A 65000-nucleotide genomic window follows, 5' to 3' on the forward strand; every position below is an offset into this window, starting at 1 on the left:
CAGGTTGACATCGCTCAGCCTTGAGAGATAGTCTCATGAGTACAGCAATAAAAATCAAATATTACATTGACTATATTGAAATAAATAGGCACATTGAAAATCAACCCCCCAAAAAGTATCTATTGTCTACCTCAGTGGTTCCCAAACTGTGGTGCGTGCACCCCTTGTGGTGCGTGAGTGCCTTCTAGGGGGTGCGAGACATGAAAAGGCTAATGGTGGTGCTATGGGTTTATTTTAAATATATTAACATATGCCGATATATGGCAAGTATATGCAGAATATAGCCTATGCTGCATATATATGCCATATTCAGGTTCATATATGTGCACTGCATATATGTGATGAATAGGAAATGTATGTCTCTACTCTCTATATAGCTTATACAATTTATATTTCCATGTGGGGGGGGTGCGTCAGCTAGGTCGGGAGGTAGCAGGGGGTGCATGACCAAAAAGGTGCTTTGCTTTTAAAGCAAAGCATGGCACTGTAGCATCTATGATTACGGGACCGTACCCATGTTCCCCAGGTTCTATGTTCCCCACCCTGCAAAAAAAGGTTCTTTGTTCCTTGCATGAGGATTACTATTCTGTCTGAAAGTCTTTCATAAAAACTGTGTTTGGAGCAAAGCATTGCTTAATGCATTATACAATAAGATTATTTTCAAGTCTAACAAAATAATATAACTGATTACGTTTACAAATTGGATAATATCATTACATTTAGCGTCAATGACACATTACTTTCAGAAACTATTACTTTTATATTTTTAAGATTCTAATAAAAAGTTAAAGATTTCACGTAAATTGCACGCTGCGTTCATGATTTGAGGCTTTTTGTTCAAAACTGGCCAATCCTGCAAACTTTGAAAGCCAATGTTAGCCAATTAGGATGGAATATGAAATTTCGGACGGATCCGTCTTGAACACATGACTATAGAGATACTGTGTAACGATTTGCAGGATTTTTGGACAGAATCTGGAGGAGTAATATAAAGAAATGTGTTTTACAAAAGTCGGCCTCCTGGTGGCGCTATAACAGGCCGTTCTGGACAATTTGGGGAAGAGGTTCATCGTTGGCATCCAGGGAGTGTGTGTGCAGAATTTGGCATCGACCGGGTTAAAGGTGCCGGAGATAAGATTAGCTGGTTTAAAAAGGTTATCTTTGAAAAACAAAGAAGGGTCAGAAACTTGCCAAAAATGTTGCTCTTTATTGGTCAACATTTCGGTCGATTAGACCTTCATCAGGACAGACTGGTAACAGACGGACGGACGGACGTACGCACACACGGACCTACACACGGACTCTCACACACACACACACACACACACACACACGCAGTGCAAAACATACTCTCTCCCGGTCTCCCCATGCCTTCGGCCTGGTGGAGACAATCACTAAGCACGGAAAGTAATATATAACATAACCCTTTACTTATTAATACGTATTTAAAGTAACCTTAACACTGCACATAAACAACGGGTCAGATATTTATTTTTGAACGCCACTGCGGTGCATTTCATTCAACCAAATGAATCTGCTGTACCTTCCACTAGTGTTCATCATTATACGTACACAGCTGATACTGCCAGTCACGTCGCTATCTCTAAGCTCAGGCTATGAGATGATGTAGGTCAGGAAAACGGACAATTCTATTTTCAAAAGACCTAAGCTTCTTATAAAAGTATTTGTGGTAAAAAAAAAAGAGCAGCTGTGTGCTGATTTGTCCACCACCTATAGCTTTTGGTTAGACACAGAGACGCCACAGTGAGCATGCATGCCAGAGCATCAGAGAATTCATTCGGCCTCTCTCAGCAGGGTGAAATGTTCCCTAGTGGAATCTGTGGCCCTCGCGGGCAGGATCTGCTGGCTTTTCTTCCTGACCCATCGCCCCCTCGCCCACTGACTGTCCGTCTGGCTCCAAAGACATAATGTCCAAAAACAAGCAGTTACTTACTTTCAAACTCAGAAAAAGTTGAATCCCAAAGAAGTATCTCCTGTAGAAATAATCATCACTGAGGGCTATTTAGCAGAATGCCCCCACAAATGGTGAAAAGCAGCGGCTTACAAGGACAGTCGGTCAATTACACTCGTTAGATGAGGGAAGATACACATACATAGATGCACACTAAACACACACACACGCACTTGACTTGCCTCATTAAAACCCATCCAGCTACTACAACTCAGAGATGTGAATGTTTCCCTTGAGGAGTTGGGTATACGTTCATTTTGAGAAATGTAGAAGATTCAACTTTTTTTCTTCCTTGCTTATAATTACTGAGATTGCTGGAATGCATGACCCTGAGAATAAGGCTTGGTCCTATGAGAGATGGCCAGAACCATCATCAGCTTATGTCTGGCCCCTACACTGCTGTCTCCCCAGTCGGATGCCACCCACACCAGGCATGAGTGAGGTCGAGGCAGCGCCCCCCCATCACTAGAGGAACGCCGTCTGGGGACCTTTCACTATGCTCCAACAAGCCAAATTCCTGAGGCTGGGAACGGGAAAAAGAGAATCGAGACGGGGGATTGACTGCAAACACTGACCTCTCTGAGAAGTGAGGCATGCTCCGACAGTAAACTGATTAAAAAATAAAAAGAACAAAAAGTACATGGAGAGTTAACAATCATAGAATATTTGGCAGACGAGAGGTAAGTCTGTTGAGGTAGTCTATGTTAAACAACATCATTATCAAGCATTTAAACATGGAGGCAAATGTTTTTAAACCAACTATTACTGGTAAAGAACACTTGGTTAATAATTAGGTATAATCAATAAAACAAATATCATATCAAATCAATAGCATCATCCCTATCGGCAACGAGGCTATACGTTTTTCCAATAACGAATGTCACCTATTTAAGGAAAGGTCATCCACAGGTTCCTAGTGACGTCTTAATATACCCTTGTAAACTGAATGATGTCAGGAAGTAGATGGAACATGTAGTGAGTGGTCCTCGTCAACACTAACAGTGACCTTCCAGCTGGATATCCACAACTTCCATCTTCCCAAGCCAAGGAGCCCCGTGGAGCAACTCCCAAACCAGGTCATTAGCGCAGTGGTGTCACCAGACAGCGGATCACGGGCCAGAGAGGGAGCAAGAGGGGGACTCCTGGCACCGCAGCGGCTGCTGTGCGGTTTGACATTCAGGGCTGGCTGATCTATGGGACTGGGGAGACAGTGCCCTTGCTCTGGGTCTTCATGAGGAGAAGGTCCTGGCAGCTTTCCCCTTACTTACTCCATCATATAACCCAGGCTATTGGATGTTACAATAACGCTGGCCTCACTTGCAACATCACGCCTCAAGCTATAGGACACTGACTTCACAGACGATCAGTAGTGTGTGTAACCAGGAATAGCAAACAACAAGGCTCATTACAGTAAACACAGCTTTTTTAGCAATGCTATGTGACTAAGAAACACCAAAACTTTAATAAGATGATCCCAATATTCTCCCCGGGTAGGTTCTACGCAGCCATTTAACTGATGATACATGTCCAACACGGTCTATACAAGATCATGAATACAACTAAATAGACCACAGGCCTAGGCCTACAGGGCAGTAGTACTGGAAACCACAACCAAGATAACTTTTTCATGGTCTTAGTCGGGACTCGTCTTGGTGATCTTCGGATCATACCGTATGTAGTCCTATCTCATGACTTCCTCATTATAGCAGTAGTAAGGTGACTGAGAGTCTTCTTTCTTATTATAGCCAATAGTTAGCTTACACCTATAGCCCAATTTTGGGCATATGCTACGAACAAGTGCTTTCCAGGTTTCTCCAGCCCATGTGTGGCTGTTCTGTTATGTATTTTTATAGAATATTGTTGGTAAATGGTGCACTTATATAGCGCTTTACAATGTGCATTACATTCAGCCATTCACACACACATTAATACACCGATGGCGGAGGAAACCATGCAAGGCACTAAGCTGCTCATCAGGAGCAATTAGGGGCTCAGTGTCTTGCTCAAGGATACTTCGACACCAACTCTGACTGGGACTATCTATCTATCTATCTATCTATAAATGCACCATGTCTCTGTCTGTCTGTCTGTGTGTGTTAATCTGTTTGTACTGAGGTTCAGATTATCTAAAGTCCAATAAAAAGGCTGTTGGCATGAACTCAATGGGACCTTAAGAAATGGCATATTTAATGATTACAAAATGGGACCACGTGATATGAATATGAACAGCAAATGAACATGGATAAAAGCAGATACGACCTGTTATATTGTGAACCTATCGATCAAAACCGCCCCAAGAAAGGCCTCTGCCCGGCCTCTGGACAGGGCTCCTGCCCAGGGTCCATATACTGTATGGAGCTGGCCTGTTCTGACATCACAACACTCCATATTTGGGCATGCCTGACACAGAACTCCATAAGCTGGCCTGTTCTGACATCACAACACTCCATATTTGGGCATGCCTGACACAGAACTCCATAGGAATAAAGGGACACAGACAGATGAGTGGAATGGAACGGGTGCTCTGCATTTCCGGCTGTCCAGAACCAGCACAAAAGCCTCATTTGGCATGCTTGGCAAAGACCTCCATATATGGACATAAAAGTGACACATATATAATAACTGCATGGGTGGGCCATGCATTTCCGGTGGTCAAGAACAAGCACAAAAGCCTCTGCTCGCGATATGGACCTGTCAGATCATCCGTATATCTCCGTATATGGATCTGGCCTGGCCTGACAGCACAACATGGGCACCGCTCTAGTGGTAAAAGGGATGTCCTCCTCAGTTTCAAAACATCCTCCCATATCAGCAGCCCACTGTGGTGACAGTGACAAACACGGTGGACAGGCTACCATGCAGCCAGACAGTACATGAGCTGTAAATCATTATGTTCATAGTTAATGAGTCAGTGTCCTACCATTACCCCGGGGCTCCGCAGAATGGTCTTAACCACTGACAAACTGTGCCAAAGTGGGCATAATCAGAATAGCCTAATTCAAGCCTGCCTTTGTTGCACATGTGTTTGATGTTTTACAGAGTTGACGCCAGAGAGTTCTGAAGATATTTCATCATAATCAAAGTTCAAACAGTGGGCAGTAGATAGTTGAGGCATGCAGACAGTTAGCAGGGAAGACATCGCTATTTCACTTTCAGCAAACTACAAATCTGTGCAGAACAATAACGATAGCATCACCAATATGCAGTCATGAGATATAAGGTTATGGCTAGCTGATCATAACCTGCGTTTGCATTAGCTCTGCTACAACATGCCAATAACAAGCTTCACTTCTGTGTAACCAGTGCCCCTTAAAAATATATTTTCAACCATTGGTTGAAGTACTTTACTGTATTTGAGTCAGTACAGGTCAAATATTACTCAACTACAAGAGAAAGTTGCTCAGCCAAACTTGTACTACTTAATAAGAAATTATTCAAATTGCAAATTACATTTTCATTTTAACATCGATGCATTGCTGTAGAGTAGACATTTGAAGAAACAAAGTCACATAACTAAGTGATTATTCTGATGAATTCATAATGCACTTCTTTCACTTCCTAGTGCAAGTAAAGTCTCAAAATACAGCTACTCAAACAATAGTAGTACATTTATTGTCAAGTTATTGTCCAAAACTGTTTTGAACTATTTGACCAGTACCTCATAAAATGTGTACTTTCAGTCTTAGGGCTCAGTGACTGAGCCTATCACCTATATCTGAGTAAAGTATTTTGGGTCTTGTGTGGATACTTTCTGATACATACCCGGTATACAAATTAGGACATATTTTAGGGAACACACCTGTCAATCCTAACCTACAAATTAGATTCAAAGTTGACCAATTATTTTACAGCATGGAGCCTTTCAATAGTTCGTGGAAGTTAGAGGCAAACACATGGGATCAATTCGCTTTGCACTGCTAAATGTTGTGTTATTTTTCCGACCAAGATGTAATCTTAGGAATCCAGAACGTTTCTTCATACTTCTTGGAATACTCATTTTGGTATGTCCATGTTTTATTCTGAATCGTAGAGACTGGCGAGATTTAGCCACTTGACACGGTCAACCTGTTCAAACTCACTTCTCCCATGCATGTCGTGTTCAGTTGCACATTAATTTGGCGTCACTTTCCACAGGTACTGCTGAATGTCTGGTGATGCAAGGACAGCTTAGGTGTTATTGCTAGTGTGATCCCCTCTAATCCTTATTGTAAAGCCTTTACCTCCAGGCTAAACAGCAGGGCAACTGGGTTGAACTTTAGTTTGACGCGTGCATGATTAATTCAATATCCAGTCTCTTTTGGATATGTCAATCCATTTATTAACAACATCCACGTTCTTGCAGCAGTACTCAAAACTTCAATATAACTGTGTGAACTTACAAATAAACTTTAACAAACTGAACCACCGACCACGCACGGTCGAAAACTGTGTCGTCTTCCCCTGTCGCACCTGAGTGTCATCACCTAGTGACAGGTAAGGTAATAAGGGTAACCATGACAACCACCCACCAATCTGACTGACTGACTGATTGAAAGACGCATTCAATTAATTCATTAATTTGTTTAAATAAAACAAACAAAAAGCATTTAGGCCCCAACACTTATTATTCGATAAGTGCATTATGCAGGGCACAATGCACTGGTCAGTAGGAATACACTGGGGACTACTAGCAGTAGCACTCATCTAATGTCACTTTGACTCACGGTACCAGCGTCAGACATCCCAAAGCTATTGCCTTGGCCTCACACCTCCAACTCATCTAACCCCTGCTCATTTAGCTATGGTGCGATGGCTCAGGGTAGAGAGAGTCCAGCGACTTGCAATGGGCCTGGTCTACATGGTACACTACTACGCTAAAAAGACACCCATGTACCTGTCAAACTACTTCAAAAACGTTAAGGATGTTCACAAGCAGGTTCAACACCAGAGGGAGCTCCACAAATCATGTTCAACTCAGATACGGCTCAACCAAAATGTGGAATGGCCTAAAAATGTGTGACTCCTTATTCTCCTTCAGAACCACTCTAAAATATCCCTTACAGGCAGATGCAATTCATAAATGGCCCTGTATAAAGTCTAAGCTCATCACCAGCACAACCGCCCTCCCGTTTACTGTACTGTTTACTGTACCTTTTTATTATTAATCATTTATATGGTGTTTTTGTATATTATTGTTTGTCTTTAAATGTTTAATAATTAATTGAATACACAGGACCCCAGTGGAAACAAGCCATAGTGTTTTCTTGGATTTATCCTTTTAGCATAATTTAGTATGGAACTTCTGTGCTTCTTTTGCATTTGCAAACTCAAGTTTTCAATCAATCAATCAATTGGACCAGGGGCACATGTTTTTAACCACATTCTCAGGTTATTATCAGTGAGTAAATACCTTTATAATTGACTGATCAACCCTGACACACTGATACAATCTTCACTCAAACCCACCATGGTCCTTGCCCAGGGCAGCTTTGAATTGCAGATTAATTTGCTTAGGCCTAACCTTCATTGCTTGGACAATGATCTTCAAATACGTGTTATTGGCATGAAGAAAACCATTAAACCACAAAGGGGTGATCTCATAGTGTGATCCAGAATCACTCCGTTTTCTTTTTTATGTCCTTTACAATGGCTTTGACCTCCACAGACCATCTTCAGTAAATGGTGACCACTATGAACATGCCAAGAAAGAAGATCCCTGGAGGCAGTACCATGAGCCAAGACAGACATAAACATTTCTCAGGGAAGGACGAGAATGTTCTATATTGGCAACAGCGCACACGATGAAAGAGGAGGAAAGAGAACCTTGCGATATTCAATTTGACTGAAAGGAACGGCCAAATTTTCTTCCTCAATTAGTAGCGCGTTCTCATTAGGAGGCCCTCATTCCAAGTACGTTTTTGGCCTCTTCACCTTTCCACATGCTGGTACAGAACATGCAGCATGCATCAGACCCCTGCCCCCTCCTCACACAACACTATCAGCCTGACGCACCTTTCTGCTACACAACACAATCAGCCTGACTCGCTAGTGTCCAATGACTGCCTCGTTCACTGGAGCTATATATCACACCTCATTTAATTCCTTGCTTAACATGCTCTCCAGAATTTAATTGACAAACTTAACTTATTCAGTCAAGAGCATGGCAGTACGGTAGTGCTGTGTGTGCATTACTGGTGATACATCCGCATTGAAGTTGAATAGCAAACAACCCAGGTAAAAAGGGGGGGAAAGGGGATGTTGAAGAAAATCTATAATTTAACCAACTAACTCAAACCATTGTGCGTCACAAATGTGTATTCGATGGCTAAATTGTAGACAAAGGCTTTTTATTTTTTTACTCTGATACAGAGTAATGAGCTGTGGCACAAATTATGAACAGCCATCTTCTCATCAGTGTGTCCAATTAAGTTCTGCATCCCTGGAAAAGAAGCAGCTGTGTAAAATGACTGGTGTGCCGTGTGGTTCTGTGAAGGCATGTGGATTAAAGAGGGCTCTGAAGGATTAGGAGAACCCTCGCTCCCAGGCCACGTGCACATTATTCATCCCACCTCCTCCCTCCTCACCCCTCCTCACCCTCACCACCTCTCCTACCACCACCCCCTCCCTACTTTGTGCTCCCCCATGACTCCCCCACTTTCCTGACAGAAGCGTAAGCCCCGAGAAGAACCTCTCTCCGGACGGCGGTGGCGCGGGTTGGGAGTTGGGATGGTGTTAATTAAAGGAAAAGGTTAACTCACACGGGGCTGGCAGAAGGCGCATTCGGGACGCTCCCTTGGTGGAGCAGCTGCTCACATACTGCTCACAGTCCCCTCCCTCCGAGCCCCCCAGGAGCGGACCGGGGAGTGGGGGGGATGTGAGCCAGGTGATGGGGGACACCAGAATGAAGGAGTGACTGGGGGCATTGAGGATAGGGGCTGATTTGACCCTCGCACCGAGCAGCAGCCAGGGGGTGTAGCGAGTGGTTCCACTCACCTGTCCAGCGCCGGGGCGGACTGGGCCTCGTGTGGAGCTGATTAGTGTGTCCCGGAGAAGGGCTCACCTCCCCAAACACCGCCCACACACTATTGTCCAACAGTGGGATGTATGCCAGACCCATTTAGGGGAGAATGTCAGGGAGGTAAGGAGAAACAGACAACAAGGGAAGGATGGGAGGAAACTAGGAGAGGAGCTGAAATAGTCATTTAAAAAAGACAAGGTGTCCAGCAGACAAAATTCTCTGCTGGACACCAAAGACGAGGTCAGGGTTCAGGTGGGATGGGGCGCTGAGGGGAGATGTGTCTTGGAGAATTACCCCATCAAGATCCCGTACAGCTGTTGTCGCTGACTGCACCATGTGTGAAGTACTGTCTGTGGGAGATCATTAAATAATGATAAATTATCACTCCATATTGCCCAAATATGTAACCGTATTTTCAAAAAGAACATCCATTTGGGAGAGAGAGATGGCCTAGTTTAGCGCCGCATATGTCGCAATGGTTGTTTTGTATCAATTGGGAATAAATGATAAATGGATCAGACCTAGCAGCGATATTTTTAAGATTAATTTATAAAAGTTAATTAAGAGCACCTAATTTGATTAATATTAACTGTGTTACACCGTGCAGCCCATTGTACAAAACATAGAATCGAGATTTAATGTCTATATTTTGGTATTTCACTTTCATAGCGTAGTGTGTTCCCTGGAAATTACTTAACTTAATTATCCCAGGTAGGTTTTTTAAGTTCTTTTTTTTTGCCAAGCTTTCTGTCAACCGTCCTCAAATCCAATTTAACCCTCTGAATCCCATATCAATACACTGCAATCAACTATATCCTGTCATATCTCTCTCAAATCAAGCACAACGCTCTGAATACCTCATTAATTAACTCCAATAAACACTTATGAGCTTTTAAGGCAAACAAGAGGGAGTGAAACAGTTTTTCCTCCTTTCCCCCCCAAACAAGCCGAGATAATTACACATGCATCCTCGGAGAAGAAATGTTCCCAGTGGAAGGCTGTTTGGTTTAAGGATTTGCTCTGTGGTTTTACTCGCTGGGGACTCGCTCGTCGTTTGACTCTCAAGGTTTTATAACTCTAACAAGGCTTTAATTGCCAAGGTAACAGACCACCTGATTAAGTCCAACAAAACCCTTACATACAATAATGTGAGGAGGCGGGGCGTGAGCGGAGTAGATCACGTGGAAAGGCATTCAAAGGATGAGTGCAAGTGATGCGTTCAAGTGCATTCATTCTATTCTCTGGCCCACATCTTAATTCATACTCCATTTCACGGCAGTGAAATGCCTTGACATTTCTGCCTTGACAAAATCCCACTGACACATCATCCTGTTGTTTTCTATACAGCGAGGGTCACTGAAGAGCAATGCAGTGTGCTGTCATGTTACACCACAGCAATGTGAGTGTGCGGTTAAATGTTACTTGTCTCAACAATTCTATTTACTGCGCATCAACTCACTGTGCAATAATGCACAGCGCTGGCAGCAAAGTTTGCCAATACTACAGTGTGTGTGTGTGTGTGTGTGAGGCTGCACTCAAAGCCACAGGTCCCATGCCATGTGCCCTCCTTATTGTAACGAGTGCATTTCTCTCCTCAAACTCTTGACTGGTGAGCGTGCTGAGGGGGAGACAGAGAGGGGGGTGGCTCTTCAGAGGAGATGGGAGGCAAAAAAAAACTCTGTGTTAAGGTCCCATCTCTCCTGTCAGAGGGCTGACATGGGGCATCCAGGGACCCAGGGCCTCTGTTGCTCTGAGTCTGGACACTGGCCTAGTTTCACCCCTCCTACAATATCCCACCTAAAAAAAAAAAAAAGAAAAAAAAAACACGGCAGCCCCATCTCATCTGTTCTTTACTGTCATCCTGACCCCAATGAACCACCCCTCCACCGCACACTCCTTTCTTTCGTTCTTTCTTTCTTTCTTTCTTGGGGGATAAAAACCTGATTTCACACACTGTAGTGTAGTAGATTGTGTGATATATCCGTGTGTGAATAATGCTGGACCTAAAGATTCACGAAACACCGACAACAGTCCCAATGTTAGTATTAAAAAGAGAACAACAATCATGTCCCCAATAGGCCACATTTTTCTGGAAATCGCTCCATTCTCATGAGAGACTGACTGGCTTCTGTAAACAGATACGTTAATGCTATAATACAAAATAATACTCCTCCTAGTCATAGTAGAAATATTCTGTGTTGAGGAAAACGTTCCAGACAAAGTCACATACCATAGACTAGACTAGAGCACTGATTCACAACGTGCTGTCCACCAAAGGGTGCTTGAGGGGGTTCCAGGGGGTCCCCAACTAGATGATGGATAGTTAGGAACCAAATGGATCCTTAGAAATCTGTAACTCTAAGAGTGGACCCATAAGGGTCCATTTGGTTCCATTTGTACATTTTACAGTGTACAGTAGACTGGGGTCCCAGAGACAAACATCATATCAAAAGGGGGTCCGTGCCCAACGCATATCGACATTATAAAGGTTGAGAACAAGTGTCATAGCTCACGCTTTGTTTTCTCATATTTCCATGCTGGGAAGAAACTATTCATGCACAATAATTGTTGACTAAACCGCCCAAGGTCATGGGGATATATCCCTTCAAAGGTTTTTGCTTGTGTGCTATCGTGATACCTTTAGTTTACAAATGGCATCCCTCACTAACCCCAAAACCACATTCAAAGCCCTTCTGTGATGTGAGTATGTAGTGCGTGTCACTTCATGGAATTCAGACTGACATGAGTCTACAACAACACATGCACCCCACAATGTGTACGTGGAAAAATGTCTCACATGTCGGTAGTAGGGTGCTCTCGCTGGCATGTGTAAATGCTGCCGGTTTTTGCTGTCTTGTTCGACACCCGTTCTATTTTGATGTGTTTGGCAATCCCTTTGCCAGACCAATAGCTCCCTCACACCTACACTCCTCTTTCATGTTGCCTGCTTTATTCTCATTCTTGGTGGAATCCCCAGGAGATACATAGTGCGCCTCTTAATTTCCCCTGGGATGCATGCGAGAAACATACACTAGTGATTTTCCAAGGCATGAAACATGGGGAAAACATTAGGATAGCAGATATCATGACATCTACTACTGCTGGGTCACGTAGGGCTCCAAAAACTTGTCACTTTGCCTAAGTCCATATTTTGCCTTTTTTTTTCTTGCTTTGTTTGTCTTCCGTTTTGGTTCCCTTCCTTTGTTTCTCAGAAGGGAGGGTTGGGATTATTCCGAGCGGCTTTGTATTGAGCAGCACACAGCCAGTCAGAGCGGCGCAGTAAGGGAGAGACTCCCAGGAGACGGCGTGCCCCGGTGGGTTTGGTTTGTACACCCGTCACACACATCTGAGGGGTGACGTGCATCACTGCTCCACTGAGGGAGAGCCTCTGCCATGTTTACTGTCATGTTCCTAGGTATGCTACGTGGCTTCAAACACATCAAACACATCTACAGGAATACTGATATTGGGGAATGCCACAGGGAGCCTTAGGAAACATATACAGACACACTCCTCAAAAACATATACACACACTGCCGTGCCACAGTCACAAACCATTCCCAAACAAATACAGTACCATAGCCTAGATTTTCAACCTGCCGTATTTCCTTTTCTTTTTTCTTCCTTTCGCTTAGCGTTAATTATGATAATACATATTCCTATACTCAAAGGGGAAAGTATTTTTTTGCTAAGACGGTTAAGGCAAATTAAAGCAAAAAAGAAAAAGACGTTGTCAAAAAGATTGAGTCTCATTTAGTGCCAGTTACATCTGATTTTGTCAATGTGCTTTTTTGACTGTACAATAGTTTCCATAGTAACAATGCCAACAGTGACACCCATGATGTAAAAGCAGTCTGTATAGCCAGGGGACGTCTTTGTTCAGACTGTGAGAGCTGATTGGAAACAAGAACGTTTAAAAGGTCTGTCGCTCTCTGAGTGTTTGGCACAGTAAAGTCCGGAGTTTTAATTTAACTCTCAGAGTGTAAAGGTCCTTTTTTTTTACACATTCAGAGTTAAGTTCTAACTCCAGATAATATACACTACACTCACTGTAAGCTATCAGCAGTGCATTTAAGTCCCACTACCCTCAAAACAATCTCATTCTGTCCGAAAATTGATTATTTTCTTTACACTCGTTTCATTTCGATGCATCATGCATCAAAACCTGATTTAAAGGTTTGACAGTGCAGCTCGCGATGAAGCGCCATCTCTGTGAAACGGCGACGGTGGATTGAAAAAGTCCAGCATCACATGGCTGCGCATGATTGACGAAGGACTAACTGTCGAGACCGATTTGACTATGGCAAAGTGCTCCCCTCCTGGCCTGCTGTGTTTTTTGTGTTGTATACTGTAGATCTGTGTTGTTTGCTGTGCCATAGGCTCAAGGATGAGGGGGAGCAGCCTGGAGCTCCTGCCTGGCTCAGGGGGAGGTTGGACTGGATTAGACGGCTGACAGCTGGGCCACATCTCTGGAGGCGCGGGGCGGAGAGGCCCCCTGTCTGCCTGCCTCTGCACCAAGTGTCAATTTGAGCATGAAGGAAGGATGGAGTGAGCCAAGGAGTAAGTAAGTGAGCGAAGTGGGGCCAGTGGTAGTCCTTGGTGGATGGACATCAGCGGTGCATGGGCCGTGCACACCGTTAGGCATCACGAAACACACTGTTTATTTAGGAGGCTTTGACTTGGGAGCACAAATGTGTGCACACACGGCCGGACACTCAGACACGAGACAAAGTGTGCTTACTGTACATGGATATCTTTTTTTAAACTCTTCTCTTTGCACTCCAACGTATTGTAAATAGCAAGTAAAACATACCGTAGGGTCTGGGTAGTTAAATAAGTATGCTTACTTAAAGTAAATAGAAGCTTTCAATAATCACAGTGAATGCCCCTCACCTGGGGTGGTAAAGCTGTACAATTATGTGCAATAAAGACTAGAAACTATTTCAGAATCAAAATATTTTACCAAAGAAATAGATATGTAATTAAATCTCACTTCGATTAGGCTACTTGTTAATCTTTTCGATAATTTGACTTTCACCATCAACCTAAAAACTTGAAGAGTTGTATTTAGGGAGACGCCTCGATATATTATCTGATTGTAATATGCATAACAACAATAATTTATTCGAGCAGCACATCTTTAATATGAAGAATGTTCCAGAAGCATAAGAGAATATGTTCTATAATAGGTTTCCCCTGGTCCTATGAGACGGCGTTGTGTATTTCCTGCGCTGAAACTTGGCCATCCCTGGGACGTGGGATGTGGGCCGGAGTCGACTTTATTAGCTGGTGATGTTTCTAATGTGATTTATTTTTATAAATGAGGGGTGGGGTGGGAAATGGGAGTGGGGGTGGAGGCCAGTATGCAAATGCATCCCCTCATTAAACACCAACACCACAACATTATCCGCCACTCCTAGGATTGTGTTTGTGTGTGCATTAACGAGGTGCAAACCGTGTCTGCCAACTAATGACATTGTAATGATCAGAAGACTCATGATAAAGTCATCAGATGCCATGACATTTACACACGTTTCTCTGCACTGGGAGACGATCTGCACCTCCCATACGAGCGGACCTTGGATTTGCGTTGCCTGGATTTATCAATGTGGGATTGTGGGCACGTCAAAAGCAATTTAAGTGTCGAATCTTTCCAGAGTCAATAGTGAGTGGTGCCATTTCACTGACAATAAGACAGTGATCATATTAGCTGTCATCATTTAATAATGATTCATAAATGTTTTGGTGATTGATAAAGAAATATGTCAAGTCTTTCTTGTTTCTTGTCCATTACTATCTGCATCAATGTCATAAACGATAATGACAAAACATATAACTTGATAAACAGTTATATGTCACTATTACACAAGTTTAGTATTACACCATAGATTCTGATTTGTTTAGTATGTATTTTATTTGATCTAATGCAAGATGTAGTCTATTGTATTTATTAGTTTCTTGTCTAGTTTTGTTTCATTTGTTGTATTACTTGTTCGTTCGTATGATTATTTTATGTACATTCTCAGTCATTCCTTTGTGCCTAAACTGAAAAAGCAATACAACTTTGAATCATAAAAAAAAAAAATCACTTAATAATTGCTAAAAAACAAATTATTGCAAATTATTACAGAGAGGATGACAGTTTATTTTTGGCCCTGAAAAACTTTTCTTGTGAAGTTGGTTCTCTTGAGATTTGCACGAGTCCATTTGTGTTTGGGATGTTTATCTTTATGGCTTCTGCGAGAATGAGGAGATTAACCCCACAACTAGCAGACATCTTATAGTTGATCTGAGCATCATTAGTCCACATTAATAACCCATGCAAGTGCAAATGGTTTTTTTATCATCTTAATTACATGACATCTGAGCTCACTCTCTGAAGATGACTCACTTTGGATACGAGAGGGATTACGTGACTTCAAGGTATTTGTTTTTGTGAGCATTATCTGACTGGATATAATGGGAGATGAGATATGCACACACACACATGGACACCCGTGCATGGACACACGTGCGTGCACGCACACGTCATGCACGCACATGCACGCACACGCGCACATATGCCAGCTAGCTAAACTAAAAAGGATGCCATTGCCCATTAGAGAGATGGATTGACAGGAGTGTGGAATAAATCTTTGTGGCAGTGAGTCAGAAATATAAATAGAGCACCTAAGATAGATTTGTCTCTGGTGTTGATGAAGTTACCTCTGGGGGGAAGAGCTCTACCTTTTTAGTAATGAGGACAACCACAAACACTTTGGTCTCCTAATGAGGAATGATAGGTCTAGAGGTGCCATACAAAAGTGCCATAGAATAACACCTCACTTAAGCATTTATACAGCCCTAACGGCAGTAAAAGCAACACAGGCATAGCAGCTCCATCCAAAATTAAATAGTGTGAGTAACTTATGAACGAATGAGCCCCACCTGGTGGCTTTTGATGCATGTTACTGTACAAGGGAAGGGAATATTCCATTGCAGTGCACATCTATCAATGAGCCTTAAAAACAGCAATATAGTTTTGATATTGTGAATGGTGTGGAATCTGTGGATGTGTGAATGAGACTCACATAAACGTGAATTCTGCTGGGTGGATTTAAAATAAATGTATTTTAACGGCAGGAGGACATGTGTGAAGCACTGACAGTGCAAACACCATTAGATTACATTCCGATAAGATATCTTTCCTTCTTAGTGTAGGCAGCGTTCAACATAATACCATCGATGTCCGTCTCTGAGAGTTGACCGTGTCTTTATATCGGCATCTTTAATCAAAGCATCCTCTCCAAAGAGAAGAAAGAAAATAATACTTAAAACTTAAAAGCTCCATTAACGGCTAAATCATTTTTAATTAGATCAATAAGCGGTGGTAAAAATCAGGTAGGCAGGGGAGGAGAGGGATGCCCTATTACCCATTTTATCATCAAAGCGTGTGCAGTGCTAATTATGCTACCAGCACCCAGTCAGAGCAGCCCACCAGAGACTGATAACAGAGGACTGCCCAGGGTTACAGTGATTGCACACGCTGCACAACTCCCTCTACGCCACCTCATTGGACAGGTTGAATTGCTGATATTCATGCAAAAGTGGAATGCATAATGGCATGAGGTGGGTATGTTGGGGGGGGGGGGGTGCATCGTGCAATATGTTTTTTGAACCTGAGCTTGAGAGCTGGCATCCCATTAGAGCCGTATTGCTAATCAATGTGAGGCATTATAGGTTGTATAAATCACACTGTGACACCTGCTGTATGGGTCGTTAACACAGAAGTCACCAGGGAGGGATAGACAGAACAAACATGCATAGTCAGTCACATACATACCACAGCAATGGCCTGATCTTAAATTGAATCACAGTGATGTTGAAATGCGAAGGTGGTCACTGGTGATAGAACTGTTTTGATGGAGACAGTTTGATCAACTGAAATATAAGTAGGCTACAAATTAATTGGGGCATATACACTGAATAGCCATAGGCACTTTGAATTTATCACGTTAAAAATGTAGGTTTTGCTTTGCTTTCGAATAATATCAAATGTGTATTTGCGGTTCTCCAATTAACAAACATCCAGACCACCGGAGATGTTTTTCAAACACAGGCAAGAAGAGAGGGGTTCCTGTGAAAATGTTTAATTGAGGATGTAGTTATTTTGCCTGAAAAGACTGGCTGGAAAGTGCACACGCAGGCATTTGTAACCTGAGTGTGGTACAGAGAGGGACCATCTGAAGACTCGCAGGCCCTTTGATGTCTCCTGAATACAGGCATAATGCATGTGTAATTAATAAGCCATTTGCATATGATGAACTAGGGCACTTAGTCAATGTTCTCGGGATACAAATACCTGAGGAAAACAATAACAACAGAGAACATTAAAAAAGGGAGTCTACGCAAAAAAAGACAAATCTATGGCTCGCTTCGGATTAGAAATACATTAGCAGCTAATTATGTCCTAATTGCCAATATTTTAGCAGGTGTTTGTACTTAACCAGTAGTAATGCCCTCCTGGAACAAGCTCATCAGGGTGATTCTCAGGTGAATCTCTTCTCCAGTCCTGGCTGAATAGGTTTGGAGAGACGGACTCACTCATGGTCAAACTATTTGGATAATGAATGCTTCTTCTCATGATATTACTGCTAAATAATATTACCACTGCTGCTACAGCTAACCACGTCCACCACAACTAAAACTACTAGTACTACTACTACTACTACTACTACAGAATACTACTAGCTGCTGCTACTACTACTAGTACTACTACCACTGCCACCACCACTACCACAACAGTACTATACTACTACCACTGCCGATACTGCCATTACTACAACTAATAACTAATAATGATAAACAAAATTATCCACACTCTGCTGCTTTTGCAAAAACATGCATGCAATTTATAATTTAGTTCAAAGAGGCGCATTCTTTTGCCAAACATTTTTGGAGCAATCAAAGTCTCTGGGAGGTAGAATTCTCTAACCTAATAAAACGGCGAATGTAACCCAGAGCCTGATTAAATATTGAGCTTAGGAGATTTGGAGGTCTTTTTTCATTGGCCTGCTGACACTTGGCAGCAAGGGAGCATCAAACTCTCATAAGTCCCTGGAGTTGGCCCTCACTGGAAAACTGCTGAGGAAGCAGATAAGCCTACTACAAGGTCTGAGAAAATGGACCATCAAACTCAAACTTAAAAGAGATTATCTGGTCTCCTCTAAGAAATAAAACGTATTTTCTAATAGAGAATCCTTTTTACTTTTAACTAGTTTGAAAGGTGTATTGATCGAGGTGAAAAGAAGCCATCTGTACTAATTGAACTGTGCCAACTGACTGTGTTGTAGAAATAGAAGTATTATGTTGTGTTCTGTTGTTGTATTGATGTGGTATTTCATTGTGCATAGCACCACTGCATCAGTTCAACTTGTTTTCAGGGAAATTTGCACAGGGACTTCAGAGATGGGTAATACATACAACATATCCTTGTGTGTTATTGAAACTACCCCAAACAATCACACAGGTCCTTTGATATTTGCCTCTCAGGTTCAGGAGTCTGAAATACCCATTTCCCAGGTCACAGCTCTATCCCCATGCTGTATCAAATATCTGTTCAACTTTTCCCTCCATCTTTTTTTTTTTTTCGTTCTATCCCCACACATACCATTGTATTGTTCGACCTTGAATGAGATGCTGTCAGGCGCTTTTTAGAACATAAGCGTTGCAGTTTCCCATAATCCTTTGGGAGTGTTGAGGTGAGAGCTGTGGCCCAGTAGCACTCTGAGTGGCTGGCAGCGGATCAAAAGCAAACGAGGTTCCCGAGCTCATTCCAATTATAACAGCACACACTATCAACTACAAATACAAACAGCACGTAAGTGATAGCGCTGGTGGCCTGGAGGACTGCTGCCAGAGAGCAGGCAGCATGCTAATCAGGATACCTCTTGCCATGGGCTATTTAGGGAATAGCCTCTCATCCCACCAATTCCCAGTGCCATAGCCAGGGAAAAGAAAGAGAAAAAGGGGAGTGAATTCCCCCAGTGCACAAATCCAAGGACAAAATATTAGAAAAATGGATCTTTATCTTTGCTCTTGGCCAATATCCATATTAATTACAAAAGATACACACATTCATATGTGCTGAATTAAATATAAAGTGATTTGTTAGACATAGAGCTACAACTGTGTGGCCTCGGTCTGTAGGTTTAATTGTCTGCTCTCATGTTAATTCGATGACAAAATGAAACTGAGATATAACAAGAGCACGCGACTATAACCACCACATCCACGATACAGCCTCATATTCCATTCAAGCCAACATCCTTGGAAGTAGCCTAGACAAGTAGACAACATAACAACCACCAACCAACTACAACCTATCTCTCAAACCCTCACCCTAAACCTAAACTCCCAGCACACCTAAACCTAACCCACGTCTAACCAATGACTAGTCTAAACTAAGTATGTACCCCACCACCAAACAAACACACTCACTTCACACTGTTTATTATTTAGCGTGATCATTCATAACCACACACCACACCTTCCCATTCCCAAGCATCCTATTGTAGTAAGTTTGTTGCCCATACTATAGTGATTTATACTGTGTAGACTGGCATGTGGGGGAGTAGAGGAGATGCGCCGTGCGGCTCTTCACTAACATGCACGCTCCCCCACTCGCACGGACAACCCCTCAGAGCTTGGCGTCTCTCCAGAGCCACGCAGGGGCGGCGGAGTACAGCGGGAGCCTGAGCGAGAAGCACACATTGTGCACCGCGGGACCCCACCAGCCCCGGCCCGAAGGCACAACTCTCAAGGACATGGAGAACTGGGGCAGAGAACTTCCAAGCTTCCCACTGCTAGGGCAGGCTGAGCAAAGAGAGGGAAACTTTCCAAACTGTCTGTGTTTGTTTGAACGTGGCTGGTTTGATGTGTTGGTAATGAGCAAGGCAAAGATTAGTGTCTGAGACACTGGTCATAGACTGCCAGGATTCAGAGTGTTTTTCACCTACCTTAGTTTGAAACATCATAGAATATTCTGCACTGCTCCATTCCACGCACGGGCACCCTCATGATCCATACGCAACAATCCCTTTGAAAGCTACAGGCTCTGGTGTAGATTATTTAGAAAGAGCACTGCAGTTGAGTTGTCCCTATAGGAATGCATTATGTGGTCATTGTGGTGTATTTCCACCATCTTTGTTTTTCCGGTCATGTGATCGACGTGTCACGTGACCTATGATGGTAGGTTAGCGAACAGCGCCATCCAGTGCAATTGGGATAAAATTTAAAATAAGTCATTGGCAGTCAAAGCAAAATAAATAAATACATACAAACAGAAAAAATAAAATAAAACATATTTACAATGTACAAGGTTCCTTCGACTATGCATGCACCTCCTGGTATAGCTCTGGTCCATAGCCTATAATGCTACTCCTGGTACCACTACCACAGCACCTCTAAGGCCCTTAACAAAACAAACTGGTCAGGCTACCACCTGGCCTCACTCCCCGAACCCACCTCACCCCTGCCCATTTTGACAGGCTGGAATGGCTTAGGGTTGACGACAGAGTACAGCATCTTGCAATGGGTCTGGTCCACAAGATTTGCTACACCACCAAGATACCCATGTACCTGTCTAAATACTTCCTTAGTGTCAACAAAGTCCACACCCACAACACCAGAGGGAGTTCAACAAACCATGTGCAACCCAGATTCGGCACAAACAAGGGTCTAAATTCATTCCGATCCTATGCCACCAAAATGTGGAACGCCCTACCAACAGTCATCAAGACATGCAAATCCCTTGACTCCTTCAGAACTGCTCTCAAAGGGCACCTACGGATGACTGCAATTCGAAACTGGCTCCCGTAAAATCTGAATCTGAATCCCCCACCCACCCCTTTTCCCCCTCACTGTATATGTTTCTTTTCCCTTTTTACCTCCTCTATGATGATTTCCTGTTTTGACTATATAGTTGTGTATATTCGTACGTCTCTTAATGTTTAGATTAATTGAAAATGGTGGACCCTATTGTAAACAAGTGTAATGCGTTATGGTGTCGTCCACTCACAGTTAACAGTAATTCTGCAAACTGTTAATACATCAATCAATCAATCAATATTACAAATAGTAATAGCTTCAGAATATAAGAAATCACACCTGTGTGAAGTGAGGGGCGCTCTTATCATCATACATCATCATGGTCATACTCATACTGGCCAATCAGAATGGCTATTGCATGTGATTGGTTATCTGATTTGCTCGTTTACATCAGAGTAATCTAGTAAGAGAGTGGTGACACGCTTTGATCTCGCCGCAAAGCGGGGGCCTATGGGCTATAGTTCCAAACATTGCTCCTATGGCTGGAACTATTCCATTGAGATAGAATGAGCACTTCCGCATTCCATTGTTACAATGAGAGTCAACGGGAGTGTCATTACTCTCTTACTAGATTACTCTGGTTTACATATGACGTAAATTTTCCCTTCAATGTCAATGGCATTTAATGTTTTGATGTTTAATTTACGTCATAGTTAGCGAAATTTTGACCTAATTTCTCCGGTCATTGTCATTGTCAATGGCAAATCTTGAGACGTGTGGGGACAAAAGCTGTCGAGGGGCTAGTGCCCCAAAAAAAGTGAGGGGCGTTATTATTATCATACGTCCCCAAATCGGGTGTACATCATCTCATTCTCAACCAATGGCACATCTCCCACCCAATCAACGCCAGCCAATCACAATTTGTCTTCAATGTTTGTGTTTCCACAAACACTCAAAGCTGGGCATAGGAGGGGGTTCCATTATGATCATGACTATTTATACATCGTCATCATACATCATGTCATTCCCTACCAATGGCACATCTCCCACCCAATCAACGCCAGTCAATCACAATTTGCGTCCTCACTTTTGTCTTCAATATTTGTGTTTACACAAACACTCAAAGCTGGCTAGCGCCCCTCAAAAATGTATAGAGAGACATGGAAAGCTGAGGCCTGAATTGCAATGACAATGGAAGGTGCTCATAAATATAGTACCCTGTCTTCAAGTAAAATTATATCTGGTTCTGTCTTCGCCAGTGTTTGTCTGCATTGATTCATCTCCTTGTGTTTGTATTTCTGTCTCTGTATATCCAGAGTCTAATCTTGTAGTCAAATATAATTACAGACTTCTGCAATAATACTTTCAGCCCAGTGAGTGATACAATTTGGATCAATGGCTTATATAGCCTCTTTGTATCCATGAAGGGAAAGCTAATCTTTTTCTTTTGCAGACAAATACAATCTGAAAATGGAAATGACAGTTTACTAAATTCCAAGTATTGCACAATATGTTACCTAAATGAAATAATAAATCTATATAAATACTGTAATTTGTTTTAAATGCATTGTAGAATGTGGACACATGTGAGAAAAATGTGAAAAGTTAGATTTTTCTTGAGCTACAGCCGTGTGGAATTTGAAAGAATGGGGTTTGTGTGATAAAAGTCAATGCACAAAATGGGTTGGTTTCCAAAGGAGTCTTTGATTCCGCTGGGGCCAGCTATGGAGACAGCAGCGGTCTGTCTCCCTCATTGTCCTGCCAGTCAGGAGCTCAGGTTCGCTGTGGGTCAGCCCCCTCTCTCCCCACATCAGGGGGAAGGAACCACACTGATCTGAGATGGAGTACCCCCGACCAAAGCTGACCACATCGACCCACGCCACCATCCTGGGTCTCTAATGGAAGTCCCGGGTGTCCATACGCCTCCCCCGCTCTGGCATGGGCGTCAAGTAGAGCTTTACTCATCATCAGAAGCAGCAGGCCCTGGCGCCCCCGCCCTCCCTCCTCTCACCAGGACGGGCTTTTTGGGAACATTGCAGACAGATGTGTCCAGATGAACACGTTCTAATTTGTGAGCCCAGGTTAATGCTCGGCCAGAGGCCCTGGAGGATCGATAGCTTTATTTCCCTAAAACGCCAGCGTGATGAGAGCAGGCTCACTAGGTGATTTTAATACGACCAGTGTCCCAGTGAGGACTGGGCCATATTGATTGTGCCCATGTGGACCTACGTGCGCCTTCTGGGGAAGGATCTATTTGTGTCACCCTGGGCTGGGATGGGAGGCTGCACTGGAGGAGGAGAGAGCCCAGCCAATGGAGGATGCCAAAAACATCAAAACAGCCATGTTTACAGATTACCCAAAGGGAAAGCAAATTACAGCAATTATGCAGGCTGTGGGAATACTGATATCAGCATACCTGCTATTTCTCCCAGAGACTACTTTTATGGGGATGGCACACAAAACAAAACAGCACACTCAGTTTGATTTGATGGCTAGACCCTCAACAAATGATGGGATTTAAACACAGCCCATCAAATGCATGCATGCTAAACACCTTTGTAGGAGATACCTTAATTGTGTTTCTCTCGTCCGGAAATATTTTCAAATGTTAAACTAGATATAATAGTTTTTTATATATATAAATCTGTGTGCCAAGCATGTTTTCAGCAAGATTAACAATGCACAAATAATGCTATATACACTATGCACGCTCTAACACACTTTTCTCAGACAATGGCAATTAATCACTCACTGTTATACAGCCCAAATTGCTTTAAAGAAAGTGAGGCACGTTTACCGTTACAGCATTTGTGTCATACATCAGCTCTGAGAGAGAGCAGTCTTATCCAAATCACAGGCCTTTGTTTGCAGCTGTTGTGACATATTCATGACTGAGGCCATAATTGTCAGATTCCTGTTATTTCCCCCAGGGAGAGCAGAGAGGATGGTGTCACATCCAATTACCGCTGCACACTGTAGAGGTAAATCAAAACTCATGATGCTACGAACTCTGGAATCTAAGGTGTACACATATGGGTGCACATATGTACACACACATGCGGGCACAAACACACGCATGCAAGCAGGCATGCACACATGCACGCACTCACATCACGTTAGCCCAGCAAGATTAGCACAGAAGGGAACAGCTACATCAACATTGATAGCAATATTGGAAAATACATTCTGTTTGTTACTTGGAGGTCATGTATGGATTAGATAGGGAGATTGGGTTGGCTGTAGGCCATTGGTTGTTGTTTCCTCGGAACATAAATTGACATAACACAGGATCCAGGCACCATAATGGCAGACATTGCTCGCTCAAGAATTTTTATGATTATGGATCTGTTTGGAGACATGGAAAAGATTGGAAATTGCAGATGAAGGATGCACTCCTGATTGTAGGGAGAATAATCAATAGCTGAGCCCTCAGGTCAAAGAGTTCCAGACCAGTATATTCTCTGCATCGAGACACCTTTTCATCCGTGGAGTGAAATGGATGCTTTGTCTTTGCTTTCACGGTAAACGCTTTAGGACGGCTGGTGGTTTGGACGGTGGTTGGAGGGTATCTCAGCAGAGCATAGCCCCGTTTCACCCTGGAGCAGTGCAAAGCTCCTGCCCAATAAAGCAGGCTGCATCCCCAGGGCCCCACCCTCAAGCCTCCAGTCAGCGCTTGTTTTTGCACCATTTATTTAGTGTGACACATCTCCAATTAAACTGTGGAGGCTGCTGCATTTCCCCCATAACTACCTCTTATACCTCCCCATAGACTTTCTGTCACACCGAGGGTGTGTGTGTGTGTGTGTGCGTGCACACACGAGTGAGGGAGTTCGAGGGGAGGGGGGTTAGACAGAGAGAGTGGAAGAGAGAGTTTGAAAGCAAGAGAGATTACATCTTGCCTGCCAGCTATGATCACAATGTCATTTCCCCCTCAGTGGTTAGAACCCCCTCACTGAAAGGTGCCCTGAATTATAATTATCAAAATATTGAACAAGATAATCATCCTCTGAAATGGTACTGACACCTTAATGTTTGTCTTGCTGTCACAACTAAAGTGGTGCAGTTATAGTGATTGCATTTTCTTTCATAAAAAAGAATGCTGTTAAAGAATTAACAAAAAGGGTCAAAGATATATATTATTATATTATCAGTGTTCTAGCTCTAGGATACTTTAGATATAGAGACTAAATATACATTTATAGTAGCCTACAATCACCCAAGAAAATGTGAATAGTTTGAGTTTGAATAGTAATAATTCATCTTCAACTCCATTTTATTCTAATTTTGGTTGACAAGTATCCATAGACTTTCTTGTATGTTTCTTGAGTGCTTAAAATATATAGCCTATTTGATGATGAGACGTACTATATTGCTGCCCCCTCCCACTCCCCCAACGGCCCCAGACACAGTCACAGGAGGAGTGACTTTGTCCGACCCCAATACCGTCTGCGAGAGCGCAGCTGAGGGCGGCAGCTGCCAGGGAGGACTGGTGGGGGAGCGCCCAAAACGCCAGCTCTGCCAAGCGGAGGGGCCGGGGGGGAGCCCCAGTGGCAGCTGGGAAGGGTGGGGCGGCCAGCTGTGGAGCAGCAGGATGGTGGGGTGACTGGGAGATGCCACTAGACCTGAGCAGTGTACATACGTACAAAAAAAGATACACATATATTCCACGTGAGCACTCTTTTACAAACACATAGAAGACGAGGAAACTTAACCACGACAGTGCCACCTCTCGCACTCTGTCCGACACTGAAACAGAGATGGAATCAGGCAGCTACTATACCTCAATCACCTGCCCGCGTCCACAAACACAGCCACTCATCATCAGAGCCGAAGCAAACCAAGCCGTGGCCCTCTTAACACCATCGCCACACTCCCATCACGTGCTTCGGCCACACATCTGGCGCACCATCTGTATCACTCCCCCCAATGTGACAGGTAGTCCCTCTCCGTCTCTGGGGGGAGCAGAGGGGGAGAGAGGCACGTGGAAGGTAATTTTGGGTGTAAATGTGCCCTGGACCTCTCTGGATGCATCTGGACAGAGCAGACATGCTGCTGAGTCGGGTAAGGCCATTACCAGTTGGAAGTGGGCTACCTGATAGCACTTAAAGCCAAACAAGTATATCATGCTGTCAGATTGGACAGCAGCAGGAATAGTGTGCAGTGTTATTCACATGGCTTGCATATCCAAGTAATAACAAAATGGGGAAAAATAGAGAAAGCATTTTATGTAGCACTACAAATGTAATGAGTCAAAATATATTAAAATTCTTGCATTTTATTATATTGTACAGTTTTACATTGCAATGACAACTGTGACCACCGTTGTAGGGTGCAGAATGAAAATATTAAATCAGGATGGCAAAGACAGTTCATCCTCAATGCCTTTATACATAATGGGATCAATATAGTGTGCAATATACAGATAGCCAGTGATATAAAACACACTCAGTCTTTACTGTGAAGTTATGGAATCCATGTCAGAACATTTATTTTCACATCCCTATGTTACATTATTTGAAAGTAACAATGTTTATTATTCACATACACTACTATTTGAATGACATCAACTTAGAAGTTTATTATTCAAAAGGAAGTTTTCCAGCATTGTCACTCAAGACTAACAAAACAGTATTTGAGAAATATTTTACTACACGTTCGATCTCTCCCATACCCGTTTGCAGTCAATGGACAATCCCCTGTTGGGGCTGCTAAAGGTAAAAAATAAGCGCCTCTAGGAAACGGAAGCAGGGCCTTGTGATTTGTAGTGGTGTCTATTAAATATGTCACCTGTTTCAGGCACATATTGGTCTAATAAACCCAATTATGACAGAAAGACTGTAGACGTTTCTAGTGGCACAGACTGTCGATATTCACAAAATAAGACATTACACCTGTGCTAACTTATGCCAATTCATATATTTTAACTGAATAAATGCTTCAATTCCAGATGTAGTATTTCTATTAGACCTTCAGGGCTTTTTTTTGCAACTCAATTAAAGTTTCAATATTACCCAAAGCAGTCACGTGGTGTACAAGTTCACAGAAGTAGCAGTTAGAGCTGAGAAATTAGACAATTCATTTCAACATAGTACAAAGAAGGGGACAAAAATAAACAATGTGCTGGCTGAAAAATAAAAAAAACAAACAAAATAAAGAAAAATACAAAATTCATTGACACATACACATACAGGAAATTAACAACACAGTATTTAGTACTAGTCTCCAAAGTCTTACAAAGTTAGCTCCATCTAAAAAGCATAAAATATATATATTTTTACATCACATAATTTGACCATTATGACGTGTACCATGGCCAAAGCAGGAAGTTAGTCTGTGTCTGCATGGTGCAACGTCTCATCTCATCTTTCCCTACTGCTGGCATTATTGCTTCTTACATTATGGACAGGGAATATTGACAATCAATGCACCACACTGGACTGACATCTGCACGTCTATGTCATATGTGATAACCAAAAGGTTTAGTGTGTTTGCCCAATTCACAATCTGCAATGCTAAAACATAAGGCAGCTCCGTTTTCTCACTTTTTTTTTAAGGCATTGCTACTTTTTGAGACATACTGGACCAGAGGGTGGATCATGGAATTTGACACATTGGAGTCAATATTCACGAGAATGAATTTGTACAGGTAAGGATAATAGCCCAGACATGAGGGGAACAGAGAGAAAGTGTCTTTTGTGATTGGATTTGAATGTTTGTGTATATGTCCGAGAGAATCTCATGAGTATCTCAGAGAGCTGCAGCCATCATTAAAGTCTACTTAACAGTTGACCAGAGGTCAAAGCTCAGACAGAGGTCAGAGCAGGGCTGTGTGCGTTGCTGTGACCATCTCTCATTGCTGGTAATTTCCATATTGACCCTGTGAAGAGAAAAGACGGCATAAATGTGCTTGTCTTATCGATCTTTCGTCTTAACAAAAACACACACTGGCGGTGGAAAATCTAATATCCATAAATCTTAATAGGATGCAAACAAGCTACTACTTGACTGCACTTGCTGGGTTTGACCAGCAGGTGGCAGCATGGCATCACAACTTGTGAGAACTGAAATGCAGCTTGACACCTTAGATTTCTGCAGCATGGCTGATGATGACACTACTCCATAATTGACTAACAGAGTGGTAAGTTGGCTATTATGGCTAAAGTGCAACAACAGTAGTCAATGCATTTCTAAACAGGGGTCGAAGTATGCTTGACGAAGAGCTGTAAAAATGCATAGAAAACATGATTGTAAACTTGGATGCAATTCTTATTTAACATCAATAATCAATACAAAAACTTTGAATTTGTATCAAAAGCACATAGGCATACTCATTAAAACCATTTTTGTGGATAACTGCATGGAAAAAAAGGACACAGAACCAAAGAATATGAACTTTTTTTGCTGTTTAAAGTACAGACTATGCATGCTGTTGTGTTTTTGGGACCTCATGACTTTAGATTCGACCCCTGGTTACAAAACAAAAAGGGGGAAAAAAAGGAAGAAAAAGATGGAAAAAAGATTAAGACAAAAGAGACAGAAGAAGAAACATAACAAATGCAAATCAAGGCTAGGTGGTCAAACGTCTAGATTGGACGTTGAGGTCTTCACAGCAACCATTACCTTTGCTTCTTACAGAGCTAGTCAGAGGGGTTCAAATCCCCGGGTCTTTATTTCCTCATGTGTCCCTGAATATTCAAAGATAAAGATATCAAAGTGTAGCTGTGACCCCCACAGAAAGACCACAGGAAATACAGGGCAACAAGTAGATCTCCCTGTCAACACTAGAGCAGTGCATTACGTTCAACGAGAGAATCTGCTTAAAAGCCCTCATATTCCTCTGCCCTGGAGTGGCATGCCTTATTAGTCAGGACATATATTACTATAGCCCTCCTAAGACAGCTAAGTAAAAACTTGGAACTAAAATGTAAAATATATAGCCGAGTTTAACTCAAACTGTACACCTCCCCGCCCCCTCCAACACAATGACAGCATGCACAAAATACCCCCTCACAGATCTTATATGTAAAACATCACTGACACTTTCTTCTTGAACCCTGGTTTCAGTGTGAGCTACACAAATTATAAACAGTAAAGCCTAATTCACACTTCATTGTACGACCACATTGCTTGCGGAAAAATAACGGATTTCCAGCGAGCAACATGGTTGTATGATGGAAGTATAATAAATTGATTGCTCTAAGGCTTGCAATAAACATAAAAAGAGACACACTAAGACTCATATACAGACAAGTGTTAATGTCTATCTAGTGTTGGTGCCATACTCACCTGGTCGTAACCATAAGGACGCTGCTGCCCCTGCTGTGGGGGTCCTGGTTGAGGAGGGCGATAGGCCCCATACTGCTGACCCTGCCCCTGGGGATAGTTGGGATACTGCCCGGGGGCACTTTGGGAGGGGCCTGGAACAACAGAATGAGATCTCAGGTCAGGTTAGGGTGCATTCAAACTTGAAGATATATATTTAAATTGTTTCCAATCGCTTCACTTTGGTCGCCCAGCTCAGCGTTGATACAAAAAATAAGTCCCCGATTGGCTGTAGACACCGTAATTTAACTTTGGCAGTGTAACCAAATGGACCCGCTCATTCACACAAGACCGCTCGGTTCAATATATTTAACATAATCCCTTTCCACTTCAGTTGGATTTTTCCACCCGGGGCGAAGATACCTGGTGCCCGTTCGCGCAACTTCTCGTCTTTGCATTGACTTTGTATGTAATCGCTTCGCTCTAACTGTCCAGGTTTGAACTCGGCTTAAGAGTTGTGTAATTTTTACACCAGCATTAACCTCAACATCTTCACCTATCCTTATAGGGGATCTTCAACTTCTGGAGTCCGGTGGTATGCAAATAAGTCTTTAACCATATCCTGCTCTTGATCTCGTTAACTGTGAGTGCTCCAGGGAAGCGCTGTTATGCGCATCGCTGCTTAAGCACAGCCATGGTAGAGTGGCGCTGGTGGACAAGCCAGTCCATAACCCTAGGTTGTTCAGGATGGCTCCGCCATCGTTTGGATTCTGTAATGAGTGAAAATGATCATGTCTGGGCCAGAGCCACAGCTTCTCTAGAGCAAGGAGACATCAAGGAGATTCCGAGGCACTTCATTAGAGGGGTGCAAATCTCATTAAAAATCACTTCATCCGTCCTTGTATACACTGTAACCATGCCGGAGCTCTGACGGGACTGAGCGGAAGCTTAACTGGGTTGGAGTCAAACAAGGCCCACGCAGCATCGTTAAGGACTTGCATTGCCCGATGATCGCTGGCGAGCATAACCTTGTGAGGGCCCGCGAGAAAAAAAAGAGGGAGAGAAAAAAGAAAGTGCCAGATGGATCCCCACCTCACAGCCTCTGCCTCTCTCCGATAGCTCATTACCGACATGAGATAAAGGCCTCTGGCTCAGAGAAAGACGAGGAGGGGTGGAAAGTTACAGGGAAAGATGGTACGAGGTAGTGAGAGACAGAAAGACAGCAAAGAAGTGCAGGAGCTTCTAGACTGGTACACATAGCCAAGGGTCTATACCTGTCAGCTAGCCCTCCTCTTTCTCTCTGATGCCTCAAACACAGCATCATGAGGAATTCTAATGCGGGGCTGCCAACTAGTACCACTGCTGATTTGTTTAACAGTCGAGTTCACATTCCATTAAACATATTCACACGGTGACCATTTTGCTACTACGTTAATGAAATGCCACCCCGATGGGGGTGTCATTTCTACCAACCCGCAAATGTGACACGAGATCAAAATGGCCACTGTGTGAATATAGTCAATAGACGATGAGCTGCCTCACGCTACAGAAACAGGAGATAGGTATGGGCAGGAGCCTATCTCCTGTTTATGTAGGGTGAGTCAACTTGATGTACAAGTACACCCATTGGACATCCCCTGGATATGACGCTAGTATGTAGCAGGGACTTCCGACTTACCCCCAATCCAACCCTTGATGCAGAGTACCAAGCAGGGAGGCACTGGGTCCCACTTTTAGAGTCTTTGGTATGAACCGGCCGGGGATCGAGCCCCGACCTCCCAGTCTCAGGGCGGACACCCTAACCACAAAGCCACTGAGCTGGTCAACATTCATTACGGTGGTACATTAATTCCCTGGTGTTGATTGGTGTATTGACATGCATTTGGCAACAACAAAAAAAAGAGAAATATTGTGAAGACCATCCAACAAAATATCCTTCAACATGCTAAAGTAACCAAAGAAACGACTACTACCATCCACTCACCATAGCCTTGTTGCTGTGGAGGATAGCCCTGCTGGCCGGGGTACTGCTGCTGTGGTGGGTAGCCCTGCTGCTGGGGAGGCCCTTGTTGGTATGCCTCCTGTTGCTGGCCATACTGGGCATTACCTGCAATGGGAACAAGGTTAGGACGTAACTTTGTGATGACTACAAGAGGCATAGCAGACTGGCAACATTAGACAATAACTCAAGATTTAAAAAGGAACCATTCAGCTCATTTATGGTGCATGATGAAACAGATATCAGCTTATGTGATATTGGTCGAGTCTCTTATTACAATAACCTTACCGTATATCTATAGCTGTAAAAAAAAAAATAACAGAATGACATGTAATAAAAAAAAGACAGAAGTGACAGAAGTGAAGAAAATCAGGGGAAAGGAGATAAGAATTTTGACTAGTACAAACCCAGCAAGATTTACCGTCGGAAGGTGTAAAAAGTAAGCTCTTCTTTGAGCACATTTTATTTTCCATTCAATTCTCTCTTTTGGAAAACAATACCAAAGATGTCTCATAAAAAAATAAAAAGGTATCAAATCCATGTCTTCACTATCTTCCCCCAATATGTGCCGTACATTTATGTGAAGGCACAAGATACCTTCATTGTAGTAATGTTGTCTGAGGAAGACTTATCAAAGCCTTGATCAGGATACAATGGCTGTTGCAAACTGTAATCATAATGACCTACATCAGCTCAACAAAGAGACAGGGAGATAAGTTAATGCCCTCAATGCAAACGGGACATTTGGTATTATAAATTCAAAGAAAAAGAAAAAATATATATATATTTCAAAGTTAATTACACTATTATTGAGTAAATGGCTTTACCATATCCTGTGCAAAAAGCTTTTGGACAACAGCCTCTGGGGCAATCATGTTTTACACATTCTCATGTTCTTAGCCACTGCTGATCTACGTCCTTACTATTTAAACAAACCCACTTTGTCTTGGGGAAGGAACTAGTCTGTGAAAGGTAGAGAGAGATGATGCAGTCATTAGACAAAAACACAAGAGAAAAGTAAATGTTAATGGACACAGAGAGAGAGTTGTTTATTGTGATTCCGGTAATCAGCCTCTGTATTGATTCGACGGTAAAGCCTGAACTGAACTCCCCGCTGAAGTTCAGCTAGCCTAAGCTACGACACATGATTTTTGTTTCTTCAGAAAATGCCAAGGATTTACCTTAGGTGATGTTGATTTAATTTAAAGCATAGACCTATGCTAAAGATAAGGCAGTCTAATTTGAGCTAATAGTAGACTTGAATTCCTTATGTTCTCAGATGCAGCAAGATGTTTTCTCGATGAAACGCAACATCTTTTTAAGAGCCTCGGGACGACCTCACTGTAAGGTACTGTAGTGCTTTCCCTTGAGCAACTTTTATTCCCCGGGTGGGGGAGATGGGTGATGTATTAAACTGAAGACAATTGGTCCCAAATGGCCTTTCCTACTCCATGTCTCCTGGATGTTATAATTTTTGGGGAGGGGGGTTGGTTTTCTAGGAGTGGTCTGGAGAATTCTCCTACCTTCTGAGGCTCCCTGTCCTGCGTGACTGTATTGGTCTCCATAGTAGTCTTCCTGCCCTGGGTACTGCTGAGGGGGTCCTACATACACATACACACACAACATACACACAAGTAGATTCAAGGTGTTGCTGCTGGTGAGGGCTGCTTCTTTGCCAGGGAAGGGGAGTGAGGATGGATGGAGGCCCTATACCACTACTTCTCAGGAGAAATCTTCATTGTGCTCACCCAACTATTCTGTTGATTTTGATTCATATTTTTAAGGATGTGTGGGGGGCTGCAAATTGAAAATTCGAAGTCACCAAGGTGTTTGTGAGCAATAAATGTGAAAATAGTTTTGAAAAGAGAGGGAGGGAGAGAGAGAGAGAGAGAGAGAGAGAGAAAGAAATGCAGAAGGGTGGGTTAGAGGAAAAGCTTAAGCACTGTGCTTGTTGACACCTTGCCCACTCTGCTCCGAGGGGCATACCTTGCTGAGGGGGTCTGTAGGGTGGCATAGGCCTCTGCCCCATGACATGGTTCCCTTGGTTCACCTGGCCCATCATGCCCATGGGGGTCTGTTGCCCTTGGTAGTGCTGCCCGCCACCACCAGGGGGCATGTTATACTGCTGGGATGGAGGCTGCTGGTGCATCAAAGGGCCTGCCGGTGTAGCAATATATAAATGACACTTTGACACTATCATTAATATAAACAAGAGAACATTTTAAGTTTTCAATACAAAACTCAAAGGATGTACCTATAAGCAAAGAAATATAGGCGACTACTGGGGAAAGATGGAGATCGCCGTATTTTATTTAAAGAAAAAAGAAATGGGTGGCTGTTTTTACCTTGGTTGGGTTGCATGTTCATATTGGGCCGTGGACCGTAATTTCCCATGGGCTGACCTCCCTGGGTCATGTTCATTTGGCTCTGGGCTGGCATGCCCTGGGCGGAAGGGGCTGCGTGGTTGTAGCCACCCATAGTGCCATGGCCGCTGGGGGGCATATTCATGGAGCCACTGGGTATGTTTGGGGGCTGGTTGGGGCCTCCTGGGCCAGGCCCTTGCATGGGCATGTGATTAGGACCTGGAAAGCAAGGGCACAGATTACTCATTCTTTCCACCCGTCCTGAAAAATGAATATTAATTCAGCATACATAATTAACCCATTAAAAAATAATATTCTAAATCCTCCAGTTTTCTGAAATAAATATTTTCACGATTTTTCAAAAATAGCAGACCTACAAGCTCGTAGCGCACCACTCGGTGGCGCGCTATGAGCTTGTAGATCTGCTATTTTTCAATAGCTAAATTATAACTATGTTTTAACACCAAAAGGGGTTTCCGCCCAAAATGGCTTTATATGTTTACTATAGAATTAGTAGTATAGAATGTATTTACAGTAATTAGAACAGTATTTAGAAATGGAAAATGTTGCTCGCCTTAAAATGCTCACGCCACTTAACACACTGAAACACTTAAATCAGCAAATATGTAAATAAAACAAAGCCACAAAAGTACAAACAAAGACAAACAGAAGAAAATAACCCCAGACACAGACGAAGAAAAGTCCCAAGACCACCAGAGCTGGCAAATGGGTGACATCATCCTTCAGCAGAGCGACCTCCCTCACAGCTCTGTGGTGTTGCTAGGCAACCCAAGTGAGACAGGGACCAGGGGAGATGGGAAAAGGGGGGAAAAGAGAGAAAGATGAGAGAGAGAGAGGGGTGGTCATTTACCAGGCATCTGTCCGTTCATCTGGTTCTGCATGTGTGGAGCTGGGGGACCACCACTGACCATCCCCTCCGAGGGGATGTTGTGACCGTGAGGAGGCTGAGGAGGGGCTCCGCTCTGGTTCATTCCACCAGGACCCATTGGCATGTTCTGTGTGGGCGGCTGCACACATAACGGAACAGAACAGAACAGAGAGACACGCACATCATTCTGAGCCACGCATGACGACAAGACTTGTGATGAATCAATCAGGATTACATAAAAGTGGAATCATTCTGTAAAGCCTGACAAACGTAGGTATGATGTAGCTCAATAAGCTACGGGCAAGTAAAGATTTATATTTTTATGGCTTGCTGACAAATAATTCCACAGTGAATTAAAATGGCACAGATTGATATAAAAATACAGCGAGACAAGAATGAGAACAGACACTGGATGTGAAATCCAGCTACTGTGATTGGTTAAGATGACCCCCACAACCTGTTGACTAAGGTTGTAGGAGAATTTGAACTTGATATTACAAACGCGTGACTGTGTCTACTGTATGGTGAAAGGGAATAAAAATTAAATCACACTTGTGTGAAGTGAGGAGCGGTCTTATCATCATACATCCCCACATTCCGTGCTCAGCCAATCAATTCATCACATTCTGTGGTACACACAGACACAAAGCTGAGCATAGGTGTATTGAACATCATCAAAATACCAATCAGCCTTGGCTAAAACTGGCGTACCGATATATGGTTTTAACTTTTAGCTGTATACATGTGCATACACAGTCAGGATAAAACTATCTTGCAGTCACACATTTTACGACATTTTGTTAGTTAGTATTGGTGTCATGTAACCAGGCGATTGGAGATCTCCCCCTACCAATATGTTTGGTGACACCTAAACTATGTAGTGGATAAACAAATAGGTGGAAACAATTTAACAGCAAACCAGGATTCAGGATTCTGCTAATTGAGGACCTGAATGGAAACAAGACCGCAAGGACTTTTTTCGGTGATCCCTTTGGACCCGTGTTTGACCTTACTCTGTACTGGTTCACATTTATGCCAATAAAGTATTGAATCAATCAAACCAAGTTGTTAGGGCAGTCCTTCATATTGGAATGGTGATGATTGGTTTCCTAAAGCAGTAGGCATAGGATTGTTAGCGTCTGTTCTCGCCACTGTCACAAGACGTGTCAGTACACACTATACAGAAATCTCCAATAATTCTGGCTTTGTGTGGTTCAAGGTTTCTTTTTTTTTAGTTGATATCTTTTGTTAGTGCTTGTGCTATGATTTGCCACTATAAATAAAATGTACTTGACCAAGTAAGCTTTTTATTCCTGCATTTTTTCACAGAAAGAAAACTTGACACTATTATCAGGGAGGGAGTGACATATAGAGCAGTATGTAGGGCTGAAGGTTATACAGAGTCTAAAACAAACTAGATCCAATAATACTCACTGCTGGGAGAAGTGATTGCATGTTCTGATTGGAGTCTGCTATCGTGGCCAAATACACTAAGTTTCTGTGGAGCATCTGTTGATACCTGTAGGGGAAAAGGTAATGTTATCATCAGAACAATCACTGGATAAATCTGAATGTTATTTATGACATCTGATCTAAGGTCTATATTATATAAGATGCACTATTTTACTATCCAGACAGGAGAGAGAGACCATTGTTTGTTTTCAGCATAGTGGCAGCAAACAAAAACAAGACATGGAAATGTGGACAACTGATATAAGCTTCAAGGACATGATGGTTGAACAGCAACTTTAGGGCCCCTTACTGTGAGCATTCTGCCGTTTTGCCTTTGCTTTGGAAGTCCATTATACACTGGATCAGCTGGTTATTCTCATCAAGCAACTGGAACAGGGGGGAAAAAAACAGAGTCCTCTCAGTGTTATCAATCCGAGAGTTAAATTGGCCATAGACATACAGTAAAGAAGGCATACATTATGTGCGATAGTGACGGACGGTGCTGCACCTCCCGCCCTGCTTTTTTAAAACCCGAGAGAACATTTTACAACCTCAGAGGACGTTTTAATAACAGAGCAGGGGACGTTTTTTTTTTTTAAAGGGGAGACATTTCTAAAGCAGAGCGGGTGTTTTAAAACGCGGGGGGGAACGTTTTAAAACCAGGGGGACGTTTGTGTGTGAGTGAGTGTGAGGGGGGCATGGATAGGCTAACAAAAGACGCGTCTTGCTAGCAGTCTACAGCTAACAAAACCCCAGGCAGGCCCACGTTCATTTCGCTAATACGGTGTGTTTCAATTCGCCCGGGTCGTTCCACTCATATAGTTGAACAACACGCGCCTCACCGCTTTCCTTCCCGCGAGGTTCATATTGAGCGCGCTTTGACCCCGCAACATTGTTACCAACGTATTGCCCCCGGTCCAATCATGCTGCTAACGGCAACGGTTCTCATTCAGCTGCAGCTATGTTAGGCTAACAGCAGCTGCTGCTTGCTTGCAGCCTCCATTCTGTGGTGATGCAGAGAGAGAAACATTCATTTACCTTCTGGATCCCAGCGGGGGTAATGTCGCCCTTTCCTCGCTGTCTGTGAGGTGCAAACGCCACCGACATGGTGTTCTAAAATGTAGCGACTACAACAAACTAAAGCATAAAGGTGTAGTAGCCACACGCTTCACACTAATGGGTAGAACTCTCGCTCAGTCACAGAGCAGCCAGACGGCTTAGAATAGGATGCTATTTTGTAATGCGGCGATCCACGACAGGGGGAAGAGTGCAATTCTTTACATTTTTAGACACGGTGTTAGTTGAGAATTTGGGAAAGTGTTAAATACTAGTTTAATTTAAATACCCATATAAGATTTCTTTTAGATAATAATTCATATCTAGAGAACAAATTCACTATTTTTGCGATGACAAATCTACAAACTCCCCCATTTTCGCACAGTGGAACAATCTCAGTCCAAAAGGCCACGGGAAATGGACTGCTCTATTAAAAAAGGGGCAAGTGACCGTAGAGAAATGAAAGATATTTAAGTAGCGCGGCTTTTCGCGTTGTTTGAAAGAATCATACAGTGTTTTCGTTCATATATTTATATTCTATTCTATTATTTAAAATATACAGCACTCATGGCATTGAATAAAAATGACTGCGTCAGTGCGTCCTGGATACAAAGAATACGCAACCCAAAAGAATACATTTACATCATAGGCCACAGATATGAATAAAAAGTGAATTTGATATTTGATCAACTAAGAAGCACATACATTTACACAACATAAAATCAGTGATCTTTCCACCTTCCATAGATAGATTTATATCAATGTCTGGATTTATTTTTGACAGCCCGTAGTTTTATTTGTGGTTCCTCCCTAGAACACATTCACCAAGGATAAATAGTTGACGTCATAAACAATCGGAAGGTGTGCGTGTAAACCATTTAGTAATTAACTGATAACAGTCGACAAAATAATATATTATTATTCCAATGCATTAAAAAAAATGTTTTAATGCGTTTTTTCAATTTTAAAATACCCACCCAGCCAACCGCTAGCCCTGGGGGAGAAAGTTTTGTAGAAAAATAAAAATATATTATAAAGACTTACAAAAATGGATTAAGAAACTTGTAGGCGAAAAATTGTAATGTGAAAGAATGGAAAGCATGCCTAAAGTTAACTGTACCCATTCTACAATCTGTTAATAACATTTGCAATCAATCTAATTTATAAATATCAACGCAGCTGAAGTCGACTCGTTATGACGTCACTGTAAATCCTTTGCATCATTATTGTAGAGTTCAGAGGTGACGCGCATGCGCTGATCATCAGAGAGCAGCGCACGGCAGCAGAAGCTAGAGCGGGTTGTTGGTTAGCTGATTCATCTGCTTCTTTTCCTTCTCTTCTTGTAACTGCAGCACAATAATGGCAGCCAGATACGACAGAGCCATCACTGTGTTTTCTCCTGACGGCCATCTGTTCCAGGTAGAATACGCACAAGAAGCCGTGAAGAAAGGCTCCACGGCGGTAAGTCTAAAAAGGAAAACTACATAGAAGGCTAAACTGATTAGCTAACGAGTCAGCTAACTAGCGGCTAGCTACTGCTAGGCGAGCATTGTCGCTGTGTCACTCCTGAGAGTTTCTGATTCAGCAAACAGGGTTGAACTTGGAAGTGCTAGTGTGCTACACAGCGAGTAGCGATCATATAAGAGTGTTGTTGTTGATTTGCTTGCCCTCTTTGTGAGAGTAACCATTGTGAGGTGGTAGTAGTGTCTAATGCAGATTGTGTGATACAGTCACGGTCTGTAATGCAAATATGCAATGCTGGGAGATCACCCTGAGTCTAGGACTCTAATGCTGTAAATACTCAACACATCTATAATCTACCACTTCAACTAGTATTTATTACTTTAATGTAAGTTTCCCTGCTTATTATTGTGTGTGTGTGTGTGTGTGTGTGTGTGTGTGTGTGTGTGTGTGCACTAAAACAAAACAACATAACTCAAATTCCTCACAATGTGCACTGCTTTGCAAACTTACTTGACTAGTAAGTTTACGAGCTGGTTTACGAATTTCATGGTATTTTCCACTTGGTGGTTCCGCTACTCCCCCATGACCAAATACATCACACTCTAAAGCCCAAATCACAACACCAGGTTGCAAGGAGTTGCATGGTGACCCTTTGGTGTGGCGTGTGGTTTGGTCCATTGAATTCCATGCATTGAATCACTTGGGACGACGTGGGTCAACGTGCAACAGGACATCACACCGCTGGGACAACGCTAAAACCGTCTCGACCCTTTGGTGTGGTTAGGGCTTTAAGTTGTCAGCCCTAGGACTTGTAACCTTTACATGGTTTTGGACATATAACTTAATAGGCTTCCTAATGTTTACAGGTGGGAATCCGAGGTAAAGACATTGTTGTCCTTGGCGTTGAGAAGAAATCGGTGGCAAAATTGCAGGAGGAGAGAACCGTGCGCAAGATATGCGCCCTGGATGAGCACGTCTGCATGGCATTTGCAGGTACTACAGCCAACAAAAACTGATATTACATATTAATTGTGCGTTCTCTAATCTTGTAGACACATGAAATTGTGTTTCTAAACTAAGTCGTCACATATTTCTAATATATGCAATCTGATAAATAACCATTTCACAAATCCCGATCTTTGGCAGGTCTCACTGCGGATGCCCGCATCGTGATCAACAGAGCTCGTGTTGAATGCCAGAGCCACAGACTAACCGTTGAAGATCCGGTCACAGTGGAATACATAACGCGCTACATTGCTACACTGAAACAGGTACTTATGTTATGATGCACCCAAATTCACCTTCTGTGATTTGGCTAGTTTATCAATCACTCAATCTTAATTTAAATTACACATTTTCACATAAAGGGGTAATTCACAGTGATTCACCTATAAAAATAAGAAAAAAAATCTGGGGCCGGCCTTGTGGTCCGGGCAGCTAATCCAGTCTGGCAGCGTGTCGAGGGTTCGACTCCCGATCCCGACGACCTTTGCTGCGTGTCATTCCCCATCTCTCCCCCCATTTCCTGTCAGCTTACTGTATAAAAAAATTAATGAAATGAGCACATACAAATAACACAGTAAAAACACAGGTAAAAGTATAATATAGGCCCAGGCGGTGGCGTAACCATCTGGGCACCCGGCTGGTGATTCAGTCGCAGTGTGCCGCGGGTTCGACTCCCGAGCCCGACGCGGCCTTTACTGCATGTCATCCCCCCATCTCTCTCCCGTTTCCTGTCAGCCTACTGTCTGTCCCTTTATAAAACCAATAAAAGGCGTAAGCCGCAAAACAATATGGGAAAAAAAAAGTATAATATAGAGGTGATGGCAGAAAGTAAAAGAATTTAATTGAAGTTGCAAAGTTACATTTGAACAGTCAAGATTGAAGGGAGTACTACCACCTACCTGCTTTTCCTTAATTTTAGGAATAACTGAAAATAATTCTGACATGCCTGTACTTGTTTTATAGCGCTACACTCAGAGCAATGGGCGCAGGCCATTTGGCATCTCTGCTTTAATTGTTGGGTTTGACTATGATGGGACTCCCAGGCTGTACCAGACGGACCCCTCAGGAACCTACCATGCCTGGAAGGTCAGTGATTTAGTACTCCATGATTTATGTACCCACTATTTATACAACTATTTATATACTGAGTCTGATCTCTCCCAAACCAAACACGGTGAAATAACACAGATTGGCAATTCCGTACATACACTACTAGAAAAGCCCCAAATCTGTACATATTACACTATTACTGTTTTGACCGACGGAGGCGTGTCTTTCACCCCATTATCTCAGTTGGGGTAAATGCGCTCCCCACAACATTATTTACAATTCTGTGCCTATTGGGTTACAATTCCGACAGGGCTGAGACGGCTCAATCGAACATTGCAATGTACGCCACGGCAACTCGCTCAATCGGTGGTGGCTCTTGTTGCTCAAGTTCACTTGAGACGGCGCCCCTCCGTCGCAGTCTATAAGGGAAGTTTAGTGTAATACTTACTGTATGTACACCTTTGTACAGATTTTTGGATTTTCTAGTAGTGTCTGTATGGAATTCAATCCGTGTTATTTCACCGTGTTTGGGTGAGATCGGGTTGCTATACTATAATCAATTAATTTGGTCCAATCAACATAAGAAAGTTAATTATTGTGTAGAACAGAACTTTGCTATGGCTCACACACATGGTCTAAAGTAAACTGTTTTCAGGCTAATGCAATTGGCCGCAGCGCAAAGACAGTGAGAGAGTTCCTGGAGAAGAATTACACAGATGACGCCATTGCTGGAGACAACGAGACAATCAAGCTGGCCATCAAGGCTTTGCTTGAGGTGAGATCTAATTTAGGACATAAACTTTTCTGCAACAAATAAACACAACTCTTTGAAGGGACATGCAAGGGCACATTGTTTAAAATATTGTTATACTAGCATATCTATTTTATTAGTTTGACCAATATTGCCAATATTGCTTTCTAATGGAGAGGAAAATAAACGCAACAGCAACATTTCCAGCAACTCAAAAAAGTAAGAAATTAGAATATAGACCTATGTGTGTTAACAATAACTGGGACAAAACTACCGGTACAAAGTCAATGAAGTGTCCACTAGAAGGAACTTTGTTAAACGCCACCCTCCACTGGCAAGATATCAAAACACAGTAGCACTAGCAACACATACAAACTTAATGAATAAGATATGGTTTTAGAGCGGACGTAGAATACGCACATCGACAGGCTGGGTTAAAGAATAAATCTACCTAAGCCATCTTCAAAATCTTCAAGCATACTAGCATTTACCAAACTATCTCATAAATAAGTAATTGTGAGATATATTATTTCTATCTGCAGGCTGTGGGGGAAAGCCCTCTTGGATACATAAGTGCTGGTTTGTTGCTTTGTTAAATAAACCTTTTTTTCATAGGTGGTGCAGTCAGGAGGGAAAAATATTGAGCTTGCCGTTATCAGACGAAACCAGCCACTGAAGGTACAGTAATATCACTTTTCACTATCCCATTTGTTTATAACAGTCATCTACTGCAGGCTGTGTTTGATGCCTCAGGTGTCTGTGCAAATCAGAAATATCTGGCTGGTTCTGAAACAACTATTTTCTGGTGATAACTGACTTGCATGCATTATGCACAGGCTAATCTTTATTTATTTTTTCAGATATTGGAGTCTAAAGAAATTGAGACCCTTGTGGCTGAAATTGAGAAAGAAAAGGAAGAGGAGGCAGAAAAGAAGAAACAGAAGAAGTCCAGTTAAATCAGTAAACGTTAACACTTTTCTCTTTGTTGCACTTGGAAGACATGTTATTTTGGTTGCAAACGTTTTTGAATGTTTGAGGGTTTACAGTCACCACTTTCATTTGAGACTTTAGATCTATTGGTTTACCGTACCTCCCAACCTTTGGATGCATTTTGGATGAGTGATCGATCATCAGTAGCAAACTTATTCCATCATTTCCACCTGATTTTGGGTGTTGAGAACAGCATAGGCTTGATAACGTATGTCCAGAGATGACATGCTACTGTATTTAGTTTAAAGTTGCCACATCCTTTCTTATCTCCCTTTACATCAACACACAAAATAAACTGGTTATTGTAACATTCTGAATAATGGCTGAATTAAAGTCCACTTGTTTGTAACAATCTCTATTTCATTTATAATGTCATGTTTGATGCTTTGATAATGTTGAATATAATTACGGATTTTTTTGTTGTTGTTGCAGTGATTGGCTTTAATGTCATACTTGGATGTGAATCTTACCCTGTAAGTCTTACAGGGTAAGATTCACATCCAAGTATGACATTGTCTTACAGTGTAAGACAATGTCATTAGTGGTCACACCGACCAGTTCCTTCAAATTGGAAACGGGAGAGAAAGATTTAAAAACAGCAAAAGCAGAGTGGCTTTTATTTAATGGCTTCCTTTATTGATTATACTACCACGTGAACCAGTGCGATGTAGAGATAACTAGTTTTACACTCCACCGGAGGCAGTGTCCATAAAGTGCAATGTTTTCATTTATCAGCATTCTGTGGCATACGCCTGAAAATGCAGAAGAAAAAGTACTATAGTGCTTTATGAAGTGCTCACCTTTTCCCTCAGTCATTTAAAACGAATTAGTGATGAGTGAGGGAAGTGTCTTAATGGTGGTCCAATGGAGACGCCTTTTTCTTTTTGCCTCTCTCCCTTTTATTTCAGCCTAAATTCGCTTATCAAGCATCCACTGCTCTGAATTCTCAAAGACACAATTATGGCCGGCGGTGGGGTAGGGCTGCTTAATGGGATCCTGGCCTCAGACCCCAGTGGGAAACTTCAGTGACTTTAATCTGAAGCCCTTTGAAAAGTTGTGCAGAGCTGAGGAGCCCCAGGGGGTCCCCCTGACTCTCACCAAAGACATAATGGTGAATGGTAAAGTCCTTCATTTAGAGTTATCTCCCCAAGCTAGGATTTCCTGAGTGGGTACCCCGACTGCCTCGTCTGGTGCAATTGCAATTTGTCTTGTTTGCGGGTTGTACAGATTCAATGTTTATGCTCTGATTACACAAGTTGAGATAGGTTGATTGTATATGATGAACCTGTAAGGCTAGTAAATTATGAGGCATCTGTATGTGTACCTTTCCTCGTAACTATTTCCCAATCCGTTACTAACCGCAGTACAAATATTCTCTTCAGATTGCTTTTTTTTAATGCTCTGGGTAGTGAAATATGGAGATGCTTTTTGCTTTATACAAAGGATGACAAAAAAAAAAAGATACTTAAAAACTTTTGGAAAAGTTCATTCTGGGTAATCCTCTGCAGCCAGCCACAGAGGTTATCTGATCCATCTTGTCAATAGACCAAGAGCAGCTTATTCTACACTACTGCTGTTGCTTCTAGTGGTTTTGAAATGCTTGTGGGAAGAATTGTTTTCTTTTTTCCTTTTTGCCAGCGTTGTTGTTGCCCATAATCAGAGCTTCTGTGCCTCAGGATAAAGCCCATCTCTCTCATCGCTAGCTGCTGCTCGTCATTAATGCAGAAAATAATGGCTCCACCAGAGGTCATCGACGGAGGAACGAAGCCTGCGGACATGTACTCTCCGAGCAAGAATGCACACTGCTGCAGGCTGTAGACTGAGTGCATTGTGTATGTGTACAGACACACACACACACACACACACACACACACACAGCTCACAGGCCAATAGCAGACATTGTAACACTGTATTACAGATTTTAGCAGTAAAATAGCCTACAATCTTTCTTTATCTCTTAACCCCCCCCCCCCCCTGTTCATTCATTCTTTTCTTTCTATTTTATTCTCCCTTTCAATCTTTCATGTACATGTGTTTTGACATTATATTTAACAGCGCCAAGATACTGAGGGAAAAGGACAAAATATGTCTATTCATTAGGCCAACAGTTTTTCTATAATCTATAACACTGATACCCAGATTTCCCTTTATCTCAAGACATCCATTATGCTATTATAGTTTTCTTATGGTTGATTTCCAAGTCCTAGAAGACCGATTGTACTTTGATAATTTACATTTGTCAATCTAATGTGCCACCCTGTGGCCATATTTCCAAGCAGGCCTCATGAGATACATTTTGTCTGCAGAATGTCCTGAGGTCCAAGTATAATTGCTTCAAGGGCAAAAAAACTCCAATGTATTGGCACTCACTTCCCCGGGGAACTAAGGTTATATTAGTTCGTGCTGCTGGAATTATAGTAGTTCCATTTTTATTTATTTGCTTCTACCAGCAGGGTGCAGTGTTGCATAAAAGCAGTGCTCCCATCATATCGGTTACACTTTCATCTTACTTTTTGTCCTACAGACAGGCACTGTGACTCCTCTAGCTATTGCAAGCCCAATCTATTGGCTACTGACGTCTTTTTGTCCCTGGTTTTTAACACACAGCCTCAAAGGGTATCAGAACAATTGGATCCATCGAGGGAGAGTTGTTTTGCTCAAAATTGTCAGATGAAAAAGCAACAATGCTCGTGTCCTCAAGCAGTGTCCAAGCTGTCAAAGTGTGTTGGGTCATAAAAGGCTGCCTTCCCGACACTGTCCCTTCTCTGTTTTCACATGTCGGCTGTTATGCACGCTATTATCTCTTGTTATAGCAAATTCTGCTGGCCTCAGCGAAGAACTCTACTGGGCAATGTAGAAGTGAAGTAAGGCATGGACATTGATATGTAGACTTACATATCCTCTATAACTTGTGCCCTCAGGGATACATTTTCAATACATTTCTAATATCTCAGATCGCACATCTGCTCTCTGTCTCTGGGTGGACATGTCTGTCCACCCCCATGTCTATCTGTCGCACACGCACACAGCCCATATACTGTAGATCTTTGACTATTGATCCTGGAACACACCCTCCTCAATCATTGTCATCGCCGTCACACAGCGCCCCACACACATTTGAGTAATGGATACAGCCAACAGCACTGGTTGCCGTTTTGCCTTTGTGTCTGTTGAATGGAGGTGGAATACTAACAGTTTGTGTAAAGAGACTAAAGGGCTGGTTTTCTGTTACCCCTCAAGGAGTCACCTGTCAGGGGTTTTGTCTCAGATGAATACAAGTGCATCCTCTTCTAATTGAAAGGGGATACTACTAGGCCACGATGCATAGAACAGCAGGAGACCTAAAAAATATGGAAGGAGGGAAATGTATTTAAAAAAAAGCGAGAGTGGAGGGGGGGGCAGACAAAGAATAAATAAACAATCCTCGGGATGCTGTGGGGTGAGTAACAAATAACCCTGAAGCTCTGTGGCCCTTGGGGGCCGTGGCAGAAGCCAGTCACACACATCACATAGCATTACACAGGATGGGGTTACAGGAAAATGTCAGCCGACTCATAAGGAGGAACCATCGGCCCATAGGATAATTTGATTGCCCGAGGGAGGTGCAATCTTGCATTCCCACGATTCCTCCCTTTCCACCCACACCCTCTTTTCATTGTATTTCCAGAATCCATTTTTCCTTCCTCTCCGTTATTTAATGTTTTCAGTCATGTTGTGTGCTCTGGTAACCATGCATAGTCATGAATGCATTACAGCAAATGTGGGCTACTGTGTTTATTATACAATCGGCCGTGGCAGTTTCCACACAGCGCAGCCCTCTCTTCCTTGCTCCTCCGCTCCCCGATGGGAATTTTAAGGGCCATTGGTTCATAGCGTGGCCTCTGATATCTTGATTTAAAACCTGATGCTGATGTCAGAAATCTCTTACCCCCCCCACACCCCCCCGCTCCCACACATGCCCTCACATCATGATAATGTGGGTTGAATGGAACCAGACCAGTCACCTTCCAGTCATACGCCCCTTTGCCAAACCTGTGGTCAAAATGAACTGTTTGAAGTGAATCACAGGCTGTGGCTGTTTACACGAAAGCAGACATTTGTGGTCTCAAATTTGCTTCCTTTGTATACAAATGGTTGCTATTCTGTTATTGTATTTAATCATGTTTCACTGCCTGGAGTTAGAGATGCTGTGTGTGGCATTGAGTGTGCGTGAGACGGCAGGAGCGACAGCAAAAGAGGGAGTGAGAAAGAAAGAGAGAGAGAGAGCAAGTGAGTGTGTTCAGCACAGATATCTGAGTGTGTCTGACAGAGAGGACAGCCCTGAGGGCAGGTCCCAGCCCTTCAGCACCCAAAAATGACACATGACTGCTTTGACTTTTGTCATCCCGTCTCTCCGCCCCCAAAGCCTGCAGTGAACAGACAGCCTCCAACAAACACTGAGGATATCTCTCTCACACACACACACACACACACACACACTACTGCTTAGATTACATTATCTTTATCCTCAGGACATGAACCCTCCTTGTTGGATGACATTTAGGCATGTGCAGCACTAAGGTTACCTTTCTTTGCCCCACAGTTAAAAGATGCATGTCTGCATCTGGAATGGAGGAGGAGGAAGGGAAAAATAAATCAGATGAGAAAGATTTCCAAAAGCGCTTTGATCAGAGAGGCATCAACAGTCACGCACAAACTTGTTAAGTAGTATGTAAATTTGAGCTGATACTGAATAAAGTTGCTAGAATGGCATGAATCCATTGTGCTTGCGATGATGAAAATAAAAGAGGGCTTCATGCGCTGGAGGGCAAGAAAGTCACAGACATGAAGGGTTTTTCTTTTTCCCCCCCTTTTTTTCCTACAAAGGGGCTGATGGGATGCAGAGAAGGAGAGAAATGAAAGATACGGGGCAAGCCTGGAAGGATCTCAATCTAAATTAGGCGAATGGAGGGGGAGGCAGTGTGCTGAGTGAGACATATAATTAAAACCACAATGATGAAAACATCAGCTGCTCGCTGGACGCATTTCTGAAAATTGCATTTGGGAGATGGCGTGTTAATGTTTCAAAGCTAAAGGTAAGCCTATCCTATTGTTAAAGAAGCACTGCAATCTCTTCTTTAAGCAGGATATATTCTTTGCCATAAGGTGTCCCCCCCACAAGCTCACAACACGTGAGCTTGTAGATCAGCTACGACACTATTGTACTATGGGTTACAAATCTCTTTCTCAGCTCCTCCCTCGTTACCTCCCTTCACCCCCCTCCCTCCCTCCCTCCCTCCCTTTCTTTCTCTCTCTCTTCCTTCTCTCCTTCCCTCCGTTCTCTCGTTCTCTCTGTCTGACACTCTGAGATGAATAGGCGCTGTCACGGAGACTCTTGTACCCTGTCAGCTTTTAAACAAACAGTTGGTGAAAGGATCACTTTCACAGGAGACCTCCGCGTCTGCGGTGAGGTCATTGGCTTGCCTCAGTCAGACCTGTCTGTGTGGGAGGACCTTCTCCCAGGAAGCAGCTGCTAAGGTACACCACCACAGGCCAACGCACATCCCAGGACGCACGATAAAAATGGCTATTTAAAAATAAAGAAGGTTGAAAAATAAAAATAAAAAAGCCACAAGGATCATTTCCACAGATCTGTCCTACAGAAAGGTGTGGCTCCAGCTAGACTGGCCACTGACAAAGAAATGTCTGCACTAAAAAAAGACCCCTCAAAATAGTTTTGTGAGGGGCTGGGAAAAAGACCCCCCCCCCTCCCCTCCCTCCCTCAGGTGAGCTCACACTCTGCCTCTATGCACCTGCACCAAGTCTCCCGTGTCCTCAGAGTGTCTCTCCACACAATGGAGACAGTGCATCGCCTGTGGCTCCTCTCTCCAGCTGAGAGCCACCTCTCTCCAGAGGACAGCACAGGAAACCTGCCAGCACACTAACAAACTGATCCTGGCAGATAGATAGAGGACTAGATACATAAGCAGGGACACAATCGCTCAGCCCAATGCACGGCAAAATCCCGAGTAGTGTTCATGTACAAATGTAACCAAATGGACCCGCAAGGGTTCATTTGGTTAAATTTTTGTACACTCTCTGAGTTACAAATTGATTTAATTCAACACTGAAGATTTTACTGTGTGCCGCCTTGGCTGGTTCGTTGTTAGTTGATTGTGCCATTACTCAATGATAATGATGATTGATGATGATGATAATGATGATGAGTTGACGACATAATGATGATGATAAATAGGAGGAGAATAATGATTATGATTTAAGTATTGTTATTTAAGGCACTTTGTATGATTCTGATTCAATGCTCTGGTTTTCTGAATGAGAACATTATCAGAATCTTTGTTAATCACAGTGCCATAAGAACTTCCTAAAAGGAATACCTCACCCCCAAAATGACCTTTTGACAATTACTGCACCCCGCGAAGCCTTGGAAATCATGGAGATTTTTTTGTTTCTTCCTTAGTGAATGAGGAATTCATAAACTCCAACACAACTCTCACAGTATACGTCAAGTGTCTTATATCCGGTCTGTGTACTCATTACTTCCAAAACAAACATTTTCCCTAAGATTTTCATATTTGAAACACATCTGGGATACACAATATGAGGACACAGACCGGATACAAGACACTCGGATTATACTGAGAGCAATCTGAGCGTATTGCAGATGAGACCCATTTTGAGGTTGTATATATTGGGCTTGTGACACCTTCGTACGGTACTATGATAGAGCATACATTTGATATTATACTGATCTGGTGCTGGGTCACCCATCCTCGTACAGCTGCATTGTTGTATGTTAAAAAGACCTAAAACTACCCAGTGTCGGAAGTTATAGCTAGAAAATAGCTGATCTACAAGCTCACAACTTGTATAACAACTCGCAATAAATATGGCTTAACATTACTGTTCCCAAGGCTCCCAAGGGCAGTTGCCAGTAACCGTGGTTAGGGCAGACGGCCGTGTCTCCCAGTCTGGGCTACAGCTGGGAACCCCCCGGGCCAGTCTGTCGACCTGATGTGATTAAGAGTAAATCCAGCTGTATGGAGGATGGGTAATGGTATCACACCTGCTAATGTAAACCATATTTTTCTTTTGATTTTAGAAGTACAAACTATAGAAAACCATCTATGGAGAAACCCTGGACAGCTTTCACTCGAGTTGGCTTGTGTTGATTTGCAAATTGCAACATGTTTTTTTTTTCTCTCTCGGTCAATGTCAATCACTTATCTGGTGTGGTTTGTGCATGTGGTCCGTGAGAGCAACGCTCAGTGTTTGTCCTGAGAAAGACCTTGACTGGAATGAGGCCTGAGAGAGAGCTTGCTTTATTCTCCTCATGCTGCTGCAGGCTGTGGCTGTATTAATGCAATGGCGGGGATGTTTGAAGTTGTGACTTTATGAGACAAAAGCTAATTTCCTTCCTTTTGTTCATTATCGAGAGAGACTTCCAGCCGAGCGGAGAGCATGCTGTGCTAATTATTCCATTTACGAGTCGTCTCCAAAGTATGTAATGGATTAGACTGGGCTTTTTATTTATTTTTTATATATTATTATTTCCTTTTTACAGGTGAGCGGCGTGAGATGACGTACAAACATCTGGGGGAATCATCTGTCATTCGTCAATTATCTCCTTTACGTACATCTCATTGTGAGACAACGGCATTGCTTTCTTATGCCATCATCGATTCTGTATTTCTGTTAGGGGTGAATACACTGTGTGGAGTCCAGTTGACTGGGGTTTAATTGGCTGGAAATCAATTGAATTGAACCAGGAATAAATACACATTTGCATTGTTAACTGCTTATTTCCAGCATAGATAGCTTGCCTTACACAGCATCAGGACCAAAACTCATCCCACTGATCACTGACCTATTAGCTAATAATTCCTCTTACATTTTATTTTAATCGCTTACATGCCACCATCTGGTGTCTAAACTCGGTGGTGTTGCCAGAAAGAAAACTACAAAACTTTGACAGCTGCATGTGAACTCTTTCGTTGAACCGGAAAAGTTTGTGTTATGAATCATAGCTTCAGTCTGTGCCGTCTTTCTCAGTGTAAACAATGGTTGAGTACTCGCAAGGTCAGATTAAAGATTTATTAAGCTCTAAACATCGTCCATTAGCTCAATCTGAGCCCTATAAATGCTTTAGATCACGTGCGTGTGTGTGGAGATTTTGGATATTCGATGACGTCACACCATGGGAGCTGCCGGAGGCTAGCGATGGTTGCTAAAAACAGCTAACAGACGGTAAATGAAATACTATTAATTCTGGATTAAATCACATTAAAGAAACACAAGATTTCTCGGGTTGGCAAAGGAGGATTTAAGGTTTAAACCCGAGAAAACACGGGATTGGCAAATATTGTGCTAAAATTTGACTCAAGTATAGTACAAAAGGTCTCGACTGATCTACAAGCTCACAGTCACACTGCTTCGCATTGTGAAACTTTATGAGCTTGACTTGTAGGTCATAGTCATAGATCAGCTATTTTTGGATATTCCAAGTATAAAATGTTAGTTTTGTCCAGTACATTCATTGTACAATACTTGTAGTGGAGTAGAAGTATGCAGTATTCGATAGCAAGTAAAGTAAAAGTACTTCAAAACATGAACTTAAGTAAATATACTACTTTCCACCACTGTTTGCTGTTCATTAAGATCTGAAATCAATTTAAAACATGAGTTGCAGAGATCAAGTTCAACATGTGACATACAGTGTAATGGGATTTCCATCTCTTCTCTAAACAGGGCTTGGCAAAGCATGAAGGGAAAACGCAACATTTCCACATTCCACCTCCAGGAGCAAGTCTCTCGGTCACTATGCACAGAGATGCCGCCCACAACACCTGAGCCCTCCCAACCACAGTGAGATGCATGCCCTGGCACAGATATGAGATGTGTATTCTGCCTGTCAGATCAGAACAAAACAAAGGGGTTATGCAGAATTTATGCTCCGTCGTACGACGTTGCCGCTCGTCAAAAATAACAGATCTGCAAGCTAACAACATGCCACATCCACAACTCAGCGTGACTGCGTGAGCTTGTAGATCGGCTATTGTTGGCGCACAACACCGCCATATGATGAGGTATAAAATCAGGCTTTAGGTGATGCTGGAGAAGCCATACCACCTCCATTGCTGTCTGCCAGTCCCACCCCCAGCCCACCCCACCCCTGCTTTGTTTGTGCTCATTTCATTCTGTGTGCAGCCTCCTGGCAGTCAGGTCAAGGTTTACCCTCGCACCACACACCATTTCCCTCATGCACTGCCTGGGGGAGGAACACTGGAGGCCTGAGGCAAGGGCAAGCCCAAACAGCTCACTCAACATGGCGGCCATCGCCACCTCTAACCACACGGACGTTAGGATGGGAGGACCATGCACCACACAATCACACCATTACAGCTAAATATGGTTTCCTTTCTTTCTTCCTTTCTTTCTTTCCTTCTGTCCTCATTTGTCCCTCATTCCCCACCACTATTTCCTTTGGATTATAGAACATTATTGATTTCTGTCAGTATAAGGTATGTGTCTATTAACTGATAGATTTAATAGAGCGACAATAGAGAGCTACTCATTTGTTCCCCCCGTAGTGTAAGTGTTCATTTTGAGAGTCTGATACTAACCCTGGCTAGGAGCTAGTGCTGGATTTTTAGCTGTAAATGGAAAACGCCTGTGGGCTTTTCATTTTCTGGGCCCAGACGTTCCCTTCATGGTGTCGGAGCCCTTGTGTTCACAGAGTTCATGTTTTGCTGCAGGGCTTTTTATTTTTTTCCTATTTTGTTTTATCTCATAGCTTAGACTAGCAGGGCTTCAACTCCCAGAGGACTCCTGCGTAGCAACAGCAGAGAGATCAACAAAGTAAGTTTGTTTACGTTGGCTATGTCCGCATGTTGTCGACTTATACATTTCTCAGTCTCCATTTCCTGCCTCTCCTTGCCCCAGGGGAAAGCAGCCCTCTAATTGGATCTTGTTCTAATTGAGCCTAATACTGGAGCTAACCGGAGTTGGGCCCTGTGGCTAATGAAGAGCTGAATCCAAACTAAGCACTATAAAACTTTGACTGTGCGTGTGGATGTGTATGAGTGTGCACATATGTGTGCATCGTGTACACTGTGTGTGTGCATAAAGGGGTGCGTGCGTGGCAGCACATCAAATTACCGGTGCAGAATTTCTGAAATTATACCACTGTGTCTACTCTTGGCTTGTTAGATTATTTTCTTAAAAACAAATCCATTTTCTCAGTTGGGAGATAATTTCACATTGCATGCATTTCACAATCTCTTTGAAACTATGTGAGGCACAGTTCGCTTTAACATGCATCTTCTTTCAACCTAAATCAAAGAATACAAACCCATTTTTTATAAATGTATATGTTTTCCGCTCTCTCACTCTAAAAGCCAATCCAGTGGATATAAAGTGAAACCGACCAAACGGATGCTTTAGTTTCAACAGGCGAGAACAGATAAATGGAAATGAGGCCAGGTTCGTGGCTACAGGGCTAGAAATGAAATTACTACTATTTTGCCTTCAGCCAAGATAGATATTGCGTATCCATTTTACCTATCTATAAAATGCAAATTGGTGTTTTATTTATTTATTTACATAAGAATCGGTTATGGTATAGTATGACCTTATAACCTTATTTAACCAGCAAGTCACATTTGGATCAAAGATCTCTTGTACAAGTGACACATCCGTGGCATTTAAAAATGTTGCTATTTGAATTTTGACTATTAAAAAATAGCAGATATATGCAAGCTCATGAAAACTTGTGAAAGTGTGAAAATTATTGATTTAGAGCAGGGGTTTTAAACTGATTTTGACCTAGGGAGTCGGGACCACCATACTGACTAGAGAAACCTTCGGCACAACCACTATTGTGTCGGGGGGGTCCATCATTGTTGGGTGAGTCCATCATAGACCTACCGGCACAATAGTGGTGGGGGTTTCTTCCTTTTAAAATAGATTAAAAATCTATAGTTTTCAAAGGCACAACATTTTTGTTGGATACAGCCACATTTGAATGATCAACTATTTTTTTAAGTATTTTTCCCTGGACCAAACGGGACACAGAAAGAAAGAAAGAAAGAAAGAAAGAAAAAAATAGGCCTACATAGACATTATTTGCCACCATGCCAGTCATGAACCAACAGCCACCCTGTCACTGTGAGTTATATAACTCACACCGAACCTCAGCAACCACAACACAACACACTTGACATAACCTACTGTTTATCAGTCTTCAATTCAAAGCCCGAAACCTCTAGCTCGAGCCTCGAACCGAAAGGAGATAGCAAATTCACTCATAGGATTGAAGTGATCAAGAGCCACATACACTCCCTGTTACAACTCGCATACCATCAACGGCAGATACAACACAACATTCCCATCAGCATTAGATTCCAGAGCCACAAACAGTTCATTATAATTTAGACTCCCATGGAAACTCGCTTTAGGAGATTGTGACTTCGTCATAATCACAGAAGCGTATACATTATACACTCACAGGCAAATGATTGACTGGGTTTGGGACCAATGGGAGCCTTGACCACCCCCTCCAGCTTGGTGGTATAAAGGCAGGCTCCACCCATTGTCCTCACTTTAACATGTTCCATTTCCACCCAGTCATTGGGTCCCAAAATGACAGCTTGATTCACACCGTTATATACACAGTAGGCCTACACACACAGCATACAACACAAACCGCAAAAGAAGAAAAATAACCAAAAACAAAGTTCCTACCTTGAGCCGTCTTCTACTTGACTGCTCTCTCTCTAGTTCATGATGAGCCCTCCAGCGGCGTCTCCATCCTCCCAGTATCAATGGCACGGACCAGCCTCATTCTCCTGGCTGCCGTCTTCTCACTCAGCCTTGGATGTTTAGTACTGCACATAGCATTCTGGTGTAGTAGTGCTGCAGTGGTCAGGGATTTAGGGCAGGCTCTAGAGTCCAGCATTCACAGCATGTCACTGGAGAATGGACTCAGGGCTGAGAAGAAGCTGAGGGGCTTGGGGGTCTGGGCTGGGTCATCACCCTGGTTCGTGTACCTGTGGAGAAGGTTGAGAGAGACACCATCAGCTTTGAGTATAAGTAAGTAAGGTAGAAAGAAAAATCACACACGTGTGAAGTGAGTGGTGCAACTCTGTGTGGGGGTCCCCGGAAGTTCCAGACCCAGAGGAACGCGGTCAGGGTGCCGGCCCGATTCCGGCCGCCCGCGTCCGAAACGGTCGTGAAATGACAGAGTTACCATGTGGGGGTCCCCAAGGTGTCCCTCTACTGTACTGTACTGTCACACCCGAAATCATCATATGTGTGTGTGTGTGTGTGTGTGTGTGTGTGTGTGTGTGTGTGTGTGTGTGTGTGTGTGTGTGTGTGTGTGTGTGTGTGTGTGTTATAGGCTGTGCAACAGTGGTTGTGAAAACCAAGCAAAAGACCAGCCAGCCAGGGACAGACCCAGGGACCCACATAGCTGTCTATAGGAGTGGTTGTACCACTCAAAAAGTGAGCTAACCAAGAGCCACTACTGTACACTGTAGGCCTACTGTACCCTGTCCTGTCACAGGGATGGTGCCCCACTACCCTACTGGATAATACATTTTAGGAAGGAAGCTGGGTGGACTTTGGACATGCCCTGGCCTGGACTAGGGTATGCCTTGAAAATAATTTGAGAGATAGAAATCTAGATGTGAAATTCAGGTTGTAACACTTGGTTCAATATCACTTTCAATCAAACCATCAGTTAAGAATGAAGTTTCATACAAGAATTTGGTGCTGTGAGTGAGACCCCAAACAAAACATTGTCTGTATATTGATTTTATAAATGTATATAGGCTAGCCTACTGTAAGAATCGTAGGATTCATGCACACAGCATTTCAAGCACCTATATGTTTGTTCATTCACCCTCCCTCCCTCTCACTCACACACACGAGCGCACGCACATGTTAATGCATAGCATAGGTAGCTAACTCACCTGCAGAATAAAAACAAATCGCCCAAGCAGTTTGTTATGAAAGATGAATTAACTTCTCTTTCAAACTGCCACACACTTGTGACGGAGCAGCTTTCACTTCCTAACAACCCAGACTACTCCACTCAACTTCCATGAGGTGTAACGTTACATTGTTATTTATTTCACTCTTTTTACTACCAAACACAAGGAGCTTGTGTTTGTTTGCATCAGGTGTGTATGGAGGGGGGAGGGGCGTGGCTACCGGAGGATTTTAAAGAGCACCAGTATACTAGTAGGCCTATCAGGTCTCAGGGAGTTTTCATTTCAAGCCCTCAAGGTCCATTATTTATTCTGCATTTAAGCCACAGACCACCATTTGATGACAGACCAAAAACTTTGATGTGGTACGTGTCGCCTACCATAGGAGAGATAACAGGCAAACATCAAAATAACAATTCTTCTACATTCTCTAGTTGTGTAGACTTCTTGCAAATTAAGTAATGAAGATGTTTAGCAATAAATGAAACCAAAATGACCCAAGAATAAGGGTAGCCTATGTTACGCTCTCAAGAGTTAAAGTTCTATAAGGGTCCATTTGGTTACAAACTTATTTACATTTAACTGACCACCTGGAACCCCCTCAAGGACTGGTGGTCCCTGGACCACTGGTTGAGAACCACCGATTTAGAAGGACTCAGGTCTTAATGAGACGTGTATTATATATACTGTAGTTAACCAGAAAGTCACATTGTGATCAAGATCTCCCAGAAAAAGGTGAATACATTCCCAGTGAATACATCTTGATCATTATGACTCAGACATAATGTAGGGTATGTTACTGGTTCTACCGAGTGAAGGCGTTTGCAGGCAATAGCAGTAGTTTCCGGTTTCTTTTCAGGACTGGAAGTTCAAAGATGGCAGATTTGAATTAGCTGAAAAAGTGGCTTCACAACGGTCTACAGATAACCAATGGGGCTCCATGTCCCATATTTCTTTACAGTATGAGCAAAAAGTGTTTTGAAGAAAATGCTAAATGGGGGCGAATCTTGTCAGGCGCAAATTTGGCCGTGGCCTATATGGGAAGATGTGTCACGATCCAAAGAATCCAGGTGGGGAAAAACATTTGACTGTTAGCTCTACAGTTCAAGAGTTATAGCCCAAAACGACAAACAGGCTGTTATTGTGCCACAATGAGGACGATTTGAAAACGGTAGACTACTGTGAGTGTGCGTGCACATTTTCACGCCGATCGGTCCTGCGGTGCAGGAGATTAGCTGCTCACAGACACACAATTGAAAACAACAGACAATTATTTTTTAATCTAATAAAATAGCATTAGTACCACAGGTTATAAAAAAACAAGAGCATCCACTTCCATTATCCATTATCCACCTTTTGAAATCTGGTAATGAGATATGCTCAAGTTCGAGTTTTGGCTACAAGTCACTCCATGACCATGGAAATGCACTTAAAAGCCATACATCTGTGATCACATGGTCATCTTCTTTATCGTCCACTTTCCTATTCCTTCTAATGTTCAGTTTGGAGATCTGGATAGGGGGTTTTACCTAAGCTTTCTTGGGTTGCCTGATTACCTTCAGGCATAATAAACTCCTGTGACTCCTCTACAAACTGACGCAATATGTCGGTATTCCTGACATTAAGAATTTCTCTCCCAGAAATGTAGTTATTCAATGAATTGAGTTGTTTGCAGAAACACAAAGTGCCAATGTTTCAATGGCCCATCAGGCTGGAATTATTACAGAGAAATGGTATAGGGGCACCCCAGAAGGTGTATTTCTATTTCACCATGACACAAATAAGGACAAAAAGACAGGAGTTCCAAACCAGGTGATATGGTGGTGTCCAGCTCGCATGTCCTATCACCATGCTGCACATTTTATACTCAGCTGGATGCAATTAGTCTGGACTCCATGTCTGCGTTTATATTAAAGAATACACAAACACAAATACATAATATAGCGTTAACCCTAAATTATATTAAAACCCTCCAGGAACAGGCGCCTGCTGGTCTAGCAAGCCAGGCACATACCACAGGCTCTAATGAAGCCGGAATCCCGTTCTCAAAGACCCTTGTTCTGTGTCACTCCCCGTCTCTCTCCTTACGTCTATCTCCACTATCTAGTACAGTATCAATAAAGACAGAATAAAATCCATGAACTACAGGTATGTACAGTAAATATAACTCATTCACATTTCACACTACTGTAACAATGTAACCATATGCTTATAGCAGCTTCCAATGCACATCAATCTATGGTCCAGCCCAATCACATTGGAAGGCATAGTATTCAATAGTCAAACTATTCTAATAAATTTCACATTGCAATGAATCTATTATAATCTATAAACTGTTGCACTAATAGTTTACACATTTATCCTACTACCCTACATTTACCCTACTACCCTACTGCAAACATATTGCACTTGACCATCATTATTCATTTGCGTATTGCCAGGTGGTATTCGTCCATGACTGTGTGGCCATCTCAGCCGGCTAGTAAACAAACTATCATTTTGATGGTTGATTATAGTCACCTTTAGAACGACATAACTTGTAAGGATTATGGAATCGTGGAATGAGCAACACAGCTAAACGTGTGTTTAGCGGACCCAAAGAATCTGCCAAAATCCCCCAATATGCTTCTGTTGGTAATCACTCTTGTTTTGAGCGACCAGCCAGCACAGGTGTGTGACTGGCACCTGAGCATTGGGTCCTGCATGTTTGACATCTGTACAATTTAGGCATTTAGCAGTCGTTTAATCCAGAGCGATTTACAGTAAGCAATAACAAAAAAACATGGTCCGTCTGTGGTACGATTGTGCAAATCTTGCATGTAAATCTCTGGAAGAATACCCATGGTTCCTCAGAATCCTCAATGAATCAAGGGTGAGGAACAAGTCTTAATTGGGTCCTAATATGTTTGGAAATGGTATCAGGGCTGACACCAAATTATCAGGGCTGACACCAAATTATCAGGGCTGACACCAAATAATGCATTGCTCCAACTCTGCATCACTGAACCAGCTTCTTCCACTTGCCCTATAGTGGCATATTTCAAGGAGGTAGTGCTGCGGCTTGAACACACCTGCCTGCAAGTGTGTGTGCGTGTGCGTGTGCGTGTGCGTGTGCGTGTGTGTGTGTGTGTGTGTGTGTGCACTCACATTTAGCTGTGTTGGTCATTCCACTTTACAAGTTGTAAAGGTGACTAATCAACAATAAAAACATATTTAAAACACATGGCAATACCAATTTGTATTATTGAAGGAGAGAAATAATCAAATTTAGGTTTCCAAACTTTGTGTGAGGAGTTTATGTGAAAAGTGGTGAAGATGTGCAAAGCAGGCTATGGTTAACGAAGGATTATTTGTGTTTGATGGAGCACCCATCCAAGCCGAGGTAACCTGAAGGAACCAATTCTTAGTCCCCACAATCCCTGCATCCACTGGTCACCCCTAACAACTGCAAAGCGTGTTGTAGTTCTTCACGCAATCTGCAATTAGGTTAAGAATTAATGTATGCTAATTTAACATTTTGGCCTGATCATGGCACGAGACTAGAAAGAATACAGCGTCACTGTAACGCCAACGGTCATGGTTAAACTTTTGGGAAGCATTTCCTTTCAATCTGCCCATTAGATTTGGCTATACCTTGTGATTGTGGAAATTCTGGCCTACGGTTGGTTTTTATAGGAAATGCTACCAGGTTGGTAGGGCTATCCAGCCACTATGGCTACGAGTTATCTTTTTTGGGACCAAGTTATTAGGCAGACGTACAGACTGACCAGCATTGCCATTATTGCGGCCTTGCCGCTAGCAGGGCTACAAAAATAAAGAAAAACGAAATAGTTTCTGGATGGCAATAGCAGCAATATAGTGTGGTCCATTTTGTACGTACTGAGGCACACTACAGCATTTCCATTCTCTAAACTTGGGTCTCTAATACTGGTCTCCAGAGAGGTGATGTCATTCCTATAGGAGTTGCTTTAAGCTGGATTTCTACTTTGTTAGTTTGTTGTACGATGACGTCAGAGACCGAAAATAGCTGATCTACAGAGCTCACAACACATCGTATCCTCAAGGCATTGTGAGCTTATAGATCGGCCATTTTCCTTTCGCAAAACACCATTGGAGCATAAATTAAGCATTAGTTGGAGGCCTGCAGGGCTGCACAGTCCTGCGCCTGTCACCAGGGGGCAATGCATGGAGACAAGGCACTGCAGGTGGGCCAAGCCATACACCCCCCCCTGGCACTGTGTGTCATGTCTTGAGAAGGAGGAGACCGTAGTGATCTGTTCCAGAACAAACACAGCCTTTCAAAACTCTTGCCTTAAGGTTGTAGCCTAAAGGCCATACCCAATCGGTGGATTGGAAACAGATGAAAGAAAGAAAATAAGAGAGGGGAAGGGCTGAAGATAGGAGATGGGTGGTGGTGGTGTGGGGGGGGGGGGTTGAGCGGCAGGAACTGTATCCTTGGGGGCCTATTTTCGCCAGTGCCTTTATCCCTAAACGTCTTTGCCTTTCCTTTTCACCATTTTGAAAAATATTGTAAAATTGTCCAACTAGCCGATCTACACCGACACGTTGTGAGCTCGATAATAAGGCACCGGCGAAAACAGCGACCTTTTATGAAACCCAGTATTCTGAACACAATTCTCATAGAACCGAATCATATTAAATGTTTATAGATAGATCTGTTAAAGCTATATCTGCCAATAATAAGCAATGCCAAACCAAAAGCTTTTTGAGCACATGAACATGTACACGTGTGCGTGTCAGCGTACATGTGTCTTCATGTGAGTTTGGGTGTGCTCATGTGTGAAAGCAAGATTGCTTTTCCTGAGTAGCCCTCGAGCTCTTCCCTTGTTTGTTGACAGTATTAAACAAATGGTCAGAAAGCCCATATCTCATGGGGGGCGAATTTAGAGTGCGTATGTGTATGTGTGTGCGTGTTTGTTTGTGTTTGTATGTGCATATGTGCATACAGAGTGTGGCCCCTGCCTGGCCCTGCAGGGCCCTCCGGGGCTTCTTGTCACCCCATGTCTCGGAGGTGAGAGGGCGGGTGATAATTGAACGCTCCCTGGCACTTCTAACAAATGTATTGAAAGAAGGAATCGAAAAACCTGTTAATGAGATTTCCTTCCCCAGGCAGTGCTCAGGGTTATTATTCTTATAATTTTCTTAACCTAATGAGTAACTGAAAGTTTATTTTCAAATGTGTTTCTCCCACTCACCCCCCGTGCACCTTACATTTATTTATTTATTTATTTGCTTAATGTTTTTCGACAGCACACAGCCTTTATTAATAAAACAATTATGATTGCATTGGCGAGGCTTCCACTGGGACTAGTTACCGTACGCAAGGATTCATGATCTGTCAAACGGAAGACCCTTGTCTTCATAATGTGAGATAACACAGGGCAGCATTTCAAGGTGCAAATCGTCACAGTCGGGCAGAAACCTGTACTGTCTGTATGTCCAAAACCATTACCTTTCAATTCCAATTGAATTATTTAAAGCTCTTGTTAATACTTTTAATCGTTTAAATATTTATAAAACCCACAGATGGACATAGCCACGTCAAACCTGGCTGTTAATCTTTAACACAAACAATTAGAAGGGGGGGGGAAGCCGATCTACAAGCTCAAATTGTGTTGCATCGTCATATACGAAAAACTATAAAATGGGGCATTAATTTATGGGGGGGAAAAATAAATATGGAGATACAAGGTTTCTGCCCGACAGCGACAAAAATCTTTGTAGCCGACGTGGGTTTGTTTACCTCCTAAGATGGCTCCTGGCTTAGGGAATGGACCATGAAAATGGCTGCTCATGCCTGCAGCAGTCTATATGGATTGGATAGAGGTTTTCATGTGGCGGTTAGGGGCTGCTGGGAAATATACCCCAGGGTTTGTGCTCTCATTAAAGGATAGTGGCTCCGGGCGTTTTTCCACAGCTTCCTGTGGCCACTGACCTCCTTCTCACCCGTGGGCTCACAGCTACACCGCTGCTCTCTGCCTCTCCCGCTCACTCCCCGTCACTCTCCACCGCTCCCTGAGGTAGTCTGCATGACATCAGTGACCCCTGACCTTCCAGGGCCTTTCACAACACCTCCCTTCCTGTTTTGGCGAGCTTGCTAGACCGGTCACAGGCATAATTTGTATGGCGTGTGCCACAAAACGGCAGTTATGTCCTTGGACTTTCAAGGGAAACGTTTTTCAGAGTTGACTGTGTCGAAAACCAGAGTGTCAGAAAAGCGTCGTCACAAAGCGACTATAAGCTCCGTTTTATTTATGTGGGGAGAGTTAAAACCAGCAAAATGATTCATTGAAATCACCTGCTGTGTCAAGACTTTTATTGAACATGTACACAGTAGGTCTTTACACACTGTGTGTAGCGTGACAAATAAACCATCCGATAATGCCCTATTCATATAGAGTTGATACTTCGCTCATACAGGTTGATGCTTTTATTCCAATGAAACATCATTCATCTGGGGGGAATATAGGGAGTGTATATACACATCCACAGGAGTGGCTGTGGATGTGGTTAAACCAGGAAAGCACCTGGTTTAAATTAGGATAAATTAGGCTAACAGTAGCCCCTTTCGGGACCCTCGGTTACCTTTTCTGAATTTTGGACGGCGGTACCCTAGGGTCCCTTGTAGGCTTTTCCACTGCAGATTTACCTACTGTCTGTTCACGGAGACTTGCGCGGTCGCTTGAGTGTTGGTGAGATGTTTCAAAGATGCATACAACAGCTTTAGGAGACAACAGAAACGTGTGCGAAGCGGCGTTAATATTAAGTATTTTTCTTTTTTAATTTTGCTAGGCTGAACTTCTCTCTCCTCTCTCTTCAGGGACTTCCTTGTTGACTTCCCATTGTACCGCCTCCCGCACCGAGACTGGCTAGCTGCACGTCCTAGTTACTGCCTCCGACTGTGTACATGCGCTAGGCTAACAGTTGACTAACATGTCAATTGTCCCCATGTCAAATACCCTCTTAAAACCTATTCTCCTACCCTTTACTGACTCCGGCAGCTCCCCCTCACAAAACAAAACATCACACCTGCCGAACTGGAATGGAATATAAAATGTCACTAGTAATTGCAATATATCCCCATATATAAGCAAAATTAATTATCAAAGCATCAACATATTTAGTTTGAGGTCTTCTTACCAAGTACTAGGGCTAGGCTGTACACCGCACCGCATGCCTCCAGGTCCCCAACAAACACTCAAGTCAGGCTTCTGGCCAAACATGAGGCCTCAAACCTGGTCACCCCTTTTATGCACTTCCCTTAAAGGGACAGTGCTACGCACGCACACACGCACACATCTTTATCGCAGTGTAATAATCACGTTCTTTGTGGCTGTACGTGACACAAACCGTTTGGTTACATTTGTACTGGGTTTTACTATGTAATCTAAGGCAAAGAAGATTCTTGATATGCCTTGAAAGGACCCCAGAATAATAACATTTCTTTGCATTCATCCTCCCTAAGCCATTTCTACAGCTGTTTCTCCTCCCTGCTGTGGTTCATTATGGCCACAAGACAAGCTCAGAAGTGACGAGGTTCTCCACTAAGGGCAGTTAATCATTGATCAAGAAAACATTATCATGGACTTGCGGTGCTATAGACCTAAGCCTGAAGTGCACAGACAACAAATATCAATACAAAATAAATTAATTAATCTTTTAATTAACCACATTGAACCCTATAGCGTCAAAAACAGCAGATCTACAAGCTCAAAACACATGATCCCAATATACGATTAAATCATTTGATTTTGACTTTTGAGTATCTGCCGATAAAGATTTTTCCAGATCTGATATTTAATCACAATAGTACAATATCCCAAATCATAGATATATCCAGTCTAATATCATGATATGGATATAATTGCGACCGTAGGTCACAGATTACTATGAAAACCTGTCTGTCCGTCCGTCCGTCCATCTGCACCACCATATATGGCCGTCAGCCCGTTACGCCTCGTGACACGACGTCACGCCACCATATATGGTCGACACTCCATATGGCCGTCTCCATAGATGAAGATCACGACACTGACCTCATCAAACCCTGGATAGCCATAGAGAAGACTGGATCATCACCTAGATCTGCATAATGTGACCGGATACAGTGGTTTTTTAGGGTGCTAGCCCCTCCTATATTCAGCTAGTTAGTGTAGATTTCCATCCTACACAAACATTACATTTCATTCATTGACAATGAATGGAGGATTTTACGTCATAGTGTCTGAGCAAATAGGCATAGTGTATTTTACGTCATGATTATGTACACGGGTGTGATTTTTTACATTTGAAACTACAGAATGTAAGCTTTCATAATGATGTATTGTTCATCACCTAGATCTGCATATATGGAGTCGGCCACCAACTCTACATCTGACCTCAAACCGTTAGATCTCCATTTATGGAGCTGACCTGTTCTGACATTCCATATGTTGATCCTTTCCCCACCCGTCCTTCCTCTTCGATGTCTCCCTTTTGACTGATACCTGTCCGTTCAACAGGCCCGAAAATAATAAGGCCCGGCCCTACCTGGGCCCTCATCAAACCCTGTACACTCAAGACACTGCCCCCGCTGCCACCCTTAGATCTCCATATATGGAGCTGACCTGTTCTGACATTCCATATGTTGATCTGACCTCATCAAACCCTGTACACTCAAGACACGCTCCATATGGCCAGTACAGAATTCATTCCATATCGTTGACCTGACCCCCCATGCCAAAGCGCCAGCCCAGCAGTCTGCCGTCACCCAGGCGGAGGCGTGCACGCGGTCGAGGTCGCTTCTCGCCCTCAGGGCGTCTTACTGGTATTAATACTAGGGATGTTTCCGATCACGTTTTTTGCTCCTGATCCGATTCAGATCAATTGGGAATCCGATCACGTAATCGGATCGGGACAACCCTATAGTTACAGTCATACTGTGTAACATTCGTGACACCTCTGCTTTTCTACACAGAAGTACCACTCCAAATGGAATGCTGGCGGGTCCTATAGCACCAGAGGATATTTTGGTATGCAATGCCAGTTATCAGAAATGGCATTTATTTACTTTACAACACATAAATAAGTACATTTGTTTTTTCGTTGTGCGAGAGAGAGAGAGAGAGAGAGAGAGAGAGAGAGAGAGAGAGTGGATTTTGGGGAAATGGTCGTTCTCTTCTTTGTACATTGCACCTCTAAAACCTACGGAGGTTTATTGTGATCATATTTCACAACATTTATACATGTAGGAGGAATGGTTTCCGTGCAGTGCACACGCCTGATTGGTAGATTGAGATATCAGACCAGTCCTCATCAGCACCGCCCATACTTATGCCTGCAGGCAATACACTATACTAGTATGCAATTAGATTATAGTCGCGCGCGTGCGCACACACACACACACACACACACACACACACACACACACACACACACACACACACAGTCACACACACAATCTCCACTCTCCAATTGTACTCCCTCATGCAGCATTTTCGCCCTCAGACATCAATGGCTCTCACTTCCCCCATTTGTGTGAGTGAGCACCAACACAGGGACAACTATCACGCGCGGCGCGCGCACACACACACACACACACACACACACACACACACACACACACACACACACACACACACACACACACACACACACACACACACACGCCCTGTAGGTATAAGGTTCCAGTTGGTATATCTCTGTGTCTTTAAGCGCTGGTTTGATGCCCTAGTCTCCTGGTATCCAACCCCCACTCTCTCTCTCTCTCTCTGCATCCCCCCAGGCCCTTTTCATGTGTGAGTGTGTATACCGTGTGTGTGTGTGTGTGTGTGTGTGTGTGTGTGTGTGTGTGTGTGTGTGTGTGTGTGTGTGTGTGTGTGTGCGCGCACGTGTGTGTGTGACTGTGTGTGTGTGTGTGTGTGTGTGTGTGTGTGTGTAATGGGGCTATCGAA

General features: G+C 43.0%; 2 protein-coding genes across 5 annotated transcripts; one reads left to right on the plus strand and one right to left on the minus strand.

Moving 5' to 3' along the window:
• Positions 1-26042: 26042 nt before the first annotated feature.
• On the minus strand, positions 26043-37259 carry ss18 (SS18 subunit of BAF chromatin remodeling complex). Of its 4 annotated transcripts, XM_080778395.1 has the most exons (11): positions 36781-37254; positions 36053-36129; positions 35725-35809; positions 34273-34429; positions 33384-33620; positions 33025-33195; positions 32562-32639; positions 31024-31146; positions 29064-29194; positions 28398-28462; positions 26043-27654 (listed from the first exon to the last, which is right to left on the minus strand). In XM_080778395.1, the coding sequence occupies exons 1-10, from the start codon at positions 36847-36849 to the stop codon at positions 28445-28447; spliced, it is 1146 nt and encodes a 381-aa protein (XP_080634521.1). In that variant the 5' UTR covers positions 36850-37254; the 3' UTR covers positions 26043-27654; positions 28398-28444. The 4 variants fall into 4 exon arrangements, 1 of the variants encoding a protein (XP_080634521.1); XR_013965064.1 differs by having other exon boundaries at positions 28398-29194; positions 36781-37256; XR_013965063.1 differs by lacking the exon at positions 33025-33195 and having other exon boundaries at positions 28398-29194; positions 36781-37259.
• A 789-nt stretch (positions 37260-38048) lies between these two features.
• psma8 (proteasome 20S subunit alpha 8) lies at positions 38049-42410 on the plus strand. Its single transcript, XM_080777287.1, has 7 exons — positions 38049-38259; positions 39129-39255; positions 39409-39533; positions 40231-40353; positions 40973-41092; positions 41684-41746; positions 41929-42410. The coding sequence occupies exons 1-7, from the start codon at positions 38158-38160 to the stop codon at positions 42022-42024; spliced, it is 756 nt and encodes a 251-aa protein (XP_080633413.1). The 5' UTR covers positions 38049-38157; the 3' UTR covers positions 42025-42410.
• Positions 42411-65000: the final 22590 nt, after the last annotated feature.

This window comes from Protomyctophum bolini (assembly GCF_963924005.1).
Source record: "Protomyctophum bolini genome assembly, chromosome: 12".
NCBI lineage: Eukaryota > Metazoa > Chordata > Actinopteri > Myctophiformes > Myctophidae > Protomyctophum > Protomyctophum bolini.

Coding starts and splice junctions, on each gene's coding strand:
- psma8 (XM_080777287.1), top strand. CDS start 38,158: ATGGCAGCCAGATACGACAGAGCCATCACTGTGTTTTCTCCTGACGGC. Junction 38,260..39,128: donor TGAAGAAAGGCTCCACGGCG/GTAAGTCTAAAA, acceptor TAATGTTTACAG/GTGGGAATCCGAGGTAAAGA. Junction 41,747..41,928: donor GACGAAACCAGCCACTGAAG/GTACAGTAATAT, acceptor TTATTTTTTCAG/ATATTGGAGTCTAAAGAAAT.
- ss18 (XM_080778395.1), bottom strand. CDS start 36,849: ATGTCGGTGGCGTTTGCACCTCACAGACAGCGAGGAAAGGGCGACATT. Junction 33,621..34,272: donor GATGAACGGACAGATGCCTG/GTAAATGACCAC, acceptor CTTGCTTTCCAG/GTCCTAATCACATGCCCATG. Junction 33,196..33,383: donor GAACATGCAACCCAACCAAG/GTAAAAACAGCC, acceptor CTACACCGGCAG/GCCCTTTGATGCACCAGCAG.